The sequence below is a fragment of the Apium graveolens genome, chromosome 5, assembly GCF_009905375.1.
Source record: "Apium graveolens cultivar Ventura chromosome 5, ASM990537v1, whole genome shotgun sequence".
In the NCBI taxonomy this organism is placed as follows: Eukaryota; Viridiplantae; Streptophyta; class Magnoliopsida; order Apiales; family Apiaceae; genus Apium; species Apium graveolens.
The window spans coordinates 139772837-139844925 of record NC_133651.1 but is presented as its reverse complement, the minus strand read 5'-3'; positions in this window follow the sequence as shown (position 1 = coordinate 139844925).

Sequence of the window (72089 nt, the reverse complement as noted above, 5' to 3'; positions counted from 1 at the left end):
TTGGAAAGAAAACCATCTGGCTATATGCCAGATCACATAGTCATAGTAAGCAGCAATCGCAAGCAAAATCCGAACTGATTTTAGTAGGGCTACAGGTAAAAGGTTTCATCAAAGTCAATCCATTGTCTTTGTTTGAATCCTTTTGCCACAAGCCTGGCCTTATAGGTCTCCACCTGGCCATCTGCTATAATCTATCTTTTGTATACTGTATACATAGATTCCATTCTAGATTTCATGGCACTATGCCATTTCTCTGAGTCAACACTACTCATAGCCTCATTATAGGTCACAGGGTCGTCATCATCAATGATCGACAACTCATTGTCATTCTCAATGACAAGGCCATATTACCTCTCAGGTTGGCGAGACACTCTCCCTGATCTATGAATGGGCTATTCCACAAAAGGTTGTTCAGTCAGAACAGGTGTTTCCACTTGATCCGTAGTAGTTTGTGCTACTTGAACTTCATCAAGTTCAATTTTGCTCCCACTGTTTCCTTCAAGGATAAACTCCTTTTCCAAGAAGGTAGCATGTCTGGAGACAAACACCCGATGATCGGTGTAAAAGTAATACCCTAAAATCTCTTTAGGATATCCCACAAAACTACATTTTATGGATCGATATTCCAGCTTATCTGGGTCAACTTACTTCACATAAGCTGGACATCCCCAAATCTTAACGTGTTTAAGACTCGGTTTCCTTTCCTTCCATATCTCATACGGAGTTTGAGGAACAGATTTGGAAGGCACCTTCTTCAGTAAATATGCTGAGGTTTCCAATGCATAACTCCATAGGAATACTGGAAGATTCGTATAGCTCATCATGGACCGAACTATGTCTAATAAAGTTCGATTTCTCCTTTCAGATACCAATCTGGAGGAGTCCACTGGGAGACTATACCATTTACTTTGAGATAATCTAGAAACACTCCATTAAAGTATTCACCACCTCGATCTGATCGATGAGTTATAATACTATGTTTGGTTATTTCTCCACTTCATACTTATATTCTTTGAACCTTTCAAAGGCCTCAGACTTGTGTTTCATCAAACACATATCCGAATCCAGATCTATCATCTATGAAAGTAATGAAGTATGAAAATCCACCCATGGCTTGCGTAGACATTGGTCCACATACATCTGTGTGTACTATTCCTAGAAAATCTGCAGCCCTCTCTCCATGTCCACTAAATGGAGACTGCAGTGCCACTATGAAGTGAGATTTTCATCATCCCTTTTTCTTTTATTAGTTTGTTCAATGTGAAGTAAATTATGTCACATATATACAGACCATTATTTAAAGCACCACGTCCATAAAGAATATTATCTCTAAGAATAGAACATTCATTATTCTCAATAATAAATGAAAATCCATCCAAGTCTAACTTGGGAATAATATTCCTCACAATCGAGGGAACAAAATAACAATTATTTTAAACAATAGTCTTGCCTGTAGGCCTATGTAAATGAAATGATTCTACATCTTCAACAGCAACTCTTGCTCCATTTCCCATCAGTAGAATCACCTCCTCTTCCTCAAGAGTCCTACTTCTCCTTGGTCCCTGCAACAATTACAGATTTGAGAACCACGGGCGGTATCGAATACCCAAGTAGAAATTTGATTCAATGACATATTCACTTCTATCACGAACATACCTGAATTAGAAGCGGTAGTCTCACTACCCTTCTTCTTCAATTCTGCAAGGTAAACCTTGCAGTTCCTCTTCCAGTGCCCCACCTTGTTACAGTGAAAGCAAATAACTTTGCTCTTGGGGTCTTCAGCTTTTGGTGGAACCAGCGTTTTCTCACCTACTTTCTTCTTCTTGGAAGGGTTCCTCTTCCTTTTCTTAGGATTGGAACCTTCACCAATTAGAAGAACAGAACTCTTCTTAGGGGAAAATTCGATTCCGCAGTCTTCAACATGTTGTGGAGTTCAGGCAGGCTGACATCTAACTTATTCATATGAAAGTTCACAACAAACTGCGAGAACGAACTCGGAAGCGATTGCAAGACCAAGTCTTGGCTCAGCTCCCCATCCATGGCAAAACCAAGCTGTCCAAGATGTTCAATCAAATTGATCATCTTAAGTACATGGTCATTCACAGATGATCCCTCAGACATCCTACAACCGAACAACTCCTTCGATATCTCATATCGAGCTGTCCTCCCTGCCACATCATACAACTCTTGTAGATGCATGAGGATAGTGTGAGCATCCATATGCTCATGTTGCTTCTGTAGCTCAATGTTCATGGAAGCTAGCATGATACATTGAGCAACATTTGCATCATCTATCCACTTACGATACACAACATGTTCATCATTATGTGCATCACTAGCAGGATCAGTAGGCTTAGGTGAGTCAATCACGTATTCCAGCTTCTCAATCCTGAGAATAATTCTCAAGTTTCGAAGCCAGTCAGCATAATTAGGACCAGTCAATTTGTGAGCATCTAGTATGCTCCTGAGTGATAGTGCAGAAGACATAATGTATATTGTAAATCTGTAAATGATAAACACATAACAACACTTAGCAAATATTCGATTTCATTTCAAAACACTATATGAATCGGGTCTTTATTCATAAGTGGCTCCCACTAGTTTTCCTAATTTATTCAACCCCCTACGTGAAAAATTAAGCATTCATAATGCTAGTGGGAATAGGGATCCTACATTCCATCACACAACCTCGGCTGTGGCACGAAACGCCATGTAATGTTCAATAGGCAGACAACTCTTGTCAATTACATCTAATGTTATTCCCTAATCAAACTTTAGCCTCTTGAATAATTGAGTCACGGCTGTGGCACGACAAACTCAATATTCTAAGTCAAGTCTAACCCAACATTCCGTACAGTTGAATCAGTCCCCAAAGGCCCACGGCTGTGGCACGTAACGACCTTTAGATTTTTATTCAATGTACACATCTCTATGTAATAGACAAGTATTTCTTATTTCGAAATCAAAGCCCTCGGCTGTAGCACGAAACGACAATGATTCAAAAATAAGAACTACTTTCTACCATGTTGGAAGGCTATGACCGACACAAGCCCGTTGTGTCATTGGCCAATTACTACTTGATATTATTTAATTTTAGAGGGATTATATTACGTTACAATCATAATCATATTATAAAGAGATTCTTCCTTTTAAATTAAATATTTCAAATCAATAATCAATAATCAGATGATTCCCAGATCGGGTGGAGCATTGTCAAGAGGCGTCACTTAATAACCCTTTCTTACAGATAGAAATCTGTTGTTGACAGAATCATCCTTTCTCTCATATCGAAAATTCATATTCAATTACGTGTTTCACAAACACAAGAATCTCATGATTGTATTCATAATATTATTCTTAAGGTTATGAAACAATTTCACTATACTAGGTTGTCTAACAAACGTCTTATGTTCATTTAAGTTCACCTAAATCTATCATCGCATGATAAACTAAGCATATATCACATATATCAACATGAATAAACATCAAGGTAGGCATGTTAAATCATCTAGCACATTAGTCTAAGCATTATACATCTCTATGTATCACATGAAGCATTTAAAAGCAATTAAAACAGTCAAAAACAGCTTTAAAACACTTCATGGAAATATAAACAGTTCAAAACTTTTATATAAACTAAAATTGATCACTCCATTAGATCCGTCTCGGAAAAACGAATCCAACGGTATATTGCACGCCCAAAACGGAGTTACGAAACTCCCAGAAAATCAATTTTAATATCAACAGAGGGCTGTAACGCATTCCGGTGATGCGTTACACCCCTTTTAAGCCATTAAAGGGTGTAACGCATTCCGTAAATGTGCCACAGGTGTGTAACGCATTCCCGGAATGCGTTACACCCCTATATTTTTTTTTTATTTTTTCAGCAGCCGTCTTCTTTTTCTTGGATTTTGTGCCGCATGAACTGTTGCTCTGCTGTTGCTTTCTTTTCTAGCTTCCGTGCAATCATCAAGAGTAGTACAGATGCAGATATACAAAAAATATATACATACATATAATTTATATATATATATGATTTTATTTAATTACGAATTTAATTGTAAGAACTTCAAAAATTCATAATAAAAAATCTATACATCATAAAATTATGAAAAAAATACCCAGACGATCTACAACACTTGTAGAATCCAGATCAACATTCAAAATTATTCTGAGAAACGATTTCTCATCAGACAAAATTAATCCATGATATAACTTGTAAAAATCATAATTAATTCATACAAGCACATAAAATTCTGAAATTTTTACCACAGATCTATATGTATACAACCTATGCTCTGATACCATTGTTGGATTTTTAACGCAGCGGGGCGTGGAAAAACGCTTTTACACATACAAAATCCAAATAAAAGCATATAAATCGTGAATAAAAATTCGAGGGATCGAATCTAACCTTTAAAAATAATTCGGAGACAACGATCAGAGATCCTTAGCAGTTGCTCCTCAAGTGTGAAGCACTCCACCGGTATCCACCAAGAAAACGACTTTTAGGAGGAGGAGGAGGTGGAGAGAATTTGGTTTTCTGAAACTTTTGGGTTTCTGGGGTTAGAATAAAAATAGGGTCTATAATAGTGTATTTATAGGCAAAATTTTCAACTGAAATTTTCCCATAAATATTATTATTATTATCCCATTTATTATTCTCATTAATAATTAAAACACCTTTTAATCATTAATCCTTTTTCTAAACACTTTAGAAATAATTCTCTCTCTTGATTTAATTTCCAAAAATTAAATCCTTAATTAATAATATTAAGAACTTTTCTTAATTAATTTATAATCAATTAAATCTCATTTAATCAATTATTAAATTTGCCAATTAATTATTTATTTCACAAATAAATAATTATTAGACATTATTAATTAATTCATCCATCATAAAATCATTCTCTTTTATGGTGTGACCCTGTAGGTTCAATATTAAGCCGGTAGTAGAAATAAATAATAATAAAACTATTTTATCATTATTTATATAAATTCTCTAATTTATTAAATATGATTAATTAATTAATCATATTTATTCTACATCGTGAGTGATGCTTCTCAACATATCGCGACTATCCGGATAATATGAATTCACTGCTTAGAATACCAAGAACCTGTCAGTGAATAATTACCGTACAATAAACTCCTTGTACCCTACAATGTCCCGATTAAATACAAGGCATGGATCTCGTGTCAAGCCTATCTAATTCAATCACTTGCTTACCATTTACTATGCTTAGTTCTATGCAAATTAGAAACTCCTTTCTAATTTCATTTACTCTGGCCAGAGATTCCTGAAATAGCATAAGTGGATCAGCCTTGAACATTCGCTTCCTTCACTGGAAGGGGTAGATCCTTTATTGATCATACACTATCTTCGTGTACAAATTCATATACCCAGAAGAGCCCTAATAATTGTCCCTGGAGACTAAGAACTAAACCAAAGCATAGTTCAGTGTACACAAGATGACTATGATGACCTCAAGTCTAAGGATACTTATACAACTATCACTATGTGAGAACTGCTGACACGTGAGTGAACTCTATCAGTTGTTCAGCTGTGCGAGTCATGTTCAGTGAACTTATTCTATAATAAACACCTACATACTAGTTATAGTGTCACCACACAAATGTCTATGAGAACAGACATCCTTCATAATGAAGCAAGCATAGTATGTACCGATCTTTGCGGATTATTAATTACCAGTTAGTAATCCTATGACCAGGAACTATTTAAGTTTAGAGTTATCATCTTTTTAGGTCTCACTATTATGATCTCATCATAATCCATAAAAAGCTTTACTCTAAACTATGGTATATCTTATTTAAACACTTAAATAGATAGAGCCCGTAATAAAAACAAAACAAGTCTTTATTAATATCAATGAAATCAAAACAGATTACATCAAAGTTATTTTTAAATCCTAATACATGATTGGACTTAGGACATATTCCTTTCAGTCTCAAACTTAATCATGTGTAGATCTTGTTAGTAGTTAATCAGAGTTTAATATATCTGTTAATATTATTAGTTTAATGGTGTGTGAGTCCTCATTTCCTAACCCCGAGATTGAGGTCGTCACAAGTTTGGTATCAGAGCTACAGGATCCCTGAGATAAGTTAGGATAAAGGGTATTTGGGAAATTATATTGCGAGAGTGTTCGACTCATATAGAGTTGAGTTAGACTATTAGGTATAGTCTAAGTGAATAGGATAAGAGCGTGAATAGAGTTAGGGCTTTGAGTCAGGTGGAGGTTTATTTAACCCTAATGTTGTTTCGTGGCTGCTATTTTATGTCTTCTCTCAGGACCCTAGTTCAGACGATAATGGTTTTAATTCCGTTTATGATTGATGTTGATACATAGGTTGTTGTTAAATATCAAAAGTGGTATTAATATAGATGATTGATGTTGACTTCAGTATGGGATGTTTTGAGCATCAAAGTTCGTATTGATATCTAATTTGATATGACATCAAAATGAGTATTAATATCAAGAGTTGAGAGCTTTGGTGGATATATTAGCTCGTGAGTCTAGGCAGTAGACTTTAGTGTTGGATGACGAGTGGATAGTTCGTGTTAAGATGGTGGAGCAGTTTTCCGGAGGAGATTGGACGAGGGACCATCCAGTAGTGATGCAGATGCTGAGGCCCGGAGGGTTTATAAGATCATTCGTTGGATGTAGTCCGTATTGAGAGAGATCTTGGATAGTTAGATGGTGATGACCATATAGGACCTTTGGTGGAGCAGTAGTTGTCAATGTTTTAATATGTTTGGTTTTCTATGGTTGTAGTCAGTAGAGGCTAGGTAGAAGTTGAGGCTAGGAAAGGGATGTTTTCCAATTTTTCCTCTATTTTATTTTGCTGTATCATTATACCTTATGCCCGAACTGATTGTACCTAAACTTCTTTATTATGCACTGTTGAAGCCTTATATAAATCTTTCGCCTTGTAAACCTGGAAATATTTATCAACTCTTTTACATACCATATTTCTAAATACCTTGTAAATCATATCTTGTACCATGTGAGGACCATAACTGAGGAGCGAATTATGTAGTAATAGGATTGCATGTGCAAATGGGTAAATCTTAAAACCCATAAATGGTTTCAAAAAGAATCTTTATTGTTATATATGCCATGCTATCGTATTACTAAATAATTGCTCAATCTTGATTGTAAAAACAATGATCACATCACCAAACCACCAATCAAAAACTCAAACCCAAGACCAAGAACTAAACCAAGATAGTCCTATGATGAACCGACTTGTTCAACTTTTGCAACAACATGTAGCCCCTAAAGTCGGAATCTCAAACATTTTCAGTCTGTGCATCCCCCATAGTTTGTAGGATTTCCAGAACCGACTAAAGCTCAGTCGTGGTTGAGAGAAATGAAAAAGCGTTCGAGTTAGCGGAAGTTAAGGATGAGAAAAAGGCGCAATACGTAAGTTATTACCTTTAGGTTGAGGCAAGTTATAGGTAGAAATCTTTAAAGGTGATGCTCGAAGGAAAAGTTATAATCTGGGAGAAGTTTACGGAGATGTTTTTGAGAAGTATTTTCCAAATTATATGCAAGACCAGTTGGAGATGAGGTTTCTGAATCTGAGACAAGAAGACGTGATTTGTTTTAAGTACAATCAAGAAGGTCACTATTCGACGGAATGCCCAAGTGAAGAAGGGAAGCCGGAATTGACTTATTTTAAATATGGAAAGGTCGGCCATATGGCAAGGAACTATAAGGAGCCTGTTCCGAAGGCAAATATGCTTAGGATTACTGGACCATCGCCCTCTACAGCACCAACAGCTCAGCCAAGAGCAAGAATGTTCAACATGATAATGAAAGATATTGTGCAGAATACGGATGTGGTGGCAGGTATGCTTGATATAAACTTAGTAGAAGTTAAAGTGTTAATGGATTCTGGAGCAACAAGATGATTTATTGCTGAAAGTGTTATTGCTAGATTAAAGTGTGTTGCATACCCTCTCGAACCTAATTTGATTAGAGAAGTAGCGAATCAAGAAAGAGTTACTGCCAAGTTAATCTGTCGTATTTGTGATAGGATTATAGAAGATCGGCACTTTTCCACTGACTTAATTTTTTTAAATTAGGAGAATTCAACGTTCTATTAGGGATGTATTGGTTTTCAAACCACTATGTGCAAATCGAATGTAGAAGCAGAAAGTGAAATTAGAGACCAAGGATGGTATTGAAGTGATATTCAAAGAAAAGAAGCAAGATAAGAAGTTTTAATGGCCATCCAAACGAAGAGACTGTTACGACATCGGTGTGAAGCATATTTAGCACATCTGAAGGATGTAGAAAAGGAGTCCTTAAGGATTGAAGATATTTCAGTAGTTAAAGATTTTCCCGATGTGTTTACAGATGAATTACCTAGACTACCTCCAGATCGAGAGGTCGAGTTTACGATTGATTTGGCTCCTAGAACGGAATCAATATCGAAAGCTCCCTATCGAATGGTGTCTATCGAGATAAAAGAGTTAGTGACGTAGTTGCGGGTGTTGCTGGACAAAGGAGTTATTTTCCCGAATGTATCCCTGAGGGTTGCACCAGTGCTATTTGTAAATAAGAAAGATGGAAGTATGAGGCTGTGTATCAATTATCACGAATTGAATGAGTTGAGGAATAAGAATAAGTATCCTCTACCATGAATCAACGACTTGCTTTGATAAATTGGAAGGAGCTACTTGTTTCTCAAAGATTGAATTAAGATTGCGTATCATCACCTGAAGATTAAGCGGACAGTATACCCAATACGACGTTTCGAACAAGATATGGACACTATGAGTTCTTGTGATGGCGTTTGGATTGACAAATGTGCCAGCTGCATTTATTGATCTCAGGAATAGAGTATTCATGGAATATTTGGATAAGTTCGTGATCGTATTATTTATTGATGATATCTTGATATACTCCAAGACGGAGGAAGAATACATGGAATATTTGAGGATTTCTTCGGAGATTTTGAGGAAAGAGAAGTTATATGCAAAGTTTTCGAAGCGTGAGTTTTGGTTAAAGGAAGTTCAATTTCTTGGACATGTAATTAACAGTGAAGGTATTAAAAGTAGACCCAGCCAAAATAGAAGTTGTGATGAATTGGGATAGACCTAAGACTCCTATAGAAGTCATAGGCTCTCTTGGATTAATTGGGTATTATAGGATATTTGTATAAGATTTTTCTAAGATTGTTATCCCATTGATTAAGTTGACAAGGAAGAATGAAAAGATTGTTTGGACGGATAAATGTGAAGGAAGCTTTCAAAAGTTAAAGAAAAGGTTGGTAACCGCATCCGTGTAGGTTTCACCCGACGAAAAGGTAAGTTTGTGATCTACAATGATCCTTTGTATAAAGGGCTAGGTTGTGTGTTGATGTAACACGGGAAAGTGATAGTATATGTGACAAGGAAATTAAAGCCACACGAGCAGAAATATCTTACGCATGATCTAGAATTATCAGCGATTATATTTTCCCTTAAGATTTGGAGGCATTATTCGTATGGTGTAAAGTGTGAGATTTATACGGACCACAAAAGCTTAAAGTATATTATTACGTAGAAAGAACTGACTATGTGGCAAATGAGATGGTTGGAATTGATCAAAGATTATGAAAGTATTATCAGTTATCCTCCCGGAAAGGTGAATATTGTAGCAGATGCGCTAAGCCGTAAAAAAGGGTTGAATGTGTTAAACTTCATCTGAGAAATTAATCAAGGATTTTGGGAAGTTGGAAATAGAAGTGTGAATTCCATAAATGGGAAGTGAGGTAATGTATGCAATGACTTTTTAGCCGGAAATTTTAGAAAAGATTCGACGTCATCAAGAACAAATAATGAACCACGAGAAGGATAAGTTGTCTGTAAAATAAATTAAGGCTCAAAAGGATAATAAAGGAATATACCAAGTTGCTCGCGTATATGAAATTTTTAGTGTTATGGAATTGAAACACGAGATTTTTCATGAAGCGCATAACTCAAGATTATCAATTCACCATGGAAGTATAAAAATGTAAAAGGACTTAAAAGAAAGTTATTGATGGCCAAATATGAAGAAGGAAGATTGTGAAATGGATAAGTAAATACTATACGTGCCAGAAAGTAAAAGCGGAATATCAGCGACCGAGTGGATTGCTTCAACCACTAGACACACCTGGACGGAAATGGGAGCTTATCGTGATGAATTTTGTGTAAGATTACCAAATGCTAAGTCTAATCATGACGCAATATGGGTAATAATTGATCGATTGACAGAGTCAACATGTTTCTTAAATATAAGTGAAAGATTCTCATTGGAAAATTTTAGTTAAGATGTATGCGGATGAAATCGTGATGGGTCACGGAGTTCCAGTGTCTATCGTATCCGGTAGAGATCTGAAATTTAACTCGAGATCTTGGCGACAATTTCATGATCATTTGGAAGCTAAATTGAAAAATGAGTACGACATATCATCCGTAGAACATCGGACAAAGCAAAAGGACTATTCAAACAATCGAAAATACGTTGTGAACTTGTGCATTGGATTTCAAAGGGAATTGAGATGACCTTTTTCCTTTGATTGAATTCTCTTATAATAATAGTTATCATGCAATTATCGACATGCGGCCTTACGAGGCATTGTATGGAAGAAAATGCAGATCCCCTACCTACTGGGACGAAGTTGGCGAATGCAAATTATTAGCCCATAGTTGATGCAATAGACGAAAGAGAAAATGGATGTGATTCACAAAAGGCTGATTGCTACTCAAGATTGACAGAAGAAAGATGCAGATCAAAACAAGAAAGGATGTGATGTTCGTACCCGCAATCAAAGTATTGTTAAAGATCCCTCCATGGAAAGGTCTATCCAGATTCGGGAAGAACGGAAAGCTGAGTCCGAAATATACTGGACCATTCGAAGTGCTAAGGAAATTTGGAAAAGTAGCATATAAGTTAGCGTTACCTCCGTAGATGCAACATCTTCATAACATGTTTCACGTTTCTCTTCTGAAGAAGTATAATGCTGATGCTAGTCATGTTATGGAGCTAGGACCCGTGGAAATTCAACGAGATCTATCATATGTGGAGCATCCAGTATAAATTCTAGATCATAAAGAAAAAGCACTTAGAAATAAAGTGGTGCCTCTAGTTAGAGTTTTGTGGAGAAATCCCAAGATAGAAGAGTCATCTTGGAAATTAGAAAGTGAATTGCGGGAGAAATATCCCCATTTTATTTGTTTATATTAGATTCTAAGGACAAAATCCTTTTAGGGGGTAGAATATAAGGACTAGATATTTTCGCGAATTAATTATGCGAGTAAAGTGTAATTATGTGAAATATGTGTTATTATGTGAGAATGGAAATATTTAAATAAATATTATATTCCAGTTTGACGTGTCAGCTGGTATAAAGAGAATGATTATGAAGCCTAGTTAAAAACGCTCAGCGTTGGGCCGTGAGTCAGGATGCTACCCGTTACGCGAAGAATGAATATTAGTAAAAAGGAAAATTTTATGATTAAGTATATTTCATTACGATACGTGATATGTGAATCTAAGTTGTTAACTATTAAGGTGCATGATTATGTGATTATATTCTTGTATGATATTATTTCGAATTTTAGAAAATAAGAAGTGCATTAATTGCTATTTATATAGGTTATAAATGCATTTTTATTCTTTAAGAAAATAGTTTTAAAATTATTTTTAATTATAAATTTCGAATTTGATTTTATTAAATTCCTATAATTCTAAGCTATTTTATGATGTCGCTCTTGTAATTTATAGATTTATGGTTTTATTTATAAAATGTATTCTTTGTAATTAATTAAATTAATAATTATTAGATTACCTAGTTTCCCTTGCATGCATTTCCACTCATAATATAAGAGAAGGTTAGTTGTGTCACTAACCACCCCACTATCTCATTTCAACTTAGCTAAATGACCATATCATCCTTGCATGCATTTTTGTGCTAGTAGTGAGAGAAGGGTAGGTTGGTAATTTCTTAATTCCATTAACTTTTGAGAATAAAAAGATGAGATAAAAGCTTGTTACTTCCATCATCACTTCATTCATTTCATTTCTCCCATCTCTCTCTTTTCTCCTTTATTGGATATATTTGAGATGTCATGTCTAATATTTTCATGTTTAGTTTTCAGATCTTAACAAACAGGAAATATCAGTTCTTACTGGAATCAGTACTGTCAGGACTTAAGGTCATATCAGAACTTAAGTAAGGGAGGACTTCAGTTAAGGAAGGAAGCTGATTAACAGTAGAAGATCGAGATTAATACAGAAGAAGATATGCAAGGAAAGAGTTAGAGGACTAGAAGAATTATATAAGATATCTGATTGATATATTTTAGGAGACAGAATTATATTCCATATCAATTAGAAGTTATCTTGTAATCGTGTACTATATAAACACAGCCATAGGTTTACATTATATGTGTTATCATTATCGAGAAGATCATACATTGTAACCTAGCAGCTCTCGTGATATTTGTTCATCACTGAGAGAGGACAGTTCCATTATAACAGAGTTTATTATATCGAATACATCTGTTTTCTGTTACTTGTGTTCCAAATTGATTTGATTATATTCTACACTGTATTCAACCCCCTTATACAGTGTTGTGTGACCTAAGAAGTGGTATCAGAACCTATCTGTTAACACACATACAGTAAAGATCCAAAATTCAAGTATGAAGAAGCAGAAAATCCAACCAAGCCCGCCAAAACTGAAGAAACTCCAAAGACTCAAACCCACAGTCGATATGAGACTATTAGGGTTCCCATGTTGAGACCTTTTGAGTATCCCATATGGAAAGTGAAGATGGCTATGTTTCTGGAAGTTACAGATCCAGTATACCTTGACATAATTAATGAAGGACCACATAAGCCAACCAAGCTCTCTGTTGTAGTTGTAGATCAGCCAGCAAAGACCGTACCAAAGGAGAAAAGTGAGTATACAGCTGAAGATATCTCATCTATTGCCAAGGATGCAAAGGTAAGGCATTTGCTGAATAGTGCCATTGATAATGTCATGTCAAACAGGGTAATTCACTGCAAGACTTCAAAAGAGATATGGGATGCTTTGGAGACAAGATGCCAGAGAACTGATGCAATCAAGAAGAACAGGAGGACTATACTCACTCAAGAGTATGAGCACTTTGACTCAAAAAGTGATGAGTCATTAACTGACTTATATGACAGGTTTGTCAAACTCTTGAATGATCTGTCACTGGTGGACAAGGAATATGATCTTGAAGATTCAAATCTAAAATTCCTTTTAGCTCTTCCTGAAAGTTGGGATTTGAAGGCTACTATTATAAGAGACAACTATGCTCTTGATGAAACTACTCTTGATGAAATTTATGGTATGCTCAAGACTTATGAACTTGAGATGGATCAAAGAAGCAAGAGACAAGGGAGAAAGTCAAGGACAGTTGCTCTTAAGGATGTGGAGGAATTTCCCAAAGTGGTTATCTCAAAGAAAGGTAAAGGAAAAGCTCTCATCACAAAGTCTGATTCAGAATCATCAAGTTCTGATGATGATGATTCAGAAACTGAAAGTTTACCTGAAGTAGATGCTGATGAAGAGATGATGAAATAGTGTGCTCTTATGGTGAAGGGTATCACAAAGATAGCCTACAGGAAATTCAGAAGGGGAAAGAAGTTTTCCAGGAAAAGTGGAAGTTCTGATAAGAAGGGTTTCAGAAAATCTGAAGGCAGAGGAGGAAAGTCTGACAGAGGAGATTACTCAAATGTCAAATGCTACAATTGTGGTGAAAGATGACACATATCTCCTGACTGCAAGAAAGGAAAGAGTGACAAAGGCAAGGCACTTGTCACGAAAAAGAAAAGCTGGACAGATACTTCAGATTCTGAAGATGAGGTGAACTATACCTTGATGGCAAATGCTGATGGCAGCCCTGAAACTGCTGAGTTAAAGGTACCTCAAACAACTTATACCTTTCATATTGATGATATTACTGAGTTGAGATTATATCTTAAAACCATGTTTATTAGCTACAGAGATCAAACTTTAACATGTGAAAGATTAACTTCTGAAAATCTTGCTTTTAAGAAAAGGAATGATTATTTAGAAAAGGAGTTAGTTATGTTCCATCAAACTCAGAAAGAGAGAGATGATGCTTTTTATGTTAGAGATGAATTACTGAAATTGAATAAATCTCTAAAAACTGATTTAGAAAAAGAAAATGAGATTATCAGGACTTGGACTAACTCTGGCAGAACAACTTAGAATTTATTAAGTAGTGGATACTGGAAAGAGAGCTTAGGTTATGGAGATGAAAAAAGTGAAAAGGGAACTGAACAAATTGAGCCAATTATTGTTAAACAAACTGTTTAAATCTTGTTAAGTTTGTAGCTAAAACTGTAAAGTCTGATACTGAAAAGATGAAAGAGTCTGTGACAGAAGTTAAGGAGAAGTCAACTTCTGACAAATTAGAACAGGATAAACCAGCTGAAGTCAATATAGGCTTAATGACAAAGAAGCAGCTTAAGCATAAGCTGAAAGAAATAAGGAATGTCAACAAGGTTAAGGCAGCTAGGAAAAATAGGAATGGAAAGGAAGGTGTGAATAAAAGTAATAATTATATGCCTGTTCCTAATAATCCTAGAAAGAAATATTATAACTGTGGAAACTCTAACCATCTTGCTTCTTTTTGCAGGAAGAATAAGAATATAAACTCTTTATCTCCTAAGTCATGAGTTTAGAGTCAGTCTGTTAGGTTTAAGCCACAAAATCCTTGTTTTCATTGTGGTAGTTTAGGACATTCCATTTATACTTGTAAGGAATATCATAGTTTATACTATGATTATTATCAAATAAAACCTTCTTTGAAGAAAGTTGCTTTAATTCCTTCTAGTGTAAAATCTGAAGCAAAGTCTGATATAAGTTCTGATAAACAGCATGTTAGCATAAACTCTGATATTAAATCCGCTGCAAATGCTAACAAACTTAATAATGCCAAAGGATCCAAGCAAGTCTGGGTCCTTAAAACTACCCATTAGTGGTCTTTGTGATTACAGGGCAACAGGAGAAACATCCTAGTACTGGATAGTGGATGTTCAGGATATATGACTGGAAATAAAGCCCTGCTCTCAGACTTTGTGGAGAAAGCTGGCCCAGAAGTTTCTTATGGATATGGCAACATGGGAAAAACTCTGAGATATGGCAATATTGATCTTGGGAATGTCATCATTGAAACAGTAGCTCTTGTCTCAGGACTTAAACACAATATGTTGAGTATAAGTCACATCTATGACAGAGGTTATCATGTATATTTCTTTGAAGAACACTGTGAAGTTATAAGCAATTCTACAGGTAAAGTGGTTCTGAAAGGTTACAGGCATGGTAACATTTATGAAGCTAGACTTTCAACAAGTACTGATGGTTCTGCAATCTGTCTGTTGAGTAGAGCATCAATTGAAGAAAACTGGAATTGGCACAAGAAACTCTCTCATTTAAATTTCATTAATATAAATGAGCTTGTAAGGAAAGATCTTGTGAGAGGATTGTCAAAGTCAGTTTTTGCTCCTGATGGCCTTTGTGATTCATGTCAAAAGGCAAAACAAAGAATATCTTCTTTCAAGAGCAAAACTGAGTCATCAATTCTTGAGCCTTATCACCTACTGCATGTTGATCTATTTGGCCCAGTCAATGTCATGTCTATTATAAAGAATAAATATGCTATGGTTATAGTGGATGAGTTCACAAGGTACACTTGGGTGTGCTTCTTGCACAAGAAGAATGAAACTGCATTTACTCTAACTGATTATGTCAGACAGCTGGATAAGTTGGTCAAAGATTCTGTTAAAATAATAAGGAGTGATAATGGCACTTAGTTTAAGAATTCGATTATGGAAGAGTTCTGCAAAGAGCATGGAATCAAACAGGAATTTTCTGCACCTGGAACTCCACATCAAAATAGAGTTGTAGAAAGAAAGAACATGACTCTCAATAAAGTTGCACAAACTATGCTTGATGAAGCAAAGCTGCCAACCTATTTTTGGGCGGAAGCTGTGCAGACTGCTTATTTTACACAGAATGCTACACTCATAAACAAGCATGGAAAAACACCATATGAGATGGTGAAAAAAAATAAGCCAAATCTGAAATACTTTCATTTATTTGGTTGCAAGTGTTTTGTTCTTAAGACTCATCCTGAGCAGCTGTCAAAATTTGATCTAAAAGCTGATGAAGGAATTTTTGTTGGATATCCACTTTCCAAAAAAGCCTTTAGAGTCTACAATTTAAGAACAAGGGTTGTCATGGAATCTATCAACGTCTCTTTTGATGATAAGAAGATTACTGGACTTGAATATTTCAATGATCATGATCAGCTGAGATTTGCGAATGAAGACTTAAATTCTGATTCTATAAATTCTGATGACTTAAACTCTGAACCTGTAAGTACCGATATCATTGAATCTGTGGTAACAACACCAAAGGAAAATGCACCTATCTAGGGGGGAGCAAACTGAAGATCCTACAACATCTCAAGACTCTAAAGAAGCATCAGAACCTGTCACTAGCTCTTCAAGTGCTAATTTATCTAGTTCTGATGAGCTAAATTCTGATAATTCTGGAAGCTCTGATACTTCAAATCCTCAAGGATCCAAGTCAAATTCTAAAGTCTCAGAGAGCATAACTACATGGGGAGCATCAGAAAATGCTGATGGAGACAACATGGATCATGGGGGAGGATCCAGTTCTAGAAGTCAACTTCAATCTGCAAGGAAGTGGACTAAATCACACACACCTGATTTAATCATTGGAGATCCTAAAGCAGGTGTCAGAACTAGAACTGCAACATCAAATGAATGTCTCTATCATTCCTTTCTATCTCAGACGGAACCAAAGAAAGTGGAAGAAGCTCTTCAAGATGCTGATTGGGTGCAAGCAATGCAGGAAGAGTTAAATGCATTTGAAAGAAATAAAGTCGGGACCCTAGTGCCAAGACCAAAGAATAGATCTGTTGTGGGCACAAAATGGGTGTTTAGAAAGAAAACTGATAGTGATGGCATAGTTACAAGGAATAAAGCAAAGATGGTTGCTAAAGGCTACTCTCAACATGAGGGTATTGATTATGATGAAATATTTGCACTAGTTGCTAGATTAGAAGCCATAAGGATCTTTTTGGCTTATGCTGCTTACAAAAAGTTTAAATTCTTTCAAATGGATGTGAAAAGTGCTTTTCTTAATGGAGAATTGGAAGAAGAGGTATATGTTGAACAACCTCCAGGCTTTGTAGATTTTAATTTTCCCAATCATGTCTACAGGCTTGACAAAGCACTTTATGGCCTTAAGCAAGCTCCAAGAGCATGGTACGAGACTTTAGCTCAATTCCTTCTGGAAAGTGGATTTCAAAGAGGCACAATTGACAAGACTTTATTCTACCTCAACCATGGAAAGGACTTACTTTTGGTACAGATATATGTTGATGATATCATATTTGGTTCTACAAATGCCAAACTCTGTGAGAGGTTTGCAAAACTAATGCAGTCAAGATATCAAATGAGTATGATGGGAGAACTCAGCTATTTTCTAGGCCTTCAAGTCAAGAAAAATGAAGAAGGCACTTTTATCTGTCAATCCAAGTACACCAGAAATTTACTGAAGAAATTTGAAATGCAAGAGTGTTCAACTGAATCCACTCCCATGGCCACTGCAACCAAGTTAGATAAGGATACTGGTAAATCAGTAGATATTACTAACTACAGAGGTATGATTGGCTCTTTACTCTATTTAACTGCAAGTAAACCTGATATCATGTGTGCTACCTGTCTTTGTGCAAGATTTCAGGCTGATCTAAGAGAACCTCACTTAATAGCTGTGAAAAGAATTTTTAAGTACCTTAAGGGTACAGCTGATCTGGGATTGTGATATTCTAGGGAATCAGATTTTAAGCTAACTGATTACTCAGATGCAGATTTTGCAGGATGCAAAATAGACAGGAAAAGCACTAGTGGAAGCTGCCAATTTCTTGGAGGCAGATTGGTTTCTTGGTTTAGCAAGAAACACAAGTCAATTTCTACATCAACTGCAAAAGCAGAATATATTGCTACAGGAAGCTGTTGTGCACAGATTCTTTGGATGAAGAATCAGTTACTGGATTATGGGTTAGAATTTTCTAAAATCCCTATTTACTGTGATAATCAAAGTGCTAGTGCTATGACAGGTAATCCAGTTCAACACTCAATGACAAAGCACATCAACATTAGGTACCATTTCATAAGGAAACATGTGGATGAAGGTATAATGGAATTGCATTTTATTCCAACAGATCAACAGCTAGCAGATATCTTCACAAAACCACTATGTGAAGCTACTTCTATAAGATTGGTAAATGAACTTGGAATGGTTTCAGGTTCTTTCTCTAAATCTGCTTAGTTTTTGATCTCATGCATCAGACTTTATGATTAGTTTTTATAGATTATATTATCTCTATATAATCTGTGCTTAAAATTTGAAAATTCATTAAATGCTGATTGTTATCTGATGTGGATCTTTATACTCTGATAAGTGTTTTGAATGTTCTGTGACTATTCAATCCAATGAGGATAACTGTGCTAGATGCTAACCTAGTAGTCTTTAACATACTAGAAATCCCATGTTTGAATTAGTTGTTCATGTGGAAACTCATTAACACAAGTAAATTCTGATGTTGAGCTTAGTCAAGTTTACTTTGTGTATCTTATTACTAAGTCACAAACTAGAATCTTGTTTCTTATCTGTTAGATTCTGATGTCAGTAAATATTAAGGATGAACTACATGCTGATAAGCCTCGCTTATCAAAAGAAAATAAAAGAAAAGTCAGGTACTCCTTTGAGATCTAGAGTAAATATGTGGAAGGGAAGACCCGAGTATATTGCTGGTATTAAGTAATATGCATTAGAAAAGCAAATAAATTTTCTTGGTGACTTTTCACATTCTCTGATTACTGGAGAAATACTCTGACAACAGCATAAATTCTGATAAGCAATCGTGACTCACTTACACTGAGAAGCCACTGTAAAAAGGAATTTTAAAAGATGCATAAAATGAGCACAAACAGTTGAGGTGGACTCATGCATAAATTTGTTCTATAGTAGATTTCATGATTGATGACAGATTTTAAGCACTTTTTTGAGTTATGCCTTATTTCTAAGATGTACTGAAGTTTATCAGACTTTAATCTTTATTTGATATTTTGCTAAATGCACACACTTTCACTCCATATGAATGATGAAAATTACTGTGGTGATTAAGTTGTTTTTGACAAACAGTTAAGTGTCATTTGCATAATTTCTGAGGACAAGTTCTGATGGAAGTTTTGATGATTAAACTCTGAAGAAAACAAGTCAGTCTTTGTACGAAGAATTACAGAAACAAACATTCACTTTTTGAGTACATAAGCCAAATTCTGATGACTGGTAAAATCTGATATAAGTTAAGTTCTGATATTAAATCCTGATGGAATCCTTGATGCTTACGTGGCATTTTTCTTTACTTGACTTATTTGTGGTAAAATCTGAAATAGTCATATTTAAATCAGAATATATTTGGGTAAGATAAAAAACAGTCATAATCATTTTAGGTTAGTGGTAAACGTGTTGGTCTTGAAAAGCTACATGTGCATAATAATTGTTAATTATTTCCCGTGGCCATTAACTCCTGCTTTAATTTTTTACTGACTGTTATTATTACACATCGGTCTAGGGAGTTGAGGCATCATTATTTTTACTTGTAATTGTTAAACAGTCCTCGCGTCCCTTGGTATTCCATTGGCTATTTAAACCAACTATTCATCCCAGCCAAATCATCTTCCAATTTCTCACAAACTCATTTTTTTTAATTCTCATCATTTTTCTTCTTCATAAACAAAAATGGTTCGTTTCAACTTGTTCATGAACTATGAAACTTTTAATATCGAGTTGAGTTGTGATGACTGGAAAAAGGAGTGGCATGTCACCGCCATTCCTGAAGAGCTCTGGAACTCTGTTCCACAAGAGGTTCATACAGACCTCTTGTTCTTTTCGATGGACTACCATCTCCATTTTGATCGATTGGAAGAAGAAAGGAGAGAAGCTCTCCTTCAGCAAGAATGGATCATCCATATTACAGTGCTCTTCGTCAGCAGCAGAAGGAACTAGTCGATAGGTCTTCTTATACTAGGACTAAGGCTGTTGATGTTAAGAATCTTAGAATAGGACTATCTTGTAATTTTTGCATGTAATCGATAAATTTCATGAAATGTACTCGTTTGATATATTAATGAAATTTCCTTTAATTGCAAGATTTAGTCTCTATTTCTCAAATTATGTAACTGTGCATGTTTTAATTGTAATTTGCTAATATTTACTTCATCTATTTTTAACTTTATCTTGTGATGAATGATTTGATTACAATTATGGTCAATAATAAATTTTGTTTATTTGGGATGAAATAATTGAAGCACAGGTTCCTGCATCAGAACCTGTGATAAATGAAGCTGAGAATGTTACTTCTCAGAAAGAAACAACAGCTCAAAGTTCTGATACTTTGAAAAGGAAATCTGTAAATTCTGATGCTGTAACAACAACTCCTTCTTTGGCAAGGAGATTGAAGAAAATGAAGGCTAGGAGGAATTTGGCTAAATCTTCATCAGAAGATAATGAAGAAGCATGGAAAGGGGATCAGGAACCAATCATTATTGAAGCTTTGATTTCTTCAGCCCAAGTCACAGACACTGCTACTGATACAGTGGTTACCCCTCCTGACTCTCCAATAAAAGCTTCTGATGATGCTAAAGAACAAACTGACAACTATGAGATAGATATTCACAATTTGAATATACCTCAAGTTCTTTATCTGGAAGTTCCAACTACTGACGCTCAGCTATCTACAGTCAAATCTCCAATCTTAGATGCTGAGATACCATCTACATCAAAGCGACCAGCTCTGGAGATAAATTCTGATGATCAGAATTTAGATGATGTTATTCTTGAATCTCCAGCTGCATCACACATTCTTGTACTGCTAGAAAATGATGAAACTTCCTCAAGTTCTGGAGACAGTATTTCTGTTGAAACTTCAGTTCCTATTCTAGGAAAGGAAGCTTTAGTGAAGAAATTTGTAAGACAGGATGCTCCTGTACCTTGGGAAGAAAGTCACAGGGGAGTTGAGTGGACCAAGAAGAGGAATGAATCAGATTTTATTCCATGCACCAAAATTCTGATAGAGCATGTATCAAAAGCTGATGACTTATTATCAAATTCTGATTTCAAGACTCAACTCAAGGTTACAGCTATGAGTACAAGAAGTCTTCATGGTTTACATTCTATTACTCATGCTAAGCTTGGTACACTCAGGGAACAAGCTGATAAGCTAGATCTACAGCTCAAGCTTGACAAGAATAGGTATGTCAGACCTACTCTTGAGAAAATTAAAGCCATTGAGAAGGTTCAAGAGGAGCAACAGGCCCAAATTGCTGAGGTTCTAGTTGATCAAGCTTCTCAGAAAGCTCAATTGGATGAAATGTAATATCCGGGACATATCGTGTAATTATTTTTGCTATTAAATAATTATTATATGTGTTCAGTATCTATTCTGTGAATTAACTGTTAAGTGTTATTTGTATTTGAATATTCAAAAATAGTATTAATTGAGTATTTAAATTTTTATATGTCCAAAATAAAATATAGATAATTGTCATATCTTCCTAATTATTATTATGTTGATTTATGAATTTATATGAATCATATGAAATTTATAAAATCTTTTTCCGAGTATTTAAAATCTATTTTATAAAAGCGGGAACCAACCGACGTCAACAGTTGTTACGTTTTTGGAACCCGAAACTCTTCCGAGAACTCCTTCCTAACCTAATTGTAATATTCCGAGCATTTTCCATGTTTCGACTTTTTCGATCCGGCGTACGGTTTGTCCTGCGCGGGTCCCGACACAACATTTATTTTATAAAAGTGGGAACCAACCGACGTCAACCGTTGTTACGTTTTTGGAACACGAAACTCTTCCGAGAACTCCTTCCTAACCTAATTGTAATATTCCGAGCATTTTCCATGTTTCGACTTTTTCGATCCGGCGTACGGTTTGTCCTGCGCGGGTCCCGGCGCAACATTTTCGATACAATATTCATTTCGGTAAATCAATAAAACCCGTATTTTCGATAAACGGGAGCTTTTTATTAAACTATCATAATTATCACTTCGTAATATGTGTAACCAGGCGCTGAGACCAAGACCGTAGTACAAATTGTACTGATTTGGATAATTATCCCGAAAACCGATACCGTCTAGATCAGTTTTTACAAATAAACGTACCGTTTTATATCCGGAATGATCCAACGGGATACTAATTTCCCGTAAATATAAATAGCCTTTTACCGTATTTTATTTCGTATCAAAATCCTTTGCAGACAGATAATTATATAATTTTACAGAGAAAAATCATATATTCATAAACCTTTCTAAGAATCAAACCACAAATTCAAGGTGTTAGTGAAATCCGTTTGGAAAGTTGGAGTAACCAATTTGAAGGTCTCAAGGAGTACTATCAGATTCCTGTTTTACTGCAGAATCAAAGGTTGATTTTATATAAATTTAATTATTTTCGAATTATCTTTATGAAAAATATGAATTTTTGTTCGGATGATGGTTTGTATGATTTGATGATTGCAAGTGGTAGAGCTCGTTTTCCTGATGATTTTGATATATTATACGTCTGATTTGGAGTTCAATAACATGCTCAAAAGTAGGTTTAATTTTCGAATTTCAAAATTAGGGTTTATAGCCCGTATGAATGTTTTCAATTGAAATTTGGGGGGTTTTGATCCAGGGGTTATTAGCTGTTGATTTATAGTGGGTTGTGTTCCTTATGAAATTTTCAATCGATTGGTATATTGCTCGTTAACAGATGATTAATGGATCGAAGGGAGTTGTGTTTTGAAAGTTTTCGATGTTCGCCGAAAACCGGCGATGTTCTTGGCTAATTTCCGGCCAGAACAGAGATGATTATTGAGTTTTGATTGCACGAATAAGTTGCTGGTAACCTGTAGATTTAATCTGGACAGTTTGGTGGCCTGAGGTGGCCCGAATCGTGTTCTCCGGCCACACTCCGGCGAGTCGACGGATGGGCTGGCAAAATTACAAACAGGCCCCTGTAGTTTTATAGATGATGAAGTTTAGTCCCTGTAGTTTGCAAAGTTTTCAAAAATAGGATTCCTGTTTATAAAATGTTTAAAAATCATTTTTCCTATTTATTTATATTATAAAAATTTATTTTTAATTTCTGAAAATTCTAAAAAATTAGTATTTTAATTCCGAAAATTATTTTTAATTCAAAAATAAATCTGAATTAATTAGTTAATTAATTTCAGTTGATTTTTAATTGATTAATTGGTCAATTAATTCAAAAATTAATTGATTAATTGATTTAATTAATTATTAATTGATTTTAATTAATTGATTAATTGATTTAATTAATTATTAATTGATTTTAATTAATTATTTAATTAGATTTAATTATTTAAAAATGATCTAAAAATTCTGAAAAATAGTTTCGAGCTTTAAAATATTATTCTAAATTATTTCCAAGGCTCGATAATTATTACAAAATTGTTTCGGAGCCAGAATTGGCCAACCAAACCCTGTTTATTAACCCGAAATTGATCCAACGACCCGTATTAATTCTGAAAAATACTTTAAAAATCATTTTAAATACCCGAGAGCATATTTATGATCCGAGACTTCTTTATAAATGATATGTCATTGCTTACGTGATGTATTATGTGTTATACGTGACTTGTTGATTGACTATCGGTCTATATATTCGGTGTTTACTTGGTTATTGCATAACTTTCAATCCGTTAATCGGATTTGGGTGAAACGAAGGGTAGATAGAAGTATGTGTTGAATAGAATCCTGTGAGTTGATGATTGATAGATGCTTATCATATGTGAGCAGAAGAGGCAAGACGTAGGAAAGGGAAACAGGTAGTTGAGGAGTAAGACGATTGTGATTGGAAGCGAGTGCAGGATAGTAAGCTAATACCAGGTAAGTGTTCGGAACTTTCTCGAGATATTGTAGTACTTGATAGTCTTGTTGACATTGCAAGTGCTTTGAAGCACAGAAACCTAAACCCTGATTTCAGTTATTATTCTTGAGCCATGAACCATATTCTTTCTAAGCCATTGATTATTGTATACCCAAACACGAACCACAAATCTACGATACTAATCCACAAATACATACAAACTAAATATCAGACACTGAACTGAGTTATTATATACTCAACCCATGGTATCTTATGCTTTGAAAGACCAAATTCTTAAAACCCTGAAACATTGATTCCTTTGTTATCCAATTCTTTTATTACCCAACATCCAAGCCTTGAAAGTACCTTGTTGATCCACACAAGGGTTGAAACCCTTTTATTGTTAAACACTCATTACTGTTAATGATTCTTATTATTTTTTTATTATTGTTTAATTTTTTTATTATGTTAGAATTGGATTGTTTTTATAAAATTGTGGACCAGATTCGTGGTCAGACCATATAATGGTCAAGTTAGGCCAATGTGTGCCTTGGATCCAGTAGTTAGAGCAATGTTGTGTGCTTTGCTCGGGGTTAGTGCGTGACTGATCAGCAGACTAACCTTGGTTTTAAAATAAAAATATAATATCCAATTCTAAATCATAATCCATTGTTCACTTGATATCATAACCATATTCACTTGATGATCATTATTCTCAGTTTTATCATTGTGACTTGCTGAGCTAGTTAGCTCATTTGTGCGATGTTGTTTATACTCTTTCCAGTTAAAAAGGAACCAGTTTGTAGCAAGGATTCCCAGTCCAGTGCGAGAGCTAGGGATTAAGGCTGTTGAAGCTGAGCTAGTAGGCTTCTTTTGGAATAATGTAAATTGTAAAAGTTTGTAATATATTTAATACTCAGTTTGAGTTTGAATGGTTGGGATTTAATCGGTATGTAATATATTAGTGTGTTTGGCTTGTGTGCATACTTTAACCTGTTGCGATCCGTGGTAGTTGGTAAGTAGGGTCATTGCATATTATTATTATCTTTAGTATTGTTATAAGCAGGTTATAAATAAGGTGTGTGTGTGGACCCCAAACTTCTGACCCGGATTTGGAGGGCGCCACATGAAATCCAATCTTCAGTCGAACTTCTTCTCTTTCTCTCTCTTACTTCCTGATGATGCCAAAAAGGGGGAGAAGGTAGTTAAGTCCAAATGCTCACCTACTCAAGTACTGAAGAAGAAGGATGATAAAGGTGATGACCAGGGAAACTCTGAAAACTCTGAAAAGAGCAGAGGTCAAAGAAAAGTTCAAGGAAAATCTTCTATACAGAAAAAGTCAAGTTCTGATGTTGTGAATGTTCAAAGTCTGAAGTCAAGTGCTGATAAACAAAGTCTGATGTCAAGTTCTGATATTCTGATTCAGTCAGGATCAAAAGACTCTCAGAAGTTTATGCAAACTCTGAAGCTAAAAGGGAAGCATGCTACTGTTTATTACAAAGATCCTAAAATCCAGACACTTGATGAGGAGATAGCAAGAAGATAATTTCTGAAACACAATCCAGGAATGGATTTAGAAGCTCTCAAGGAGGAAGAAGCTAGATTTGCAACTGAGAAGACAAATCTTAAGTCTAAAGCTTCTGATGCAAAGAAACCTCCAAGGCCTAAGGAAAAAGGCATTGTGATCAAGTTAAAGTCAAATTCTGAAATTTCAAAGTTCAAGACTAGATCACAGACTGAGAGTGATCTCAAAGACAAAGGGAAAGGAAAAGTTAATGAACCAATCAAGTCACTGGAGATGAAATTTTCTCAAATTCTGATAAAACCAGTATACAAAATGGTTCAAGTAACTGATGATAATCTTGTTGAAGATGAAACTATTCAAATTCTGAAAAGAAGAAAGATAATTGAAGAATCTAAAACAACCTATGACACTGCTAAAGTTGTTCAGAATGAAGGACAACAAGCTACAGAAGAAACAACAAATTCTGATCAAGTTGATTTGAATAAAATGATAATTGCTGATAAGAAGAAGCTGTTATGGAAGAAAGCTACTCCAGTTGAAACAAAATCCAATCTCATTATTAATCAACTCGCTAAATTTGGGTTGAGAGCCAAGCAACCTATAGATAGAGCTGGATTAGGTTCTGACGAAGAAAATATTCAAACATGAGTAGAAGTTACTCTAAGAGATCCTTTCATGTTGACAGACAAACCATATAAAAAAATCAAACAAAAGCACCTTGACAAGGTGTTGTCTGCTCAAGTTGTGATAGATGCTCATGATAAGGGTAATCTAAAAGAGAAATTGATCTTATTTCTCAATGATGGAAGGACTTATAGACTAGCTGATACTGATGTACTAAAAAAGTCTGTCAGAGAGCTTCAACATATTCACTATCTTCTGGAAGTAAAATCTGATGTTACAAGAAGATGGTCAGAATATATTTTGAAGGCTATAAGAGATATACTTAGAATCTCTGGTAAAAAGACTTATCATTACAGTCCAATATTTACTGAAGATGATGGAAGAGAAATTCCTATGCTAAAGAATTCTGCTAAGGTGGAAGTAATTCTGAAAGGAAAATGCTTATGTTATAATGAAAACTCTTCATATTCTAAAGTTATCAGACTTGGTGATGGACTTGAAAGAACATCCATTCAAGCTCTCAGAACAGCCATTTATTAAATTGGTGATAGTAAAGAAGAAGAACTGATGCAGGTCAAAGCATAGTTAGTTGAAGTTCTGAGGAAAGCTGAAGATAAGCTGGTGAAAGATTTTTTTAAGAATTATTATGGATTCAGATTGATCCAGTAATGTTGGTAAAGTTGAATGTTCAGTAAGTTGTAATTGATAGTCTTATTAAACTCTTATTGCATTTGAACTTAAGTGTTTTTGACATCATCAAATCTATTAACTTGTATATTCTTGCATTATTTACAAGTTAGGGGAGATTATTGGATATATTTGAGATATCATGTCTAATATGTTTCATGTTTAATTTTCAGATCTTAACAAATAGGAAATATCAGTTCTTACTGGAATCAGTACTTACTGAAAGTCGGGACTTAATGTCATATCAGGACTTAAGGTCATATCAGAACTTAAGTAAGGGAGGACTTACAGTTAAGGAAGGAAGCTGATTAAGAGTAGAAGATCGAGACTAATACAGAAGAAGATATGCAAGGAAAGAGTTAGAGGACTAGAACAATTTTATAAGATATCTGATTGATGTATTTTAGGAGACAGAATTATATTCCATATCAATTAGAAGTTTTTTTGTAACTGTGTACTATATAAACACAGACATAGGTTTACACTATATGTGTTATCATTATCGAGAAGATCATACATTGTAACCTAGCAGCTCTCGTGATATTTGTTCATCACTGAGAGATGACAGTTCCATTGTAACAGAGTTTATTATATCGAATACATCTGTTTTCTGTTACTTGTGTTCTAAATCGATTTGATTGTATTCTACAGTGTATTTAACCCCCTTCTACAGTGTTGTGTGACCTAACATCCTTCTTCTCTCCCGGTTCTCTCTCCCTTTCTTCTTATTCTCTCTCTCATTTGAGCTCTCTTTCTCTCTCTCCTCTACATGCAACATCAAATCCTACTTAGAATTCAAAGATCTTTCCATTTATCTTTATCCTTTTCAATTCTTTATCCATATACTCTTTGCATGTAAGCGTTTAAGGAAGTTTTTGCATCAACATCTCTTGGTTATATCTAAGAAAATACAATTTCTTAGTGTATGACCTTAAGAGAGATTATAGTACATAAGTTATGTGATTTTCTTGGTTTGTTTTGGAGATAGGTTTTGGTTCAAAGATTTGGTTTTTGGTTCGAATGAATGAGTTTTGCAAAAGGGTTTTAATATTTGATTGGTTTTGATGATACATATATATATATAAACCTTTGTTTTTGAGTTGGTTTCCTTGCATGCATGTAAAGTCCTAAGTGTAATCAAGTTATATTTTGCTTGGTTTGGAAAGAAGATGGGTTAAATGATTATATCATGGGTTTAATTAAGTTGGATTTATGATTTAGAGTATTGCATGTTAAGTTGATTGATTTCATGTCGATTCTACAATTAATTGGGTTATTGTTTAATTTGGAAATAGAATTTGGTTTATATTGCATATGTGAGTAGATAAGTATGAATAAGTTAAGTTTTGATTATTAAAAGCATGAGTTTCATTCAGTTTTCAAAGGAATAAATAATTGGATTTGTCACGCCCCCAACTTAAACATCAAATTAAATATAGCTATTACAACATTTTAAAAGAGATAACACAACCAAATCCAAGATCTTAAAGTTTAGGGTTTGGAACAGCCCAACACTTCCAACTATTACAACTGATTATAAATACTGAGTCCTCACACAAACTATTATCACTTATTCTACCTGAGCTCGAACATAAGCATCAGCATCACAGGTCTTACGGGCAGTCTGCTTGAATCTAACCATAGCTGCTAGCTGTAATATCAGGGTAAAGCAAGGAGTGAGCCAAATGCTCAACAAGTGCTAACAGTACGACACAAAACATAAATCGGGATATACATTAAAGAATGACAATGGAAAGATATAACCAAAGGTAACGAGAGATAAAACTATTTGAGATGGCATCATTTTGCTTGTACCAAAACAATTTTAAAATCATGTCTTAATCAAAATCATTTTATGACGCTACGGATTACAGCCGGTGATCAGCCGCGAAGTAATCCTGAACCTCGCTGGGTTCTAAAACATTAACGGGAATCCCTAGGCAACTTTTAAGCCTAATATAAGTGTGGAAAGGACTCGCGTCTCAGTCCATATCCACTATTCAAGGAAAACATTTATCCCCCTTTGGGACTGAAAACCCATATTCTATTTATTTCAAAAACTGATGCCGAATTATAACAAAATCTCTTTTAACAGTAAAAATTTTTATTAAGGGATTATAGATCAACTCGAAATACGGGAAATATGGTACTAAATCTCAGGGCCATGATTTACAAAATTTTTACTCTATTAGGGTAACCAAAAGGTTTTCATATGTCAGAACTTGGACAGGAAAATTTAGTGAGACTAATGGATAATATAAAGGGGTAATGCCAAACTGGGCTTAAAGCAATGGTTTCTCGTCAAGGTACAGGTGTTGGATCATCAAGAAGATAAGCTTCATGAATACTATGGGTGTTAAGGTATGAAGAAATGATTCTTTAGCTCCGGATATATCAGAGTTGTCAAGCTTTAGGATAAGAAAGAGGGGTATCAATCAATGAGGGATCACTTTGATAAGTTTCTGACTTTCAGGGTTCAAGGTAAGGTTCTATAGGGATTCAAGTATCAGGATGAGATATCAATACGTAGGAATCATCAGCATGTTAATCAAAAGGATCAATCAAGTAATATATCAACTCTTCATTTTATCATGGCATTTAACTATCATGAAAAGGCTTTTGAACTACTTGCAATATATACTCGAGGGTTCATGGCATTTCTATATAATTCAAAGATAAATGAAAGATACGCTTGATTTAAAACATATCAAATGACTCAGGATAATTGCATCAATATATATATGAACTGTTTATAGTAAATACGAAGGTCAAGTTGAATCACTTGCCTTGAGAAAGGCTGGTCTGGTCTGACTGGTAGGAGCAACTGGAGCTTCACTCGACCTTTATGGCAAGTTTTCCCTTGTCTCGAGATCCTACATAATAATAATAATCCTCATTATAATATATTCTTACCATCTAACCTATTTACAACTTGAAATTAAACACGGATGGCACTTAGGCCTATACGCACTTCATTTTATATTCACTTTTAAATTACAAAAGTACACACATAGCCACATATTCACATATCATATATTAACACCAAATAACACCATATATACCATAATGCAACACTAGGCTTGGATGATCTCGACTCACCTCTTAAGTCACTTGGTCACTAAACTAGACAAGGTCTTCTAATTTTGGCTTCCTAACTCGATGTGCCTTTTCTAAATTATCCAAAACCTATTGACCCTCACTTGTGCCTTTAGCTCTACTGACCTTATACCATCTTACAACTATGGTGGTCGACCTAATACTCACTTCTAAGTGTTCTAAAACTATGTGATAAGTGAAAGCGCTCACTGGTGCAAATTTCAGAATGACAACTATAGTTTCTTGAGTGCATTAGGCACTCTTAAACTACAAGTTTTCCTTCAAAACTTTTACAAAAGACTCTCCTAACTTAAGGGCATCTCACAAACTTGATGTGGCTCAAGGGCCTGGCTTGGGCCTTCTTGGGCCTAAGCTAAAAGTCCAAGGTTCCCCTATTTTTCTGGGCAGAAAATGCCCTGACTTGAATTAACTTGTGACACATGGTTCTAACTCATATCCTATGAAATATGGTTGGAAAAACTTCTCTGATACTCCCTCTAACTAAGGCCCAATAGGGCCTAATGAGGGCCTACCCATGACATGGTCAAATCTTCCTATTTCTAAGTTGCAACAAAACTGTCCCCTGCCGGACAGATTTTGTTATTCTACTTGTGCACCTAACCAAATGACATGCAAACCTCCAACCAACACCTAAAACCTTTTATATACTCCCAATAATAACTTCTGGTAGCTTGAGCCTCAAAGTGTACATCAATGACATGGTAAAAACTCACTCTAAACCTCAGGATACTAAACTGATTTTCTGCAGAAACTATAACTCTCATTTCTCCAAGGTTTTGACTTGACAAACTCAACTACCAACAACCCAATACTCAAACCAAGACTTAAACATGGTAATATACTGAACTAACTCCCTTATTCTCAAAATAACCTTGGGTGAGATCATCCTTACCTAAGGTACAATTATGGCAAAACAAAAGAGATCACATTTCTCAACTCACCAATCATTAAGTTTTTTGAAACCACAAGATATGCATTTTATAAAAGATAACCATGACTTATTACCATGCAACAAGAAGCATAAATCAATATTAACACATTTTTCCTACTGAAATTAATGCTCACTAACAAAATCTTTCCAAATGATCAAAATCTTACAACATTCTAAGAGAAATCCACATGCATGCATGCCTTCGGGTTTTTCAATCCAAAACAACACATTTTCTACATATGTTCTATCATAAATTTGACATGCAAGCCTAGCATAAGATATACCTAGATGATCACTTAGCATGCAAGGAATTTTATCACACTTTCACCACAAAATTCAAGTCATTATCACATAAATATGCAAAAATTGAACAAAACAACAAGAATGATCTCAAGGACCATTTATTCGGCTCCCATATGGTCATGGCCGAATGAAATGGATGGGAATGGCCATTTAATCATCAAGAGTTTCCTTCTCAAGACTTGGCACTTATCCATTCCTTGTAGTCCTCTCAAAAACAACCCTAAACTCACAAGAATCAAGGTTGTATTTTGAGTTTCACTAAAACTTTTACATGCAACCTTTAAACTTAAACTTTCTACTCAAAACACTTTGAAATAAGAGTGATCATGGTATGGGAAGTAACATTTACTTGTGTAAAGAGTGGAAACTTGGTTGTGGATTGAAGAAAAAAAAATGGGGAGGGGGTTTCGGCTTTTAGCCGAGAGTGAGAGGGGTGAGCCGAGAGGAGGGAGAAGGGAGGGAGGAGAGAGTGAGGTGTGGGTGGAGTATGAGAATGATCATGACATTTGCTTGTTTTTATGGTATTTGATTTGAAAAAATTTGAGTGGAAAGGAGAATTGACAAGTCTATCCCTCCACTTATACTTGGTGCATTTTGCATGCAAGGGTAAAGAAGGAAATTGGCTAGAGAAATAAGAGTTAGTGGGGTTGGAATTGTCCTCTTTGTCCTTGAAAAGAATGAGAGGGTGGTTTGCATGCAAGGGCTTTCTTGTAATTTGCTAAATATGACAACTAAAATTTATAATGATTTATTTTTATAAAATAAAATACAAGTTCAAAAATTATAAAATTTATACCATAAAATAACTTGGATTTTTAGAGACTTTATAAAAATCATTTTCATAATTTGTGAACAAAATACCTTTTAAAAGAAAAATTTTCCAAGGCTTAGAATATTCCTTATAAATCAAAAATAAAGAAATTAAATAAACTCTTGGTTTGAAAAATCATATACTACATAAAGAAAATTTATAATGCAGAAATTTGCACTCACACAAACGTACAATCATTGAATATATTTTCATTCGTCTTTAATATTATACCAAATCCATAAATAATATTACTCGAAGATACCGGTCGTAACATCCTCTCCCCCTTAAGGGATTCTGTCCCCAGAATCTAAGAGAACAGATGAGGATACCGGGAACGCATATCAGACTCTAACTCCCAAGTCGATTCTTCGACCTTAGGGTTCCTCCAAAGCACTTTTACTATCTTTACCGATTTATTCCTAAGACTCTTTACTTGCCAGTCGAGTATTTTAACTGGTTGCTCCACAAATGACAGGTCTGCCTGAATTTCTACAGGTTCATATTCTATCACATGGCTAGCATCAGGATTGTACTTCTTAAGCAACGACACATGGTACACATTGTGCACATGCTGATACTGAGGTGGTAAGGCCAACTCGTAGGCCACCTTTCCTACTTGACTCAAAATCTCAAAAGGACCTATGTATCTAGGTGCTAACTTCCCTTTCTTGCCAAATCTCATCAACCCTTTTCTAGGTGACACCTTCAGCAACACAGCTTCGCCAATTTGGAATTGAACATCCTCACGCGTTGGATCCGCATACTTCCTCTGTCTATCTTGAGCAGCAAGCAACCTTTTCTGAATTAACTTGACCGAGTCATGCAACTGTTGTACCAATTCCGAGCCGAGAATTCTTCCTTCTCCTACTTCATCCCAACTTGTTGGTGATCTACATTTTTGCCCGTACAAAGCTTCGTATGGTGGCATGCCGATACTGGAATGATAGCTGTTGTTATAAGAGAATTCAATCAACGGCAAGTGGTCGTCCCAACTTCCTGCAAAATCGATTGCATAACTGTGCAACATGTCTTCAATTGTTTGAATTGTCCTTTCACTATGGCCATCAGTCTGCGGGTGGTATGCCGTGCTCATATTCAACTTCGTGCCAAGACATCCCTGAAATTGCTTCCAGAATCTCGAGTTAAATCGGGGATCTCTGTCTGAAACAATTGATACGGGTACTCCATGCCTTAGTACGATTTCGCGCACATACAGATGAACCAACTTGTCCAGTGACGACTTCTCATTTATTGGAAGGAAATGCGCCGACTTTGTAAGACGATCAATTATAACCCATATTGTATCATGTCCGGATTTCGTTCGCGGTAGTCCTACTATAAAGTCCATAGCGATATTTTCCCATTTCAATTCTGGAATCTTCAGGGGCTGAATTAATCCGCTTGATCGTTGATGTTCTGCCTTCACTTTCTGACAAGTATAGCACTTCGCAACCCATTATGCCACGTCTCGCTTCATATTTGGCCACCAAAAGTTCTTCTTTAAGTCTCGATACATCTTGGTGCTACCCGGGTGGATTGAAAATTTCGAATTGTAGGCTTCATGGAGGATCTCATTCTTTAATTCAAGTACATGAGGAATCCATATTCTGGATGAAAACCTTAGTATCCCTTGCTCATCCCTTTGAGTATTAATCTCCTCTCCAAATAACTGATTCTTCTCTTTCTCCATTACTTCTTCTTGACACTTCTTTATCGTTTCCACTAGTATTGGCTGAAAGGTCATTGCACGACAAACTTCCTCGACTTTTCCATAAGCACAAAGTTCCAATTCCAATCTTTCGATTTCTTCAGATAACTCTTTTGATGTTATCAACATACTCAGTCTCTCCTTCCTACTCAGAGCATCGGCCACTACATTCGCCTTTCCAGGATGGTAATTTATCGAACAGTAATAGTCCTTGATCAATTCCAGCCATCTCCTCTGCCTCATATTGAGCTTTTTCTGAGTAAAAATGTACTTTAAACTCTTGTGATCCGTGTAGATTTCACACTTCTCTCCGTAGAGGTAATGTCTCCAAATCTTAAGTGCGAACACTATGGCGGCTAGTTCCAAGTCATGCGTCGGGTACTTTAACTCATGCAGTTTCAACTGTCTTGACGCATATGCGATCACTTTACTGTGTTGCATCAACACACAACCCAAACCCTTATGTGAAGCGTCGCTGAATATTACAAAGTTCCCTTGATCATCTGGAAGTACCAACACCGGAGCTGTTACCAACTTCTGCTTCAACTCTTGAAAGCTATCTTCACATTCTGCACTCCATTCAAACTTTTGATTCTTTCTAGTTAACTTGGTCAATGGCGTGGCGATCTTTGAGAAATCCTTGATGAATCTTCTATAGTATCCGGCCAATCCTAGAAAACTTCGCACTTTCGTAGGAGTCTTTGGCCTCTCCCAACTCATAACTGCCTCAATCTTTGCCGGATCCACTTTAACTCCCTCAATTCCAATGACATGCCCCAAAATTTGAACTTCCTTTAACCAAAACTCACATTTGGTAAACTTGGCATACAACTTCTCTTGTCGGAGTATCTCCAATGCTATCCAGAGGTGCTGCTTATGTTCTTCTTCCGACTTAGAATAAATAAGGATGTCATCAATAAATACCACGACAAATTTGTCCAAATACTTCTTAAATACCTGATTCATCAGATCCATAAATGCGGCCGGAGCGTTGGTCAATCCAAACGGCATTGCTAGGAATTCATAATGCCCATATCTGGTCCTGAATGCGGTCATGGAAACATCTTCTTCTTTGATCTTTAATTCATGGTATCCCGATCTCAAATCAATCTTCGAAAAGCATTTTGCTCCCTTCCACTGATCAAAAAGGTCATCTATCCTTGGTAGCGGGTAGCGGTTCTTGATCGTCACCTTATTCCACTCCCGGTAATCTATGCATAGACGCATACTCCCATCTTTCTTCTTTACAAACAGAACAGGGGCTCCCCATGGTGACGTACTTGGTCGTATTACTCCTTTATCCAATAATTCTTGTAGCTGGCTCGCCAACTCTTTCATTTCTGCTGGTGCCATCCTATACGGGGCCTTTAAAACTGGTTCTATGCCTGGAGCAAGGTTGATTTCGAACTCGATTTGTCGATCTGGTGGTAAGCCTGGTAGTTCGTCGGGAAACACATCCGGGAACTCGTTAACTACAGGGATATCTTCCATGCTGGGGCTGCCTTTTTCCGAATCCACTACATAAGCTAGGAATGACTCATAACCTTTTCTAAGTAGCTTCTTAGCCTGAACAATTGTAAGAAATAGTTGCTCTTGCCTCTGCCCCTTAAATACTACCTTCTCTCCACTCTTCATCTTTAAATACACTCTCTTGGTCTTACAATTAATCTGAGCGCTATTCTCTCCTAACCAATCCATTCCTAAAATTATATCAAACTCTCCCAACTTGAAGAGTATCAAGTCGGCTGAAAACTTATACCCCGAAATATCAATCTCACACTTTGGAAAAAATTGATTCACAGGAATCTTCTCTTGGTTCGCAATTACCACATTTACTACCTCAATCATAATCATTTTCCCACATTGAAGCTTATCAACAAAAGATTCTGATATGAAAGATCTTGTTGCTCCCGAATCAATCAATACTTTAGCTTTGACATTATTGAGTAAAAGTGTACCTGGTATCACCTCCGAATTCTGTACAGCATCCTTCATCTTTAAATCAAATGTCCTTGCTGTTGCTTGCGGGGTTGGTGTAGGTGGTGGAGGTAATGCCAATACCTCAGCTGGCATGCTTGTACTGGTACTTGCCACGTTCATCAGAGCTTTGACTGGTCCGGTTGCCTTGCACTCCCTAGCCATGTGTCCAGTCTTCCCACACTTGTAGCACGTAACTCCTGGCTTCGGCATCTTGCACTCATTCGCCAAATGTCCCTTCTGATTGCACCTGTAGCATGTCATGCTCAGCTTATTACACACTCCGGGGTGCCTTCTTCCGCAGTGCTTGCATTCTGGCCTCTGGAACCTGTTTTCTCCAACTTGCCCTTGGCTTGCCTGATTGTTCCCTTTCGATTCTTGCCTTTTACCCAAATTTCCTTTCTTTTAAAAATTTCCGCCCTTATGGAATCTGATCCTCTTTACATTCCGATCTTGTGAACTTCCGGCTTCAGACTTTTCTCCATAAAATGGAACCTTCCTTTTCTTGTTATCCCTCTCTTTCCTTGACTGCATCCCATTATTCTCAATCAGAGTAGCTTTCTGTACTACTCCCGCATAAGTTTCAAGCTCAAACATAGCCACCCTATCTCTGATCCAAGGCTCCAATCCTTGCTGAAATTTCTTTGCTTTTTCTTCCTCAGTGCTGGTATACTTTGTCACAAATCTTGACAACTCAGTGAACTTCTTCTCATACTCCAATACAGTCATGTTCCCTTGCTTCAACTCAAGAAATTTTAGCTCCATCTGATTCTGCATGTACTTAGGGTAATACTTGTCCAGAAATAACTTCTTAAATCTCTCCCAAGAAACCTGCTGAGTGACTTCCATAGCTTTTACTGATTCCCACCAATAGATGACTTCTCCCTTCAAGAAGTAAGTAGCATACGGCGCCTTCTGATCGTCTCCTAACTGTACCAACTCAAAAGCCCTTTCCATCTCCTTGATCCATGTGTTAGCTATCACTGGATCAGTGGTATCATGAAATGCAGGTGGATTCACATTCTGAAAAGCCTTGAAAGTGACAATTTATCTAGGTGGTACTGGTGGTTCAGGTGGTTGGTGTGGCTCATGGTTATCTTGGTTTTCAATTCGTTGTTGAAGAGTTAGTTGTTGTTGAGCTATAGCATTGGTTTGCTGTTGCAAGGTTTCCAGTAATCGAAGAATGTTTGGGTCTGTGGTGGATGTGGTTGTTGGGTTCTTCTTTTTGGGAGGCATAATCCTGAAATAAGAGTTATGTCAAAACATATATGAATGATAAAATGATTCGAGGGTATCACATGGCATTCTTATTTACATATGGGGTCAAGTTTCCAAATTAAGCAGATATGATGATGCATATAAAAACGTAAAATAACAGTTGAGAGCAAATGGAATAATAGAACATAATTATTGAAATTTTAAAGGTCACAATACATAGGATTAGGACAAAGTCTGATTCTAGGAATAACAGGCTTATTTAAAGGAAACAACGGAAACAACTGGGGATTCCATAGAGTCTGATAGTACAACAACATGAAAGGTAAATGGAAAGAACTAAGGCTCCACTCCATCTGAATGGGGCTTGGTAGTCTTTTCCTCTGGAAGCGTCTTCACAATGCTCTGGAGCTCATCCGCCACCATCTGAATGACATACTGGCTGGTACGATCCCGGTGCGCTGGCATCTCCTCAAGCTTAGTGTTGACGTACTGAACCAAGGTCTCAAGTCTCGCAGTCATCAGTCGGTCTATCAGTCGGTCGTACTTGCCCTGAAGCATGTCGAACTCGCGCCTCAACTCAGCATACACCGTGAAAGCAATAGTGTCGTCCGACCCAGAGGATGACGAGGAATGCGCCCTTTGCTGACAACCAATAAGAGGAGTATTAATAATAAATATACTTATCCTACTCTCTCGTATATTATCTATAACCTACACACATATCCTATAACCTATTTGGGCTGTCCAGGGACTCTAAACTGTAGCTCTGATACCAAAACCTGTCACGCCCCCAACTTAAACAGCAAATTAAATATAGCTATTACAACATTTTAAAAGAGATAACACAACCAAATCCAAGATCTTACAGTTTAGGGTTTGGAACAGCCCAACACTTCCAACTATTACAACTGATTATAAATACCGAGTCCTCACACAAACTATTATCACTTATTCTACCTGAGCTCGAACATAAGCATCAGCATCACAGGTCTTACGGGCAGTCTGCTTGAATCTAACCATAGCTGCTAGCTGTAATATCAGGATAAAGCAAGGAGTGAGCCAAATGCTCAACAAGTGCTAACAGTACGACACAAAATATAAATCGGGGTATACATTAAAGAATGATAATGGAAAGATATAAGCAAAGGTAACGAGAGATAAAACTATGTGAGATGGCATCATTTTGCTTGTATCAAAACAATTTTAAAATCATGTCTTAATCAAAATCATTTTTTGACGCTACGGATTACAGCCGGTGATCAGCCGCGAAGTAATCCCGAATCTCGCTGGGTTCTAAAACATTAACAGGAATCCCTAGGCAACTTTTAAGCCTAATATAAGTGTGGAAAGGACTCGTGTCTCAGTCCAGATCCACTATTCAAGGGAAACATTTATCCCCCTTTGGGACTGAAAACCCATATTCTATTTATTTCAAAAACTGATGCCGAATTATAACAAAATCTCTTTTAACAGTAAACATTTTTATTAAGGGATTATAGATCAACTCGAAACACGGGAAATATGGTACTAAATCTCAGGGCCAGGATTTATAAAATTTTTACTCTATTAGGGTAACCAAAAGGTTTTCATATGTCAGAACTTGGACAGGAAAATTTAGTGAGACTAATGGATAATATAAAGGGGTAATGCCAAACTGGGCTTAAAGCAATGGTTTCTCGTCAAGGTACAGGTGTTGGATCATCAAGAAGATAAGCTTCATAAATACTATGGGTGTTAAGGTATGAAGAAATGATTCTTTAGCTCAGCATATATCAGAGTTGTCAAGCTTTAGGATAAGAAAGAGGGGTATCAATCAATGAGGTATCACTTTGATAAGTTTCTGACTTTCAGGGTTCAAGGTAAGGTTCTATAGGGATTCAAGTATCAGGATGAGATATCAATACGTATGAATCATCAGCATGTTAATCAAAAGGATCAATCAAGTAATATATCAACTCTTCATTTTATCATGGCATTTAACTATCATGAAAAGGCTTTTGAACTACTTGCAATACATACTCGAGGGTTCATGGCATTTCTATATAATTCAAAGATAAATGAAAGATACGCTTGATTTAAAACATATCAAATGACTCAGGATAATTGCATCAATATATATATGAACTGTTTATAGTAAATACGAAGGTCAAGTTGAATCACTTGCCTTGAGAAAGGCTGGTCTGGTCCGACTGGTAGGAGCAACTGGAGCTTCACTCGACCTTTATGGCAAGTTTTCCCTCGTCTCGAGATCCTACATAATAATAATAATCCTCATTATAATATATTCTTACCATCTTAACCTATTTATAACTTGAAATTAAAAACAGATGGCACTTAGGCCTATACGTACTTAATTTTATATTCACTTTTAAATTACAAAAGTACACACATAGCCACAAATTCACATATCATATATTAACACCAAATAACACCATATATACCATAATGCAACACTAGGCTTGGATGATCTCGACTCACCTCTTAAGTCACTTGGTCGCTAAACTAGACAAGGTATTCTAATTTTGACTTCCTAACTCGATGTGCCTTTCCTAAATTATCCAAAACCTATTGACCCTCACTTGTGCCTTTAGCTCTACTGACCTTATACCATCTTACAACTATGGTGGTCGACCTAATACTCACTTCTAAGTGTTCTAAAACTATGTGATAAGTGAAAGCGCTCACTGGTGCAAATTTCAGAATGACAACTATAGTTTCTTGAGTGCATTAGGCACTCTTAAACTATAATTTTTCCTTCAAAACTTTTACAAAAGACTCTCCTAACCTAAGGGCATCTCAAAAACTTGATGTGGCTCAAGGGCCTGGCTTGGGCCTTCTTGGGCCTAAGCTAAAAGTCCAAGGTTCCCCTGTTTTTCTGGGCAGAAAACGCCCTGACTTGAATTAACTTGTGACACATGGTTCTAACTCATATCCTATGAACTATGGTTGGAAAAACGTCTCTGACACTCCCTCTAACTAAGGCCCAATAGGGCCTAATGAGGGCCTATCCATGACATGGTCAAATCTTTCTATTTCTAAGTTGCAACAAAACTGTCCCCTGCTGGACAGATTTTGTTATTCTACTTGTGCACCAAACCAAATGACATGCAAACCTCCAACCAACACCTAAAACCTTTTATATACTCCTAATAATAACTTCTGGTAGCTTGGGCCTCAAAGTGCACATCAATGACATGGTAAAAACTCACTCTAAACCTCAGGGTACTAAACTGATTTTCTGCAGAAACTATAACTCTCATTTCTCCAAGGTTTTGACTTGACAAACTCAACTACCAACAACCCAATACTCAAACCAAGACTTAAACATGGTAATCTACTGAACTAACTCCCTTATTCTCAAAATAACCTTGGGTGAGATCATCCTTACCTAAGGTACAATTATGGCAAAACAAAAGAGATCACATTTCTAAACTGACCAATCATTAAGTTTTCTGAAACCACAAGATATGCATTTTATAAAAGATAACCACGAATTATTACAATGCAACAAGAAGCATAAATCAATATTAACACATTATTCCTACTGAAATTAAGGGTCACTAACAAAATCTTTCCAAATGATCAAAATCTTACAACATTCTAAGAGAAATCCACATGCATGCATGCCTTCGGGTTTTTCAATCCAAAACAACACATTTTCTACATATGTTCTATCATAAAATTGACATGCAAGCCTAGCATAAGATATACCTAGATGATCACTTAGCATGCAAGGAGTTTTATCACACTTTCACCACAAAATTCAAGTCATTATCACATAAATATGCAAAAATTGAACAAAACAACAAGAATGATCTCAAGGACCATTCATTCGGCTCCCATATGGTCATGGGCGAATGAAATGGATGGGAATGGCCATTTAATCATCAAGAGTTTCCTTCTCAAGACTTGGCACTTATCCATTCCTTGTAGGCCTCTCAAAAATAACCCTAAACTCACAAGAATCAAGGTTATATTTTGAGTTTCACTAAAACTTTTACATGCAACCTTTAAACTTAAACTTTCTACTCAAAACTCTTTGAAATCTGAGTGATCATGGTATGGGAAGTAACATTTACTTGTGTAAAGAGTGGAAGCTTGGTTGAGGATTGAAGAAAAAAAAATGGGGAGGGGGTTTCGGCTTTTAGCCGAGAGTGAGAGGGGAGAGCCGAGAGGAGGGAGAAGGGAGGGATGAGAGAGTGAGGTGTGGGTGGAGTATGATAATGATCATGACATTTGCTTGTTTTTATGGTATTTGATTTGACAAAATTTAAGTGGAAAGGAGAATTGACAAGTCTATCCCTCCACTTATACTTGGTGCATTTTGCATGCAAGGGTAAAGAAGGAAATTGGCTAGAGAAATAAGAGTTAGTGGGGTTGAAATTGTCCTCTTTGTCCTTGAAAAGAATGAGAGGGTGGTTTGCATGCAAGGGCTTTCTTGTAATTTGCTAAAAATGACAACTAAAATTTATAATGATTTATTTTTATAAAATAAAATACAAGTTTAAAAATTATAAAATTTATACCATAAAATAACTTGGATTTTTAGAGACTTTATAAAAATTATTTTCAAAATTTGTGAACAAAATACCTTTTAAAAGAAAATTTTTCCAAGGCTTAAAATATTCCTTATAAATCAAAAATAAAGAAATTAAATAAACTCTTGCTTTGAAAAATCATATACTACATAAAGCAAATTTATAATGCAGAAATTTGCACTCACACAAATGTACAATCATTGAATATATTTTCATTCGGCTTTAATATTATACCAAATCCACAAATAATATTACTCAAAGATACCGGTCGTAACAGGATTTATGCATGTTAAGATTTTGTTCAAAAATAAAGTTTTGGTTCAGTTTTTGATTAAAAGAAATGATTTCAAGAAGTGTTCTTGTTTGTAATGGATTAAAATAGGTTTAAATTGTAAATGGAACCTTGCATGTCGATATTTGATAAATTGTTTGTGTTTTATTGAAAAATCCGAATGGTATATGGTATTAAAAAGGGTTGATTCAAGTTGTTAGGTCAATTTAATTTTAGAGTCTAATTATATGGTTTGTGTAAGATTGATTTAGTGTTTAAAAGATGTTTGGTTATTTGTATGTCAAGTTAAGTGGTTGCATGTTGATTTCTTGGCTTGGTACCATTTGTTTTGGTTCAAATTTTATAGTTAAAAATGAAGGAATAGTTGTTTGTTTGTCGAGTTATTTAGATCGTGATTGTTTTGTTAGGATATAGATTTAAGTATACAAGTATATACTGGCAATGTGTTATATGAGTACTCTATGATTATTCTTGAATATACGAGTTAAGTATATAAGTATATACTACTAAGTGCTATGTGAATATTCTGTGATTATACTCGTGTATATAAGTTAAGCTTTAATGCGAGTTGGGATAATCATTAGACGTTCAGGGAACGTCAAGTGCGAATAAGTATCTAATTAGGGATTATGTTTTGGATTGTAGATTCAGATAGCAGAGGCATTCAATATTGTAGATTCAAATAGTGGAGGCATTCAGGCTAGAAAAGAGAAAGGAAACTTAGGTGGCAGTTAGCTTCAGTAGTTCAGTTTCAATTTTAGTAAAGCAGGAAAGCGATTTTTAAGGCAACTAACTCGTCCTTGTCTTATGAATTGATATTGCTAATGCCATGATAAAGTAGTGATTCTTTTTTATACTTATGATAAACCTGTTATTGATTTATGAGAAACCCTAATATTGATTCTTGTGATAACTTGTTATTGAATCTTGTTCGACCGTTTACAACCACTTGATTGATTCATACCCGATTACATTGCCTATTTACTTTGTCACCCTATGATCTCGTAAACCCTAAGAGAACCTTTATGAATTCCCTTGCGAAATGTCTTGAGTAACCTGAATTCTTCATTAACTTGAATACCTTTTCCTTGTTGATTAATTCTCTTGAATACCTTTGTCTTGATGATTAATTCTCTTGAATACCTCGAACTTGATTTCTAGAATTGCATCAATAATTCCCTATATTGATCATTGCTTATAATTCAAATTTCTTGAACTACATTTATTTGATAACTATCCTTTATTTCCATATCCAAACTTTGTAACTGGATGTACGCCATGTACCGCACTTGATATCAGACACCCCTACCTTTGTTGATTATCGTTATAACTCTTTTTCAAAACTTCTTCCTTAGCTGTTGAATCATTGATATTCATCCTTGATGACCCCTCTAGTATGAGGATAGTTCTTCTTTTGATAAGAATATCGTAATCCTAATCCTCTGATTGTTGATCATAATCTTATTGTTTGGAATCCCTTAAAGATTGATATGATTCTTTCATGCCTTAAGAACTTTTGAAATGTTATTTTTTCTGGCATCTAATTCTTATAAAAATGCAAAGTTTTAAAAAGTTGAATTGCCAAAGGGGCAAAATGTTTTCTTGAGAATTGCTAAAGGGGCAAAATGTTTTCTTGAGAATATTGGATTCGGACTAAGTGGCATGTCCTTTCCACACTTATTATTTGAGGCTTAAAAGCTGACTCGGGATCCCACCAATATTGTTTAGAACCCAGCGAGGTTGATCAGGATTACTTCGCGGCTGATCACCGGCTATAATCCGTAGCATCATAAATGATTTTGAGCAATGATTTGGTTAAATAGTGTTGATTTGAATAATGATGCCATGATACTATATATCTTGTTCTATGATATTATTATGCTTTTCTGATATGATTTCTGCTATTGAATTGCGATGAATGTCGACTTTCACCCTATCTTGATCCTTGACTCTTGAAAGCCCAAACCTTTCTTCATAACCTTCTTGATCCTTGACTCTTGAAAGCCCAAACCTTTGTTCATAACCTTTGTATAGCCAAAGATAGAAATCTGCCACCTGGAGATTTAAAAGTAGAATGCCTCAGATTTTTCTATTGTTATATTTATTGCTTTATAGAACTGTTATGAGTTACTTGCTGAGCTTTTGTGCTCATTTATATTTGCTTTGCTCTAACCATGGCAGTTAAGAAAGAAGATGGTCAGACTTAGGCGTTTAGCTCGCATGAGCGTTCCTGGCAGTCCCTACCATGTCATAGGTTTCCAGATGCCAGAGCAAGTAACAGTGAGTGTGTGCATGCATAGTAGATGGAAGGATTCTTTAAGTTGGTTTAGATACAATAGGTTATCTGTCGGTTCTATTTAGGAATCGAATGAGATTGAATTCATTAATATTTTTTGTTATAATATATTTATTTTGTTTGGTAGTTGTAATCTTGTCTCAAACTTAATCCTGTGTAGATCCTATTAGTAGTTAATCGGAGTTTAATATATCTGTTAAAATTATTAGTTTAATGATGTGTGAGTACTCATTTCTTAACCCTGAGATTGAGGTCATCACAATAAAGATAGACAATTGTAAATAAGTGTCCAAAATCCTCTTTGGTTCACTAATTATAAATAATAAGGTACTGTAAGTCTGAGAATCACTAACTTCATATTAGAAAAAATTCAGGACTTACCCTTACCCTATGCCTGATATGAGGTCAAATATAATATCTAGTACCGTATGGCTCTTATGCCTGTTGAAGTACACACACGGGTACACCAACAGGGACCTTCCACAACTGAGACCCTTCCTTCTTTACCATTAGAAACTAGGAAACTAACCACTTCATCCTCTCACAAGGGTGAGGTGAGTAAAAAGAAGAGAAAGAATGCACCCTTAACAGTAATTACTGAGAGTGGTGAGGAACAAACAGAACTTGAGTCTCACCTGGTCAAAAAACCAAAGAAGACCAAGAAAACTGAGTTGACCACTCATTTGGACACCTCTGTATTTTCCCAAAAGGATGCAGTTGTAAAAGAGGGATAAAACAGACTCTAGAGTCATCCTCTCAACAGGGTATCTCTATTGAACAAAGCACTCTCCCTAGTGCATCTTCTAAAGAGTCTACACCACAACTTGAGCACACTCAAGTTTATGAAAAAAGGAATAAGGATGGCACACACATTAAGAGGACAATATTTGAAGCTCCCTCATCTATTCAAGGGGAGTTTGCAACACTTAATTCTCAAATCACTAATCTCATCTAACAGTTTCTTTTACCTATAATAAAACACTTGAATCCACTTCTTAAGTGTTGTAAAAATCAAGTGACGCAATTCTAGAGACTGTGCTCACCACCCAGGAACCACATTCAGTTGAGGAGAGGCTACATTCTGGGATAGACCTTGATGACACCAACAAAAACACAGGGTTTCATCAGTTATTACTGAAGACCCTGTGGTAATACAAAATGTACCTTCATGTGCAAATCAATCTTCACAGATTAAAAGGTTTGAGGGTAGTACTCCTTAGGGGGAGCTATCTAAATCCTCTCCAATTTAATTGGAGGTTCCTCATGTAGGGGCAACTCCCTTTAAAACCCCGGCTAAAATTGCTCTGTCAATAAAAGCTGGGAGTCAAATTGTCAATGATCCAACTATTGGGGAGACAAGTATAACACCTTCATGTGCCAGTTCTTTGCAAGAAGAACAAGGGTTTGAGGCCATATATGACGAGTAACGTGGTCAAATTCTCTCCAATTCAAATGGATGTTCCCACTCTCGGTGAACAACACACCGTCACAACCACAGTTTCTACTATGAGTTGAACTATGATTCCAATCACGGGGTTACCTACCACCTCACGGCCTTCCACCTTAAACCAAATAGACATCCCATCTACCTCCAACCCCACTCAACAACCTTCACACCTCATCTCACAATGGCTGCAGGATGCTCAATCTCAGTCAATTACAATAAATGATCTCCTTGTGGACCAACTAGCTGGCATTGCAAACATTACCCAATAGCTACTCACAACTGACATGTTCAATAGGATTATCAGGCTATCTTGCTGTCATATAAAGCAGATGTTGAAGGACAACAACACAAGATTATTAATGAAGCTGAGAAGAATGAGAATTTATATGCTTGGCTAGATAAGAATTTCAGTTTGAGTATGAATGAGGTCTTGGCTAGATTCAGAGAAGAATCTATCACCATCCTAGGAAGCAATTCCAAGACTCTCAGTCCACAAGAAGTATATAATGCTATTACAGAGGTCTATAAGGCACAACTCAAAGCTTTTCACCTCATTTGTAAAACATTGGAACAAAATCTGAATAGTCATCAAGACAGAATCAGGAGGTTTGTGAAAGATAAATTGGATCAACTTGTGCCATCTCAGGTAGAGATCAAAAATGAATTCAATAAATTTGCTGATCAAATGGCCAGGTTTGACTTGACTATTATGGAGCAAAGCATCAAAAATTTAAAACAATCATTTTTGGCTCTTCATGAAGTTGTCCAAAATCAAAGCATAAGTAACAATGACACAAGAGTCAAGTTGGACCAACTACACCAAGCTAGATATGAACCCTCAACATTATTGATGGAGGGAATCAAGGAATCTATTCAAGCCACTTTTAGTGCTCCTCTCTCATCAAGCTCACAACAACCAATTTCCACCACAACAAATCTATAAATCCAGTCTCTACAGCAACAAGTCTCCAATATTAAAGCCTCTTATGATTCACTTACAGCACATGTCAATGCTCTCACTTCTTTAGTGCAGAATCAATAAATTGACATAAGGTCCCTAGTAGACTCCCATAAACATCTCCAAATGCAGAATTCGGTCTCTTTGGGAGCTATTATGGGTGCCTTGATGATTTTACTACCTGTATTGCCTGAAGCCGTTAGGCCATAAATTTTAACTCCTCTACTCCTGCCTGCTACCAAGACCAAGGGGGAGATAGAAGCTAGAATTCAACAATCTAAAGAAGCTGGACTGCAATCAAAAGAAGGTGGAAAATCTACATCACACTCTGGTCAAAGCTCTAATCAAGTCAAAATCTCTGAAGATGTTAGTAAAGACAGACTCCAAAAACCTGCAGAAGGACCCTGTCAAGACAAGGAGTTCAATGAGCTACTAACTGTGCTAAGAATCTCTCTTCGAAACAACTACATCACTTACAAGAGAGCTTTGGTCAACAACATCAACTTTTAAGAGTGGTGATTATAAAGGTTGGAAAATTCTTAGAGAACAGTGTTAGTGTTTGTGCCCTAGAGATAACACTATTATGTTTATATTATAAAACATTTGGGTTATTAATTATGGTTCTATGGAGTATTCTTAAGTAATTTATTATATCTTTATTTACTGTGATAAAATATTAGATTAATAAATGTCCTTGGAATATAATATATAAATTTATATCTCTAAGTACGTGACTTAGAAATGAGATTATGAGAATAATATTAATATTCCTATAGGTCCCTAGTCAAGTATTATTGTTAAGGGATGATAATAAATACGCTGAGACTAGTGTGTTTGTTGACTGATGATCACATCTCAATGATAATAGGTATGGTGATACTAAAGTAAAAACAGAGGCACATGTATTAATTACATAGTGCTGGATTGACCCGTTGTGAGATACTACATGTTTAATGTTTCATAAGTTAATCTGTAGCGATTGGGAATTTCGCGACGTGATTAAGCGAATAAAGTATAATTCTATGTTGTAATTATAAATTTTGTGCTAAATCAATTTTGTTGGTTAATTGTCTTTATTTTATATTAGTAACTAGGAACGTAAAATGACCCGTTCTAGTTTGATGAGTCAGCTTAGGGGATAAGCTGTGTTGTCGGGCCGTCAGGTTGAACGGAACCCGTCTTAAAAAGAGATTAAGGTATTTAAATGTGAACTATGTGTTAATTGTATGAAATAGGTGTTAGTGGTTGTGCCCTAAAGACAACACTATGATGTTTTAGTTTAAGACATTAGGATTATTAATATTTATGTTCTATCAATTATTCCCTTTATAATTTATTAATTCTTAATTTACTGCGATATAAATGTTAGATTAATAAATGTCCTTGGAATATGATATGCAATTATATATCTCTAAGTACGTGACTTAGAAATGAGATTATAAGAATAATATCAATATTCCTAGAGGTCCCTAGTCGAGTATTATTATTAAGGAACAATAATAATGCATTAAGACTGGTGTGTTTGTTGAATGATGATCACATTTCATTGATCATATGTATAGTGATACTAAAGTCAAAGACACAGGAATATGTATATGTACATGGTGTTGGACAGACCCGATGTGAGATTCTACATGTCTGTTATGTCATAAGTAATTCCCACAGTGATCATGATGTAATGGTCCTTAGACCTGAAGTCATTATATTTCTATACGAGAATTAATATACATTGATTCCACTAAAAGTTATCATTGACCGGATAATGATAAAAGTGGACATTGGGTATATTATGAATCGTATGAGAAATATGAATGATCTAGATGGGATTTAACCCTCCTATTTTAGGAGTGATATTATAAATCGTATGAGAAATATGAATGATCTAGATGGGATTTAACCCAAAGAAAAAGCAAAATAATTATAACATTAAATTTAAAGCAAAATCAAAACATTATAAAGAAACAAAGTGCAAGTACAAGTCATTATAATCAGGGAGCTAAAAAGGTGCAAATACACGTAATTTTATCACATAATACAATAATTATAACTACAAAGTGTAATCAGGGAGCCAAAAAAAAGTTCATTGAAATTTATTTTAATACAACTAATTAAACAAGTACAAGTCATAATAATTATAATTCTATGATTTTTTCACCCAAATACCCTCTAAATTTTGTCTTTTATTACTAACACTTGCATCATCATCACAATTAGTAGGATCACACATAGGGATATCATAACAGAATGGGGGAGGATTCCAGGAGGTCTCTTCTTCCACATCTTCAATGTACACGTCATGATAATCTTGAGTTGTTGACGATAATACAACTGACCAATTCATATCACATGGATCCTCGACATAAAAGACTTGGCTGACTTGGTCAACAGAGGCAAATTTATCCAGTTTGTTGACTGGTCGATTGAAGTTCACAAGCATAAAACCAAGATCATCAGACTTGACTCCTCTATTAGTGGCTTCCCATTTACACAAAAATAAAGGGGCCTTGAATGCATGGTAATCTAACTCCCAGATTTCTTGTACAATCCCATAAAATGTTAACTCACACTCTACAAGATTTACATCTTTAGCACTAGACACTTTCACTGTCCTAGCAACTAATGAAACACCACTAATTTGAACTACCCTAGCATTATCTCGCTCCTTCGTATGGTAACGGACCCCGTCAATAATATAGCCTTCGTATGTCAGCACTGAAAATGAAGGCTTTCCAGCCAACAATCTAATTGTTTCAGACACGGCTTTAGAATTTTCCTTCATTTCTATACTTACCTACAAGTAAAGTAAGGATGCATAAATGTTAATTTCAATTAAATGCACGACTTGCATAAATTTGTAATTAAATAAAAAAAGAATGTAAACTAACTTTTTGTTGAAACCAATCGGGAAATTGTCGATTGTGCTCTCCCAAAAGCCACTGTACAGTCTTCTTTTTCCTTGGTAAATTCTTTCCAAGTGTTCCTTATGCAATATGAAAATATTGCAAGTACATAGAATGAGCCACCTACTAAAAATAACTAATACACTTATAAATATACTTATAAATATTTTACTTACCAAACGTATGGTTCCACTTCAGGATTATTAAGAAGGACCGCAAGATGTGCCTCGTCTCGTTCTTTTTCGGCAACAGACTTCATTGTCACACGACCTACTGGACCGGAAAACTTGTCATCATCTTTCTGAAGACCTGTAGTTCTACTACTCTCGCTAAAGAACCCCGTGCAAAACTCGGCTGATTCTTTCTTCAGATAGCCTTCAGCTATACAACCTTCCGGATAAAATCGGTTTCGGACATAGCTCTTTGATATTTTAATAAATCTTTCAAATGGAAACATCCATCTATAAAAAAACTGGTCCGCATAAACACAATTCCCTTACTAAATGGACTGTGAGATGTACCATAACATCAAAAAAGGATGGAGGGAATAATTTTTCCAACTCGTATAAGGTCAAAATCAAATATGCTTGGAGTTTACTCAATTTTGACACATCTACCACTTTGTTGCACAAGGAGTTAATAAAAAGCACAATCTTATTATACTTACCCTAACATTTTTTGGAAGCACGGAACAAATACAAACCGGTAGTAACTGTTGGTGTAGGATATTGCAGTCGTGCGACTTCAGCCCATACAACTTCATATCAATCAGTGGTACACAGTTTATGATATTTGATGCATGTCCATATGGAAGTTTCATATTGGACAATGATGTCAACATAGTTTTTTTTCTTTTTTAGACAAAGTAAAAGGGGAAGGAGGTAAGTATGTCCTCTTTTCACCTATTTTAGGAGCTAAATCAGTCCTTACACCCATATCAATCATATCAAGACGAGAGGCAACACTGTCCTTAGTCTTGTATTTCATATTAAGTAGTGTCCCAATTATATTATCGCACACATTCTTCTCGATGTGCTTAACATCTAAACAATGACGCACGTGGTGAAATTTCCAATATTCCAATTCAAAGAAAATTGATTTCTTTTTCCATGCATAATCTACCTTTTTCGCCTTCCCCCTTCCCAAAACTAAATTCAAGTTGCTGCTATTGCATTAACACTTCTTCTCCACTAAGTGGCTCAGGTGCGTAACCAAGTTCTTGTTGTCCATTAAATGCTATCTGTTGCCTCCTATAAGGATGATGCTCATCTAAATATCGACGATGGCCTAGATAACACATTTTCCTACTATGACTTAAATATCTAGCGACAGTGTTATCACCACATACTGGACAAGCCTTATACCCCTTATTTATACAGCCTGACAGATTTCCGTATCCCGGGAAGTCGTTTACTGTTCACATCAGAACTGCCTTTAAAGTGAAGACAAATTTGCTATGTGCATCATACACAGTTGGTTCCCCTTCCTCCCACAATTATTTTAAATCATCGATCATTGGTTGTAGATATATGACAATGTTATTTCCAGGCTCATACGAGCCAGAAATCAATGTCGATAACATCATAAACTTCCTCTTCATGCATAACCACCGAGGAAGATTATACATTACTAACATGACCGGCTAACAGCTATACCGATTGTTTAATTCATTATTGTGTGGATTTATACCATCGACCGCTAATCCTAAGCGTATATTTCTAGCCTCGCTACCGAACTCGGGCCACCTACAATCTACATTTCCCCAAGCAGGAGAATCAGATGGATGACGCATCTTTCATTCTTTAGATCGATTCTCCGCATGCCAACTCATTAATTTAGTAGAAGCAGCAGATTTAAACAGTCGTTTAAATCTAGGGATTATCGGAAAATACCACATCACTTTGGTTGGAACATTAACCCTAACTTTACCATCTTTCCCAATTTTCCAGCAAGAAAGATGGCATTTGGGACACTCAGATAAAGACTCGGCAGCTGGTCCCCTATATAACACACAGTCATTTGGACAAGCGTGGATTTTGACATACTCAAGTCCTAAATCAGTTAAGGTTTTCTTAGCTTCATACATACTACCCGGAAGCACATGCTCTTTAGGAAGAAAAGAGCCAACGGATTCAAGAAGATCGGTAAAGGCTTTATCATTGACTCCAAACCCAGCCTTCCAATTATGTAATTTGAGGACTGACTCTAGTTTAGTGCACTCGCTTCCCTCAAAAAGAGGTTGTTCCGCATCAGCAACATACCTCTTAAAGTCATCAGATTCATTATCCCAATCTTCATCATCATTATATGTTTCTTGATATACATTATATCACTAAAATTTCAGTCTTATAACTTAAATGATTAATTTTATTTATTATATTCCTACTATTTTTTTAAAATAAAATAAGTATAACATAAATATCAAATATAAATTAGGATAACAATTGACAAAATTGTTATCAATGTTTTTGTACCACTATCCTAATTCATTGCTAACAGAACAACACTGAAAAATAGAGAGATACAATTAAAATAAAATTATCCTATAAGTAATTACAGATGTCAAAACAGAGAGATACAGTTAAACACAATTAAAATTAAACAAATGTAAGAACAATTAAAATTAAACAAATGTAAAATCAAAACCAAAATTTACAAGCAACAAGATAATTACAGAGCAACATCCACCTAGTATAAATTAGGGTTTCAATTTAAAAAACCCCCAATTTTCAAATCTAGGGCTTCAATTTAAAAAACACATAATTTTCAAATCCAGGGTTTTCAAAATTCTAAATTAATGGTTAACATGCAGGTTAATTCAAGTTTATAAAATGAAAAAGGAGGAAAAATAAACCTAATTTGAGTGCAAATGTGAGGGTACAAAGAGTGAGCGCAGTTGCTTTGGTCAAGTAGATTGCAGCAGCGACGAGAGGTCGGAGAGAGTACGACCGAGACCACGGCAAAACAACGGCGAGACTCCGGTGAGAGTTTGAGAGAGAGAGAGAGAGAGAGAGAGTTTGTGTGTTTTAGACAAAGGTTGAGACAGACGAGAAAGAGAGAGATGGTGAGAGAGATGGTGAGTGAGAGGGAGGGAGAGAGAGGGAGAGAGAGTTTGGGTGGGAGAGAACTGGTGACGGGAGAGGGTCTAAGAGTTTGAGAGAGATTCACGAGGGAGAGAGAGTTTGAAAGAACGAGAAAGCAATTTTTAATTTTTAGTTTAGATTTTTTTAATTAATTTGTCTGAAGAGAGGGAGAGTGAATTCGTTAAGGGGGAAATATGAAAGAGATATGTCCTAAGTCCAATCATGTATGAGGATTTAGGAATAACATTTATGTAATCTGTTTTGATTTCATTGAGATTAATAAAAGGCTTGTTTTATTTTTATTGCGGGCTCTATCTATTTAAATGTTTAAATAAGATATACCACAGTTTAGAGTAAAGCTTTTTATGGATTGTGAAGAGATCATAATAATGAGACCTAAAAGATGATAACTCTAAACTTAAATAGTTCCTAGTCGTAGGATTACTAACTGGTAATTAATAATCCGCAAAGATCGGTACATACTATATTTGCTTCATTATGAAGGATGTCTGTTCTCATAGAAATTTGTGTGGTGACACTATAACTAGTATGTAGGTGCTTATTATAGAATAAGTTCACTGAACATGACTCACACAGCTGAACAACTGATGGAGTTCACTCACGTGTCAGCAGTTGTTCACATAGTGATAGTTGTACAATTATCCTTAGACTTGAGGTCATCATAGTCATCTTGTGTACACTGAACTATGCTTTGGTTTAGTTCTTAGTCTCAAGGGACAATTATAAGGGCTCTACTGGGTATAGGAATTTGTACACGAAGATAGTGTATGATCAATAAAGGATCTACACCTTCCAGTGTAGGAAGAGAATGTTCAATGCTGATCCACTTATGTTAGTTCAGAAATCTCTGGCCAGAGTGAATGAAATTAGAAAGGAGTTTCTAATTTACATTAAATAGAACTAAGCATAGTGAATGGGAAAGCAAGTGATTAAATAAGATAGGCTTGACACAAGTTCCATGCCTTGTATTTAATCGTGACATTGCAGGGTAGAAGGAATTAATTGTACGGTAACTACTCACGAAATAGGTTCTTGGTATTCTAAGCAGTGAATTCATATTATCCGGATAGTCGCGATATGCTGAGAAGTATCCCTCACGATGTAGAATAAATATGATTAATTAATTAATCATATTTAATGAATTAGAGAATTTATATAAATAATGATAAAATAGTTTTATTATTATTTATTTCTACTATCGGCTTAATATTGAACCTACAGGGTCACACCATAAAAGAGAATGATTTAATGGTGGAGGAATTAATTAATAATGGCTGATAATTATTTATTTATGAAATAATTAATTAATTGGCAAATTAAATAATTGATTAAATGAGATTTAATTGATTATAAATTAATTAATAAAAGGTTCTTAATATTATTAATTAAGAATTTAATTTTTGGAAATTAAATCAAGAGAGAGAATTATTTCTAAAGTTTTAAAAAAGGATTAATAATTAAAAGGTATTTTAATTATTAATGAGAATAATAAAGGGTTAATAATAATAATATTTTATGGGAAAATTTTCAGCTGAAAATTTTGCCTATAAATATACTATTATAGACCCTATTTTTGCCTCAACCAAAAAGATTTACAAAACCCTAATTCTCTCCATCTCCTCCTCTTTCATTACATCGTTTTCTTGGTGGATACCGGTGGAGTGCTTCACACTTGAGAAGCAGCTGCTAAGGATCTCCGTTCATCGTTCTTGGATCTCTATTAAAGACCTCCATCTTTCCATTAACGTAAAGCTTCTTAAGGTAAACACACTAAACTACGAATTAAATATTATTTTTTCGCATGGATCCTGCGGAGGGTTTCGGTTTTTTTAAGATTAAATTTATGTTTTCACTGCGTTTATGTACTAAAAACCCTTCAATGGCATCAGAGCTACTTTTGAAAAGTTTTTAATTCGTTTATGTGTTTAACTGTTTTCGATATATGAGCATTTACGTGATTCGCTATGATTTGATGTTGATATAATATGCTTATATATGTATGATTTTAAATATATGATATTCATGTGAGTTGTATAATCATAAGATGATTATGTAATCTGTATATATAGTGATATATACATGATTTATGTTTGTTCTAATTATGAGAATTATATTAGATACGGATTCTGAATTGGCTGCTGCAGATTTGCAGAAATCTGGGTCTGGTGTCCGATTTACGCAAACGAATACCCTATTGTAAACGAGCGTCTGAACAAAACTGATAGCAAAAGCTATCAATGACTCGTCTGTAAGGCGTTTGACGTCGTTTACTTCCCGTAAACAGTGATTCTTGTTTTTCTGATTTGATTCTAATTTTTCTGATTTTTGTCATATTTTCTTTTTATGATTAGATCATGGATAATATGATATGTTAAGATCATATTATGTGTTTTAACTTGCTTTTATGTGTTGTATGAGCATGGTGGATGGTTATGGCCTTTCGACCTTAGTGTAATGGTTTTGGTTTTGGTTTTAAATACGACTTGCATGTCGTCAATCTTTGTAATCATAAATCTCGAATGTAACTCGAGTTATTCTTGTAAGTTCATTAGATTAGTTTTACTTTCAATCATGTAATGTAATTGAAGACTCAAGAAGGCTATCCAATGGAGGTGATACAAAGAAGAAGCCGAGGCATACAAGAAGTCTAAACAAAGAAGAAGACTTATGTAATAAGTAGTTGTATTTATTTCCATCACCATATTAGATTGACCTTGATCTTTATCATGAGCTTGATAAAGATCACATAGGATGGGGCCATAACCAAACACATTTACTTTATTGCACTTTACATTTACTTGTTTATTTAATTTTATATATGAGATATATGCCTATGTTTACCATGCGATGATAGATTTAGGTGAACTTAAATCAATATAAGGCGTGCTCTAGAAAATCTAGAATAGGAATCGTTTCTTGCCTTAACAATAAATATTATGAATACGATCATGAGATTCTTGTGTTTATGAAACACGTAATTGAATATGAATTTTCAATATTGAGAGAAAGGATGATTCTGTCAACAACAGATTTCTATCTGTAAGAAAGGGTTATTAAGTGATGTCTCTTGACAATGCTTCACCCGATCTGGGAATCATCTGATTATCGATTATTGATTTGAAATATTTAATTTAAAAGGAAGAATATCTTTATAATATGATTATGATTGTAGTGTAATATAATCCCTGTAAAATTAAATAATATCAAGTAGTAATTGGCCAATGACACAACGGGCTTGTGTCGGTCAAAGCCTTCCAACATGGTAGAAAGTAGTTTTTATTTTTAAATCATTGTCGTTTCGTGCTACAGCCGAGGACTTTGATTTCGAAATAAGAAATACTTGTCTATTACATAGAGATGTGTACATTTAATTAGAATGTAAAGGTCGGTACATGCCACAGCCGTGGGTCGTTGGAGACTGATTCAATTTTACGAAATATTGGGTTAGACTTGACTTAGAATATTCAGAATTGTCTTAGCCGTGACACAATCATTCAAGAGGCTAAAGTTATATTAGGGAATAACATAAGATATAATTGACAAGAGTTGTCTGCCTATTAAACATCACATGACGTTTCGTGCCACAGCCGAGGTTGTGTGATGGATTGTAGGATCCCTATTCCCACTAGCATTATGAATGCTTAATTTTCACTTAGGGGGTTGAATAAATTAGATAAACTAGTGGGAGACACTTATGAATAAAGACCCAATTCATATAGTGTTTTGAAATGAAATTGAATATTTGTTAAGTGTTTTTATGTGTTTATCATTTACAAATTTACTATATTCGTCATGTCTTCTACACTATCACTCTGAAGCATACTAGATGCTCATAAGTTGACTGGTCCTAATTTAGCTGTTTGTTTTCACTGTAACAAGTTGGGGCACTGGAAGAGGAATTGCAAGGTTTACCTTGCAGAATTGAAGAAGAAGAAGAAGGTAGTAAGACTACCGCTTCTGATTCAGGCATGTTCATGATCGAAGTTAATATGTCACTAGGTCAAATTTCTACTTGGATATTAGATACCGCCTGTGGTTCTCATATTTGCAATTCGTTGCAAGGACTATAGGGAAGTAGGACTCTTGAAAAAGATGAGGTGATTCTACGTATGGGCAATGGAGCAAGGGTTGCGGCCATATCTATAGGATCATTTAGTTTACATATGCCTACGGGCAAGAATATTATTCTGAATAATTGTTATTATGTTCCCTCTATTGTGAGGAATATTGTTTATATCCCTATGTTGGATTTGGATGGTTTTTCATTTATTATTAAGAATAATGAATGTTCTATCCTTAGAGATAATGTTCTTTATGGACGTGGTATTATAAATAATGGTCTGTATGTATGTGACGTAGAACATGATTTACTTCAGATTGAAGAAACTAATAAAAGAAAATGAGATGACGAAAATCTGACCTATTTATGGCACTGTAGGCTAGGTCATATTAGTGAAAATAGACTGCGGACATTGCATAAGGAAAGGTTACTTGACCCCTTTGATTTTGAATCATATCCTACATGCGAGTCTCGTCTATTCGGTAAAATGACCAAATCTCCATTTAGTGGACATGGAGAGAGGGCTGCAGATTTGCTAGGATTGGTACACATAGATGTGTGTGGACCAATGTCTATGCAAGCCATGGGTGGATTTTCGTACTTCATTACTTTCATAGATGATAGATCTAGATTCGGATATGTGTATTTGATGAAACACAAGTCTGAAGCCTTTAAAAAGTTCAAAGAATATAAACATGAAGTGGAGAAACAAACCAAACACAGTATTATAACTCTTCGATCAAATCGAGGTGGTCAATACTTGAATGGAGAGTTTCTAGATTATCTTAAAGAAAATGGTATAGTCTCCTAGTGGACTCCTCCATATACTCCACAGTTGAATAGGGTATCTGAAAGGAGAAATCAAACTTTGTTAGACATGGTTCGGTCCATGATGAGCTATGCGAATCTTCCAGTATTCCTATGGGGTTATATGCATTAGAAACCTCAGCATATTTACTGAATAAGGTGCCTTCCAAATCTGTTCCTCAAACACCATATGAGATATGGAAAAAAAGGAAACCGAGTCTTAAACACATTAAGATTTGGGGATGTCCATGTTAGGTCCCAATGTGTTTGTAGAAGGGGGGGTTGAATACAAACAATACCGAATAATCGATTTAAGTGCGGAATAAAAATTGAAACAAAATTCAAGTTAAATAAGAATATTATTAAACTTAAAGGGTGTTACAACAACGGTATCGATTACAAGGAATTAATCTCAAATTAATTATCACAAATCTAGAATAAATTTGACATGAACTTTTTCTATTTTTGCAATAAAAAGATTCAAATGCTAAACGCAATTTGAGATTAAATTCTAGGGATTATGATCCGCTAGATAGTTACACAAGAACAAGAGAATGATTTCTAGTTGTTTGGATTTAACTTTAAAACTAGAAATATGATCTTGAATTTAGCAGATGAAAATGAAATGTTTTTCTGCGGCTGCTTTTCTTTCTGTGTTCTTGGTTGGTTTATTGATTAAGAATGACTTCTGCTGCTTCTGTCTTTATAATTCAATCAACAGAATCACTTGAACTGGCAAGACTATCGGCAAGACAATTGATTGAACTAGCATGACAATCTGTTGAACTAGTAGAACTTTCGGTATGACTATCTGTTGTACTAGCATGACAATCGGCATGACAATCTATTGAACTAGCAAGACAATTCCAAGGATGGTAAAACTTTCGGTATGACAATCCTTTTGAACTGGCATGACTTTCGGTATGACAATCTGATTGTCATACAAGTTCAATTGATTGTCATGCTGAATTAATATTGAATATAAATTCAAAATCAATTCTGAAAAGTCTTAATATTAATTCAGAATTAATTAATCAATTAATTCAATTAATCAATAAATTAATCTTTGCAGATATAATTTATTTTCTTAATTAAATTATATGACTTAATTAATTAATAGATAATTAATACTAATCTTGAGAAATAACCACTCTTCTGAAAATCTTTTTGAAAATCACTGAGAATTATGAATCAATTCCACCACTTCAATGTTGACACTCGATGTACTGTCTGGTTCATGAGTGACTAACTTCCGTGACGTTTCTTCATGTCTTGACTTTGACACTTTGATTTTCTTCAGATTAAATCCTTGTAATTCTCTGATACCCTGACGAGATCTCCGTCACTTGATTAAATCCACAATCTTGATTTGTATCACTGAGGCTTAATCAATTTCTTGAACTTCTTCCAGTGAAGTAATTCCTCAAGTCTGTAGATGAACCTTGTTTCTGAATCCTTTGACAGATGTTACTTTGTGAGATCTCTTTGACAGTAGATCCACTATTTACTTATTACATTCTTATTTGAGTTGAGTTAAATCCTCGAATATACAAATAGGCTATGACATTAACCTTACAATATACCCCTATTTGTTTGTTAGACAATAACAACAAATACCTAGAGGATAACTCAACTAACAAATAAGAAAAAGATATGAACAGAAATGCAAAGTAAATAGTAGAAAAGTTCTGGATACATTTAATATTTTCCAGATTCCAAATAGATGTTCCTCTAGACTGAACATATCTTCAAGTAGTTTCATCTTCTTTTGTACACCCACATTTACTGTTGAGAAGCGCATATCTCTCTTTCAACTGTTTAAAGAAGATCACCTTCGTTTACCACATCTCCCGTACAATAGGATCCGCAGATAAAAACCAATGGTACTCCCCTTTTGGAAAACAGCTTCTTCCCTTACTAGGAAATCACCTTGTGTTTACCACCTCTACCGTACAATAGGATCCGTAGTTACAAACAACAATGGTGTGGTGTAGTGTACATATGTAGGATCTTTTTCTTCCTCCCTGCTATTTCTCCCCCTTAGTTGAGGAATCCTCCAAAGTATTACTTAAGCTTTTATCTCCCCCTTAGAAAAGGAATGTATGCCGTTGTCTGAAAGAATTCTCATATTTCACTTGGTTGGAAAAGAAATAACAAGTAGTTTCTCTTTCTTCCTCACTGTGAGTGTGTGATTCTGTTTTGTGTACCTCACATGTGTTTCACTCTTTTCTCCACTCGTGTTTACACTCATTCTCACAAGTGTATCACTCCTCTCATAGCTCCAACATTCAGCTGTACCTGCAAGGAAAATCACCTTAGCCATCCTTAAGGAGGGCACAGGTGGTGCAATGGGAGTTCGCAAATCCCCATCCTTGTTAAACTCGTCAGATGAATCTGAGTTATAATTTACAAGTTGCTAGTTTCCCTTTTAGGGTTCCAGATTTGAATTCTGGGAAGGTAAACAATGATCCAACGAATTTAGCATAAAGATCAAAGTTCCCTTCTAATGTTTGTGAAGACATTTCCTTGTGACTCATCAGGTAATATCTGAATCATTGTCAACAAGTTGCCGATCTGCGCCTATGTCAGATCCACTATCCGTAGATGCATCCAGGGGATTTAAGCCTCAGGAGGTAGACACTGACCACGGACATATGGCTTTTGGATCAGTATCCTCTCCTAACACCTGTAAAGGCAATTGGTCCATTAACGAACCTTGAACAATCGAATATGACCTTAAAATGGTCGAAACTCTTGTTTCCGTCAACTCATCCTTTGTGTGTGTAACCTTTCCTTGTGCATCAAGAATTGTTTATGTGTGAAGTGGTAATACTACATCGGATACCCTAGCCAACAGGCAAATTTCAATAGACGCACCCTGTTGAGAGGATGAATCTAGTAACTGTTTTTGTGCCTTTTCAGCCATTACATCTTTTTGAGAAGATGTATGGGAGCTAGCAGTTGTCTCGGTTTAAATACTACTCATCTATGTAGGAGACAGAGCTACTGGGTTGACTTCAGAACCTTCGTTATGTGGTGCACTAAGGCACTATCTCCCTCACGCTCATTCATACGTCATTTTAGTGGTAATAGAGTGTTGGTTGGTTCTATTTTTGTGTTTGTCTTTACAGTCTGGGATAGAAGTTTTGGGTTTTCAACCTTATGACTATCAATGAAAGAAAGCCCTTGGAGACTGAACCTGTATCACAGAACATATGGCAATAGAGAGATAAAATGTACTTAAGATCTATAATGAATGAAAATTATACATTTAATCTTTTAAGAGAAATGATGTACAATAGTGATTTCAAAAGATTTTAATGAAATAAGAAATCACTAATGTAGAAAGAAGTTTGATTTTCTCCTAAAACTCACTGCACATATAAAACAATATGTTTGTGCCTAGTAATAAGAGAGTTATAAATATGACGACTCTACTAGTTCATATTAAACTAAAACTTCAGTTAGAGTGTCATACCATGTTCTTGACGATTGCTTGAGTAGTACACTAGTTCATACCAACCTGAAGTGAGATTGTGAAGAAGAGATTGCATAGTCCAATAGATCTGCAACTGCAAAGTCCATGAACTGTGGTGCATTGACTTCCTATTTTGACTCACCAACCAGGAGTACACTTGTACACATCTTACTAGAGTCCAATTCCAAGTGTAATGTGCATCAGGTGCCTGATATGTCTTAATATTCTCAAGTCTCGTCACTGGTGCTATATATTAAATACTGCTTCCTGATAATAACCTAGCACAATATACAAATTTACAATGATAACATTTCCAGCTTGCAAACAGCCATATCCCTCAGATAAACCTTTGCTATTATCTCCAAAGGTAACCAGTGGGCCAGCTTTCTCAACCTTATTTGATAGCAGGGCTCTATCTCCGGTCATATGTCTTGACGATCCACTATCAAGAATCCACACTAACGGTTCCACCTGTTTAATGCCCTGCACTAAAAATGGATTAGACCTTCTTCGGAACCCAAACTTGGTTGGTCCCGGCATACTTGTAGAATTGACCTTTGTCAGGCAAAACAACATTCTTAATTTTCATGGTCTCAACTTTCTCAATGACTGAACATTTGACCTTGTAAACAGCCTTAACAAATTTATGTTTAGGCTTAGGCATAAATGTCTCCTTTCTAGCCTTAGAAGGACTAGCAGTCTTAGACCTATCATGCTTCCTATTATTCACATGTTGACGAGGAGTAGTCTTATCACTAGAAACATGCTTACCATTAAAATAGGCATACATCAAATTAAAAGCACAAGACATACAATTAGCAACACCACATGCTTTATGAGAGGGATTAACAACAGGAAAATTATGAATGGTAGACATGGCATTTTTGTTATCCAACTCATGTGTGTCTGAGTTAGTCTCAGTTGCTTTCACAACTTTGACTGGAACTTTCGACACACTTGACTTGGAAACAACCTTCTCATTAGCAAGATCTTCAGCACGCATTTCTTCTTGAATAATAGAGGAGGTCGTATCAAATGGTTCAACAATTGATCTTTTATAGAGGGGTTCATCAACACACTTAAGCACATGTGGTACTTCCCTACCTTTAGCACAGACATGAGGAGGGGAGTTTATGTCTAATTCTCCAATAGCAGCATTGTAATCATAACCTATTCCAGATGTTTGATTAACAGCTTGCTTACTGTAGAACTCTTTAGCCTTCGAACAAGAATTGAAGTAGGCTCTAACCTTAGTCTCAAGACCGGTGATCTTGTCTTTGAGAATAGTTTCAAGTTGTCTATAACAGTTAACTCTATTCTCTAGAAAAGATACTTGTTATTTTAACTTGTCTTGATTAATGTGCACAAGTCTTAATTCATTGACCTCTTTCTCAAGGTCTTTGATCTGTTGACTTAACAGTTCATTATCACGATAAACTAATTCAGCATTAGTAAATTTTACCTCTTTTCTTGACGATGAAGCTTTTCCATCAATAGCCATAAGAGCAAGATTCTCATCTTCTTCATCTTCACTATCAGTATCATCCCAGCTTCTTCCCTTTGCCAAGTAAGCCCTTTCAGAGTTACTTTTCTGATTTGAATCATAAGAGTTCTTCCTTACTTGCTTTGGCGTCCTGCATTCTGTGGCAAAGTGTCCCAACTCATTGCAGTTATAACATCTAATGGTGCTCCGATCAACCATCCCTATTTTGTATCCACCACTACTGGTGTTAGAGCATGAAGATCCACCTGTCTGGAATCTGTTGTAGTTGGACTTGTACTTGAACTTGGGATTTCTCTTGAATCTGACATTGGAGAATCTCTTGACAATTTAGGCCATTGACTCATCTTCCAATTGCTCTAGCTCTTCCAAGAAATTAAAATCATCACTGGATTGATTTGTAGTAGGAGGATCATATTCTGCTACTATCACATTTTCCTCAGCCTTGGAAAACTGTACCATTCTCTCCAACTGTTGAGATTGTTGTTGTTGTTGACCTTCAGCTACAAGAGTAGTAGATGTGCTGACCACTCTATCTTTCCCGTAGACTTCCTTCTGCTGAATCTGCTCCAACTCATAGGTTTTTAACACACCATAGAGTCTATCCAAAGAAATCTCAATCAGATCTCTAGCTTCTCTTATGGAAGTGATTCTATGTTCAAGATGAGTTGGCAGTGTTAAAAGGAACTTTTTGTTGACCTCCCTGATTGAATAATATTTTCCATTTATGTTCAGGTTGTTGATCAACGCATTGTACCTCTCAAACACTTCAGTAATTCCTTCTCCTAGACTGGATTTAAAATGTTCATACTCAGAGGTTAGGATCTCCAACTTGTTCTCCCTAACTTCCTCTGTACCTTCATTAATTACCTCAATAGTTTCCCAGATGTGTTTGGAATTTTTACAGTTCATCACATGTCTGTTCATCAAGGGATCGAGGGAATCAACTAAAATTAACTGAAGGCTGGCATCCAAGGAGGCTTCTTCTTTTTTAGCAGGAGAAAAATCCTCAGGCTCTTTTGGATAGGTTCTAGCTTTGGTAATCACAACATCATCTACTATCACCTCTAGTTCACTAACCATTGGAGTTTTTGGACCCTTCTTTAACAAGTTCAGATATTTGGGATTTACAACTTGTAAAAACAAGAGCATCTTCTTCTTCCACATGATATAATTTTCTTTATCAAATAGTGGAATTTTAACGGTTCCAACTTTTTGTGAAGTCATTATGAATTTTTGAATAAATAAAAATTCAAGGAGTTGAAAAATCATAAAAATCTAGGATCTTGATTTGTTCGTTAATCAAAAGGTTCTGAGATAAACAATACCGAATAATCAAATTAAGTGCGGAATAAAAATTGAAACAAAATTCAAGTTAAATAAGAATATTATTAAACTTGAAGGGTGTTACAAAAACGGTATCGATTACAAGGAATTAATCTCAAATTAATTATCACAAATCTAGAATAAATTCGACATGAACTTTTTCTATTTTTGCAATAAAAAGATTCAAATGCTAAACGTAATTTGAGATTAAGTTCTAGGGATTATGATCCTCTAGATAGTTACACAAGAACAAGAGAATGATTTCTAGTTGTTTGGATTTAACTTTAAAACTAGAAATATGATCTTGAATTTAGCAGATGAAAATGAAATGTTTTTCTGCGGCTGCTTTTCTTTCTGTGTTCTTGGTTGGTTTATTGATTAAGAATGACTTCTGCTGCTTCTGTCTTTATAATTCAATCAACAGAATCACTTGAACTGGCAAGACTATCGGCAAGACAATTGATTGAACTAGCATGACAATCTGTTGAACTAGTAGAACTGTCGGTATGACTATCTGTTGTACTAGCATGACAATCGGCATGACAATATGTTGAACTAGCAAGACAATTCCAAGGCTGGTAGAACTTTCGGTATGACAATCCTTTTGAACTGGCATGACTTTCGGTATGACAATCTGATTGTCATACAAGTTCAATTGATTGTCATGCTGAATTAATATTGAATATAAATTCAAAATCAATTCTGAAAAGTCCTAATATTAATTCAGAATTAATTAATCAATTAATTCAATTAATTAATAAATTAATCTTTGCAGATATAATTTATTTTCTTAATTAAATTATATGACTTAATTAATTAATAGAGAATTAATACTAATCTTGAGCAGCAACCACTCTTCTGAAAATCTTTTTGAAAATCACTGAGAATTATGAATCAATTCCACCACTTCATTGTTGACACTCGATGTACTGTCTGGTTCATGAGTGACTAACTTCCGTGACGTTTCTTCATGTCTTGACTTTGACACTTTGATTTTCTTCAGATTAAATCCTTGTAATTCTCTGATACCCTGACGAGATCTCTGTCACTTGATTAAATCCACAATCTTGATTTGTATCACTGAGGCTTGATCAATTTCTTGAACTTCTTCCAGTGAAGTAATTCCTCAAGTCTGTAGATGAACCTTGTTTCTGAATCCTTTGACAGATGTTACTTTGTGAGATCTCTTTGACGGTAGATCCACTATTTACTTATTACATTCTTATTTGAGTTGAGTTAAATCCTCGAATATACAAATAGGCAATGACATATGCCTTACAGTCCAGCTTATGTCAAGAAAGTTGACCCAGATAAGCTGGAATTTCGATCCGTAAAATGTAATTTTGTGGGATATCTTAAAGAGACTTTGGGGTATTACTTTTACACCGATCATCGGGTGTTTGTCTCCAAACATGCTACCTTCTTGGAAAAGGAGTTTATCCTTGAAGGAAACAGTAGGAGCAAAATTGAACTTGATGAAGTTCAAGAAGCACAAACTACTACGGATCAAGTGGAAACACCTGTTCAGACTGAACAACCTTCTGTAAAACAGCCCATTCGTAGGACAGGGAGAGTGTCTCGCCAACCTGAGAGGTATTATGGCCTTGTCATTGAGAATGGCAATGAGTTGTCAATCATTGGTGATGACGACCCTGTGACCTATAATGAGGCTATGAGTAGTGTTGACTCAGAGAAATGGCATAGTGCCATGAAATCTGAAATGGAATCTATGTATACCAACCATGTATGGACTCTGGTTGAGGTGCCTGAAGGTGTTAAGCCATTATTAATTAATTCCTCCACCATTAAATCATTCTCTTTTATGGTGTGACCCTATAAGTTCAATATTAAGCCGGTAGTAGAAATAAATAATAATAAAACTATTTTATCATTATATATATAAATTCTCTAATTCATTAAATATGATTAATTAATTAATCATATTTATTCTACATCGTGAGGGATACTTCTCAGCATATCGCGACTATCCGGATAATACAAATTCACTGCTTAGAATACCAAGAACCTATTCAGTGAGTAGTTACCGTACAATTAATTCCTTCTACCTTGCAATGTCACGATTAAATACAAGGCATGGAACTTGTGTCAAGCCTATCTTATTTAATCACTTGCTTTCCCATTCACTATGCTTAGTTCTATTTAATGTAAATTAGAAACTCCTTTCTAATTTCATTCACTCTGGCCAGAGATTTCTGAACTAACATAAGTGGATCAGCATTGAACATTCTCTTCCTACACTGGAAGGTGTAGATCCTTTATTGATCATACACTATCTTCGTGTACAAATTCCTATACCAAGTAGAGCCCTTATAATTGTCCCTTGAGACTAAGAACTAAACCAAAGCATAGTTCAGTGTACACAAGATGACCTCAAGTCTAAGGATACTTGTACAACTATCACTATATGAACAATTGCTGACACGTGAGTGAACTCTATCAGTTCTTCAGCAGTGTGAGTCATGTTCAGTGAACTTATTCTATAATAAGCACCTACATACTAGCTATAGTGTCACCACACAAATGTCTATGAGAACAGACATCCTTCATAATGAAGCAAACATAGTATGTACCGATCTTTATGGATTATTAATTACCAGTTAGTAATCCTACGACCAGGAACTATTTAAGTTTAGAGTTATCATCTTTTAGGTCTCATTATTATGATCTCATCACAATCCATAAAAAGCTTTACTCTAAACTGTGGTATATTTTATTTAAACATTTAAATAGATATAGCCCGCAATAAAAACAAAACAAGCATTTTATTAATATCAATGAAATCAAAACAGATTACATAAAAGTTATTCCTAAATCCTCATACATGATTGGACTTAGGACATATCTCTTTCAATCTCCCACTTGTACTAAAGCCAATCACTCTGGTATCTAATACCCATCTTGTCTTTATGACGATCAAAGTGACTATGAGAAAGTGGCTTTGTGAGTGGGTCTGCTACGTTGTTATGTGTGTCAACTCTCTCGACGTTGACATCTCCTCTTTCAAAAATCTCCCTAATCAGATGAAAGCGCCGCAGGACATGTTTGGAATTTTTATGAGACCTAGGTTCCTTGGCTGGTGTTATTGCTGTGTTGTTAGCACAATACAACACAATAGGCTCTTCAATGCTAGGAACAACTCCCAACTCAGAAACAAATTTCCTCATCAAAACGGCTTCTTTTGCAGCCTCACTTGCAGCTATATATTCTGCTTCCGCTGTGGAGTCAGCCGTTGTAGACTGTTTGGAACTCTTCCAACTAATCGCACCACCATTCAGAGTAAACACGTACCCTGACATGGATTTGCTATCACTTTCTGATTGAAAACTAGAGTCAGTATAACCCTTTATTTTCAACTCAGATTCACCACCAAAAACAAGAAAAATGTCCTGAGTCCTTCGCAAGTACTTAAGGATGTTTTTCACTACTTTCCAGTGGTCTTCACCTAGATTGGACTGATATATGCTCGTCACACTAATTGAATTAGAAACATCAGACCTTGTACATAACATCGCGTACATGATAGATCCTATTGCTGAAGCATAAGGAATCTTACTCATACGCTCTCTTTCCTCAGGTGTCTTAGGAGACATTTTTTCGGAAAGGGACACTCCATGGCTTATCGGTATGAGACCTCTTTTGGAGTTTTCCATGCTAAACCTTTTAAGCACTTTCTGGATGTATGTACCCTGGGTAAGACCTATCATTCTTCTAGATCTATCTCTATAGATCTTCATACCGAGAATGTAGGATGCTTTTCCCAAGTCCTTCATGGTGAAGTTCTTTGATAGCCATACTTTGACTGATTGTAGCATCGGTATATCATTTCCTAGAAGAAGTATGTCATCCACATACAATACAAGAAATGTTACCGCGCTCCCACTAACCTTCTTGTAGACACATGGTTCATCTATGTTTTTGATAAAACCAAACTCTTTGATTGTCTCATCAAAACGGATGTTCCATCTACGAGAAGCTTGCCTTAAACCATATATGGTTCGCAGCAGCTTACATACTAGGTGTTCATTTCCCTTGGAAAGAAAACCCTCTGGCTGTGTCATATACACTTCCTCCTCAAGTTCCCCATTGAGGAAGGCCGTTTTCACGTCCATTTTCCAGATCTCATGGTCGTAGTAAGCAGCAATCGCAAGCAAAATCCGAATTGATTTTAACAGGGCTACAGGCGAAAAAGTTTCATCAAAGTCAATCCCTTGCCTTTGTTTGAATCCTTTGGCCACGAGCCTGGACTTATAGGTCTCCACCTGGCCATCTGCTCCAATCTTTCTCTTGTATACCAACTTGCACCCAATAAAAAATTGGCTAGGGGGGGAAGGAAAGGGGGGCTTTGCCGCGTTCATTTTTTTTTTCAAAATATAGACATCGGTTCTAAATAAAAGCGATGTCTATTAACAACATAGACATCACATTTTCACGGGATGATGTCTATAACAGTTTAGACATCGGTGGCACATTCGACCGATGTCTAATATATGATGTCTATTCACCTTTTTCTTGTAGTGTTTATTTCTGACATAGGGCGACTTTGTCAACAACGGGTTCATTAAACTTGTAAGGCTGTGGGTTTTAAGCGAGACCGGGGTGACTCCTCCACTACCTGGAAATTAAACCATTTACTAGTATTGATTTGAAGTATTTTATTCAAGGAAAAATTGGGAATCTCTTTATGATGGGATCATGATCGTTATAATACTAATAACACCCTAATGTTTATATTAAGTTATTTAGATGCCTTCCAATATGTCCAACGTGTTAACCCCTTGATCGATAAGGAGTGGGTTCGCCAGAGCGAAGTACACCCATCTATCATGGGATGACATGTTGAAGTATATGATACTTTTTAGACCTTTGGGTTTGACTTAACTACCACAATAGGATTGTGAACTTATAGGCATAGAGTTTGGTGAGATTTGTTGGATATATATGAATAAATGTTGTTCCACTAAACTATCCAAGAGTTATATAGTTGATATAATTGACAAATGTTGTCTACCTTATTGAATCATGTTTTAGGAGTAAAGCCAAAACTGAACTAAAACGTTGTGAAATTTGGATCTTGACTCACTAGAAAGTATATAGAAGATATTCTTTCTGAATTAATAGTTAGGGCTATTAATTTGATAAAAATATTGCGAGATATATATTTTGAATATATATAAATAATCAAGTGAACATAATTTAATAATCATCTATAGACTAATTTATCTTATGCACTTAAACATTATAGATATCAAAATGGCAAACAATTCAAACAACTTCTCTATGCGATCAGTCATTGAGAAGGAAAAGCTGACAGGAACAAACTTCCTTGACTGGCAGAGGAACTTGAGGATTGTCCTAAAATAAGAGCACGAGCTCTATGTAATTGATATCCCTCCCCCTGTACCTCTCCCTGAAGGAGCATCCCGTGCTCAACATAATGTTTATTATAAACATATCGATGATGACACAGATGTTCAATGTCTCATTTTAGCGACCATGAGTGTTGAACTTCAGAAACAACATGAGAATATGGATTCTTATGATATAATTGAGCACCTTAAATGTATGTTTGAAGGACAGGCTCGTCAGAAGAGGTTTGATACTTTCAAACCATTGCATGCATGTAAGAATGGAGAACGAGATCAGGTTGGACCGCATGTTCTAAGAATGATAGGGTATATGGAGTACCTTGCCAAGTTGGGTGCCCCAATTGCTATGGCGCACCAAATTGATCTTATTTTGCAATATTTAAACAGAAGAAATTCTCAATTTGTGATGAATTACAATATGAATGAGATAGTTAAGAACCCCACCGAATTGTTGGCTATGTTGAAAACTATTGAGACCAATGTTCAGAAGGCGTCCCCTACTCTCATGTTGATGGTGAATAAGGGGAAGGCCAATGGAAAGGGTAAATGGAAAGGCAAGAGGAAGATTGGATCTAAATCTAATACCAATATGAAACCAGTTCCGACCAATGCTTTGAAGCCTAAAGGTGGTGTTCCAAAGGTTGGTGATTGTGACTATTACAAGAAACCAGGTCATTGGAAGAGGAACTGTCATGCTTATTTGGAGGATCTGAAGAAGAAGAAGGCTGCTATTGCTGCTTCTGATTCAGGTATTTATTTTATAGAAGTCAACTTGTCTAATTCTATATCTTGGGTATTAGATACTGGATGCGGTTCTCACATTTGTATAAATGTGCAGGAACCACAGGGAAGTAGGACATTGACGAAGGGAGAAGTCGACCTACGAGTTGGCAATGGAGCAAAGGTTGCTGCTTTAGTTGTAGGGACTTATCGTTTATCTTTACCCACTAGGCTTGTTTTAGAACTAGATAACTATTTTTGCGTGCCTGCGATTTGCAGAAACATTATTTTGGTTTCTTGTTTAGACAAGAAAGGTTTTTTGTTTTTTATTCAGAACAATAGTTGTTCCATTTCATTCAATAATGTTACCTATGAGGTTGCACATATATTTAATGGTTTATATGTTCTTGATTTAGATACTCCTGTCTATAACATAAATAATGATAATAAACGTATTAAGATGAAAGACTCAAATCAAACATACATTTGGAATTGTCATTTAGGTCACATAAATGAGAAACGCATTTCCAAATTACATAAAGATGGTTAACTGGATAAGTTTGATTTTGAATCATACGAAGAATGCAAATCTTGTCTTATTGGAAAATTGGCTAAAGCTCCTTTTACCGGACAAGGTGAAAGGACCACCGAATGACTAGGACTTATACATAGTGATGTATGTGATCCGATGTGTATGATGGCAAGAGGTGGCTTTTACTACTTTATTACATTTACTGACGATTTCAGTAGATATGAATATGTGTATCTTTTGAAGAACAAATCTGATTCTTTTGAAAGTTCAAAGAATACAAGGCTGAAGTGGAAAAGAAAATAGGGGAAAGTACAAAAGTTCTACGATCAGATCGTGGAGGAGAATACTTAAGCCTCGAGTTTAAAGGTTTCTTGAAGGAGTGTGGTATCGTATCATAAATTACTCCTCCTGGAACGCCTCAATGGAATGGAGTTTCTGAGAGGTGAAATCGTACCTTATTGGACATGATGCGGTCCATGATGAGTCTAGAAGATCTTCCAATAAGTTTCCGTGGTTATGCTCTAGAAATGACTGTATATACACTAAACCGAGTTCCAACTAAATCGGTTCAAAAGCCTCAATATGAGATATGGACTGAGAAACGTCACATCATGTCATTTATAAAAGTATGGGGATACGAAGCATTTGTGAAACGCTTGGTGTCTGACAAGCTCGGACCAAAATTGGATAATGTTATTTTGTTGGATATCCTGAAGAAACTAAAAGGTATAGTTTCTATAATCCAATCGAGAACAAAGTGTTTGTTACTTAAACCACTGTATTTCTTGAAAGAGAGTTACTTTCCAAGAAAATTAATGGGAGGACTATAGATTTTGATGAAGATCGAGTTGAACAAAATAACATTGAACCAGAATTGGAAAGTGGGTAGGAGGTACGTCAAGATATTCCTGCTCCGGAATCACATGTTGTTCGTAGATCTAGTAGGACTCATCATGAGCCAGAGAGATATTATGGATTTTTCTTGACTCAAGATGATGATGTAATGCTTATAGACAATGATGAGCCTCTTACCTACCAAGAAGCTATGAATAGTCTAGACTTCAAGAGATGGCAAGAGGCCATGAAATCCGAAATGGAATCCATGTATCAAAATAAAGTATGGACTTTAGTTAATCCACCTAAAGGGGTAAAACCTATAAGGTGCAAGTGGGTTTTCAAGAAAAAGACTAACATGGATGGTAAAGTACAGACCTATAAAGCACGACTAGTGGCAAAAGGTTTCAAATAAATTCATAGTATAGACTATGATTGGACTTTTTCACCAGTTGCTATGGTCAAGTCCATCAGGATTTTGCTAGAAATAGCTGCTTACTACGACTATGAGATTTGGAAAATGGATGTCAAAACCACTTTCTTAAATGGGAGCCTTGAAGAAGATATATACATGATAAAACCTGAGGGTTTTATCGATCCCAAGTTTGCTAAGATGGTCTGTAAGTTGCTTCGATCTATTTATGGATTGAAGTAAGGCTCAAGGAGATGGAATCGTCATTTTGATGAAATAGTCAAAGATTTTGGCTTTATTCAAAATGAAGATGAACCATGTGTTTCCAAGAAGGTTAGTGAGAGCCAAGTGGCATTCCCAGTACTATATGTAGATGACATATTACTAATAGGGAATGACATACCTTCTCTACAGACTTTTAAGACTTGGTTAGGAAATAGTTTCTCCATGAAGGACTTAAGAGATGCTACCTATATATTAAGGATCAAGATCTATAGAGATAGATCAAGGAAATTAATCGGCCTAAGTCAGAGTACATACATTGACAAAGTAT